The following is a 72089-nucleotide window of genomic DNA, read 5'->3' on the forward strand; positions in this document are numbered from 1 at the left end:
CTTTCCTGGAGCAGGGGCCAAATCCATCTCTGATCATCTGTTATCGCTAGAAATTCTATTGCCTCTATCTTCAGGCCACTTTCGAGATGAATTATTTAATTCATGCTGAGAACATTTCAGTACTTCGGGTTGTTCACCTTTCAAAGTTCCTCAGGTATCTGCGAGAATTTGTGAGCAAAAATATTCTTGGGTTATAGGTCTTAACTTCATTGAAAATTGACTGCATCACAGATGACTTTCACATTTCTGCTGAAGGCATGTTTCTTATTAGGCTAAAGCTTTTCAGTCTGTACAATTAATGGTTCATAGCACACCAGGGAACATTTATTAATTTTCATTTTCCTTGTTTTTCGAAGGTTATGGGGGTTATGGGTTGGAGTTACTGAAATTTTAAAAAGTATAAATAGGTAAATATTATGGTTCCTGGAAAAGTGAGACTTTTTTCTTTTAAGCGTTTGATGAATAGGACTAATAAAAATGTCATCAACCTTCCCTGCCAGGGTCACGCAGTTAGAAAGACATTCTGTATATGTGCGTGTGGTTTGGTTTCCATAGCTAACAGGATATTTTAAGAGAATGCTTAAGATAAGAAAATTACTTTTAAAAGTAGGTCCTTGATGCTTTGTTGGTCTTAAACAATCATTCTAAATGGAATATAGCATCGCCTTACGCGTTTACTTAAGATTTTTCTGGACTACGTTTGGTGGCTTATGTCAGCCTGTGAGATGCAGGCAATCTTTCCCCCTGGTCAGATGACTCGACGTGAACACCATTCTCCTTGAAGCCTGCAGTTCTAAAAGGCAGACCTCTTTCCCACACTTTCGTGGATAGATTACTGATTTTATGTCTCCATTTAGTTTCATTCGCGAGCCACTCTTTTACGTGGGTACTTCCTCTTACAGTTCATGATGTTGGTTATATATGGTAAAATATTTAATTTGGGCACATGTCAAACAGTAGTTTTGAAACACTTTTAGTGCGATTTGATTTACATGCCACACAGTTTGCCCATCTAAAGTGCACAACCCGGTGGTTTTTAGTCAATTCACAGACTTGTGCAATTTTAAAACATTTTCCTCACCCCAAAAAGAAATCCTGTGTTCACTCTCAGTCACTCCTTCTTTTCTCCACCTCACCTGAGCCTCAGACAACCGCTAATCTATTTTCTGTCTGCATAGATTATGTAGTATTTTTTTAACAACTCGCAATTATCTAACAATTTTGGTGATTTTGAGGCAGTGTTAAAGCCCATACAGTCAACACAATCCTCAGCTAATGGCATTTTTCTTTATCTTCTTATCATGTTTATCTTTAAAACGAAGCATCTGTCTGGTTTGCGGTAATTTCAGATCTGTCGGTAGTATTAAGTTTACCCATGCTGCCCTTCCTCCTGGTCGGTACCGTAAGAGTTCTATATCTCTACCTACACCAATGTAGAAATGTTAAGTTTAAACAAAAATGGCAAATACTTAAATGGTCAGCATGAAGCACGTTCAGAGAAGAATATCTCCAACTACTGTGTTTTTCTTCCTTTTCATCTTCAGTTCCTCCCCAACACACACACACATACACACACACATGTGCACACGCATACACACGTGAGTAGCCATGGTCACATATGATGGAAGATGCTCGTGACTTTATTCCGTGTCAACCCAAAGTAGTAATACATGTCCAGCATGGATATATTCTTATGCATGCTATAAAAATACCATGTGTTGTGTATTTTGACTGCATATACATATGGTCTATTTCCAGATCATAGTGGGAGTCACAGAGCATTCTCTAGAGGTTGGAAGTGCTAACGCAGAAAGCAGAAATGTATAAAACAGTATTCTAGGTCGATGCTTGTTCCTACTGATTTCATTCATGGCATTATCAGAAAACCTGGAGGTCATTCATCTATTCACTCATTCTTGCAACACCTATTTATTGATTAAAGACAATTTAAAGCGCACAGTTCAAGACCCCAGGTAATAAGCGACACCTAAAATTCAGCTTTCTTGGGAAGTGTTGTCTGACCTCAGCACATAAAAGGATGGGCTGTCTTCTCAGAAGGAAAGAGCTCAAAGAATCATGCATCTTTTCCTTTTTTCTTGAAAACCTGCCACCTATATTTTTCAGGAAAATTCAACATAATTGGTGTCTACCCCTCTTTTTAGGTGAATTAGGCCTTAACTGACAGATAACCCATTTTGTTCTAAAATTCAACAAACTCTTGGAAAATCTTATTCCATACAATCTTTTGAATATGTCATTTGCCATTTATATTTGATGGCCTTAAGCAAAAAAAAAAGTTACAAAAAGGTATTAATGCAAGTAGATAATAAAGCTGCATTCTATAAATCTATAGCAGCTTACAGTAATCATTAAAGCATGCAAAAGTCTTTCATCTATTCAAAAATATGCAGTGCACAGAATGTCTGCTAAGGTGCATGACAAGTCAGAGTTAAATATATATTAATAAATGAATTAGCTTCATAAATAATAGCCATAATGACATTTTAGGAGACAATAAGTCTGAGGATTGTCAGAAAACGGTTGATGTATGAGCTTCACGTCTCAGTGATTCTTCAAAATGAATAGGCTTTGCGAGATAGTTCAGACCCGCGACCAGCCTATTTCCTTGAATAATTTACTTGTTGTCAATTTGTACAGCCACATTACACATGCAAATTGTGCTGCCTGTGCAAACAGCACTTGGAGATGATAAAAACAAATTTACGAAGGCTATAGAAGAAGGATTTATTTCACTTTCTCACCCAGGTCAAGCAATACATGTATCTGACGATTGTGTGTACCCAATTTTGTTGTAATTATATCAGCAAATTATTCCTTATAATCTTATTATTTTTAGCAGTCTCCTTGTGCTTGGGATAATTAGCTTTCTTCACTCAGTGTAAAAACAATTCAACTTGCCAGCCAGGCAGGGCATAGCTCCATTATCTGTTTTGGGTTTAAATTTATTCCCTATATTCTTGGACACTTTGTGTAAATTAAAAATTTCATAGTCCCTAATACTGTACACGCTGTTCATTCAGTGATGAATTAAGGCCCCTAAACCTCTCCGTTTGCTATTAGATATCTCACCCACTTTATATGTTAATCTGTGCTAATGAATTCCACAACCCCTAGCCACAGCGAGATGACTAAAATTATTACCACTTACAGAGATATGCCTTTTTCATTTAAAGTTCAATTCAAATTGCTCCCATAAACAGTCTGCCACACAAAGATACCTCCTATAAAGGAGAGTTACTTACCTATAAGTAGAGTTCTCTGAAGGTAGTATTATCTTGGGATGCACATTCCTAGGTCACGTGCCCTCAGGTCTCTGGCGTGGGTGGGGGGGAGAATTCATAGCTGATAGGTAAGACTTTCTTTCCTCGGGGCACTTCATTAGCTCTGTGGCCTATATTCCGGAGGGTTCTTTGTGCCACACCCTTCCACACAACCAATCCCTTCTTAGCAGAACGTGCCCCAAGTGGAGTAGTAACTTGGACGGCGTAACTACCAAAAGAGAGTCGAGCGACTGGTTAGGTACCATCAACACTTGCTGATGGTCAAAAAGCACATTTTCTATCTTCACAGATGGTACCTATAAAATAATGTGTCTGGTAATTGGGGGGAAATCTAGTTTTTTTTTTTAAACATATAATAGGAAATTTAAAATCTGTATTTCCTTTTTCTATAAATAACATTTTTGTGGCAGAAATAACATGTTTTCGTTATAGAAAAATTAGAAAGTATAAACCAAAAGAATAATAATCACACACATTCCCACCCGTGGTCCCACCACCCAGTGACAACCAGAGCTAGTGTCCATGTCTATTTTCACAGGTGAGTTTGGTACTTACGTACCCTCAGGACTAGTCTCCTCGCGTTTCTTTTCAACCCATTCCAATCAGAGGTTCTAGGACAGGTGCCTGTCCCATTTGCCCCTGTCTCTGACTTAACCCATTTTAAGAATGTTATTTGCTGTCTCCCTGTGAAGTTGAGTGGTTCCTCGAGTTTCAGGTGCTGAGCCCTCCGCCTCTCCCACCCCATTTTCCTCAACAGAACATTCAAGCAAGTTCTTATCCGGCTTTAGCTCTAAGGTGCTCTTGGTGACTACCACTTTCCAAAATAGCCTTCCATGAACAGTTCAGCAAGGCACAGAAGTGTCAGGCACAGTCTGAAGGCTGGTTCTTGTGCCAGAGGGCGCCATATTTTGTATGTGTGAGTGTCCTACCGGTATGGCTGCTATCCCTCTTTCGCTGCTGCCTCTATACTTGAGCCTCACGACGGTTGAGGAAGCGGGCACAGCAGGTGCTGTTAGTCCCGTTTCACAGATGAGAATAACTAAGGTCCAAGAGGTTAAGCAACCTGCCTGTGAGAAAATCATCAGTGCCCAGGTCTATGTGACTCCAGAGCAAAGCACGCTTCCTTTCCATTCTTGCCCTAATTGTCCCCAGGGGCATTGGGACTTCCTGGTGTGTTTTCAAAATTTCTCCCTAAATACAGATCATTTCCAAAGGCAAATCTTTAGAAGGCTTTTTGGTTAGAAATTCAGAGCTTCATACATTATTTTATTTTGAGGTTCCTTAATTATTGATTACCTTGAGAAGTCTATTTACATAAAGCAAATACAGTGTTTTGCTTCAGGAGAGTTTATAAGAGTCTCCCTTTTATAGTATCCTCTGCTTAAAAGTCAAAACAACTCCCTGAGAACAAGATGTTTTAGTCCACGGTTAAGAAAATACTCACAGATTAACTTAATTCAATATCACACCTGGGTGTAGCATGGCTAGGACTCCATCTGAGCCCTTCCTCACTCTGTTTGCTCTTCTCTTTTTGCCATCGGGTCGCTCACCACATTACGCACCCAAGCAGGTAGGATGGCGTACCCCATGCGACATTCAGTATGGGAGGAGCATCCCCCTAGAGGAACAATTTAATGCGTCGTTCAAAGCTCTGAAACTGTCACATGACTGCTAGATTGGGCAGCCTGCCCAATACCTGAGCAGAGCCCGATAGACAGCTCCTAACATCTAATCTCACACTCAGTGTCGTGTGTTCTTCAGTTAATAAAAACCAAATGCACATTAATTCAGCATCTTCTTTGGAACACGGTGTGTTCACCTGATTGTCTCACCTCATTGATGAATCACAAATGTGAGTTTGGCTTTAGCAAGACCAAGCCTGGGAAAACGTGTAGTAGGCAAGGTTGGTGTTCTGTGGCTCCACCTTCCCCAGGAGTGTCCCCCTGGCCCCGCCCTTTCCTCCTGCAGCCCTCTAGTCCTTCTTCCCCAGTGAAAGCCACCTTCCTGACACCAGCTCGTCCTTCAGGCACAAAGCAGTGCAATTAACCAATAAAGCTTCCTGTGTTTTCACTCCCAAGATTATCTTCGTCTTGAGTGGGACAAATCCTGGCAAAAATATTTAGAGACCAGATAAACGTTCCTGGGGACCATCAAATAATGAGACTGAGATCAAAGTTCTTGGTGATTAGGGATATTTTACTTGTAGACTTGTTGAACCCCATGGGGAAGATCTGCTTCCTTTCCTGGCCCATGTGACAACTAACTCTCTTTTTGGGGAATAGTTTACTCACATACAAAATGAGGGTAACATCTCTCTCGTATGATTGCTGTGATGTTTAATTAGTTACTATGTGTAAAAGCGGTTGGAATGGTGCTGTCATTTAGGAAATACTCTGTTCATTTTTTTAGATATTCTTCTCCCCTTTCTCTTTGGCCTCCTCTTCTTCCTGGAGGAGGCAACGTGGCAGAGAAGTAAACATAGAGAAGAGGTTGGAAATGAGGTGATCCTGGGTTCGGATCTAGATTCTGTTATGTGATAGTGGGCACATAACCTTTCTGAACTTTAATTTCCTTTAGTATAAAATAGAGATTATACAAGTATCTCGTCTTGTTATATTAAGCGAGAGAATACATATGTGGTGCTTAACAAGGTATTTTGCAGACACAGGTTAATGAATTATTGCTGTTGATGCTAATAAAGGCAAAAGATGTACATACATTTGTAGTCAACAGCACAGTTTTCTAAGTATTAAATTGACTCTTACAGTCTCTTAACTAAATATGGTGGCAGCTCGTTTGCCCTTAAATAGTAACAGTTTACAGGCTTGTGAACGATAAATACCATTTCCTTTATATGAATATTTTCCCACTATCCAAAACAAATAAACAGCAGCAAAACCCACAATAGTATTATTTGGGGGAAACATCCCATTGCAATACTAAGGAGGTGCTAAGTGAGTAGGTTGTTATTATGAAGAAAGCTTTAATATACGGGAAAGGATGAAGTATATGTTAATGAGACTTCAACAAACAGAAAAGTAGAAAAAAGAAAATATAGAAGTTCTGTTTGAGGGGTGCCTGGGTGGCACAGAGGTGAAGCGTCTGCCTTCGGCTCAGGGCATGATCCCGGCGTTATGGGATCGAGCCCCACATCAGGCTCCTCTGCTATGAGCCTGCTTCTTCCTCTCCCACTCCACCTGACTGTGTTTCTTCTCTCGCTGGCTGTCTCTATCTCTGTCGAATAAATAAATAAATAATCTTTAAAAAAAAAAGAAGTTCTGTTTGAAGTAAAATTGTGGAGAAAGTTCCTTGAGTTTCTTTTTAACTGAAAAACTAGAAAACTGGGAGTCCAATGGTCACTTCTCTGCAGCTGACACCACTTGCTGAAACTCCCAAAAGAAAGACCTGCTACTTTTTCTGTGAGGGAATTCCTGCCTTTTGTAACTTCTTGTGCAAGTTTTTCTCTGCCTCTCAGGACGCATTCTTCAAACAATCAAAGGGATACCAAAACTGCTATAGTCAAAGGAAAATCAATTTTAATTTTATATGACGAATTTTCACAATGCCACACATAATTGCAGTACAAGGATAAGAATATAAAAGTAGTGACAGAATCGGAGTAAAACAATTAAAAGGAACAGAGAGAGGGCTCCTCTCTTGAGCATCTAGCGTAAGTGAAAAGAGGAAAAGATTCCGGGGTGAAATTGACCAGTTTATAACTGCGTGCTTTGATATAAAGATCTAAAAAACCCCAGGTCTTCCCACTCGACCAATTCCCACATACATAAGAATAATATTGGAACTAAAAATAAATAAATAGATGAGTAAATAAATAAATAAGTAAGTGAATAAATTTTTAAAAATCCTGTTGGGGGAAAAGTTCGAACACTTCTAAAAAATTATTTTTTGTCCCAGCATCTTCAGAGTTCCATTACCATTTATGATTATATTTAAATATAATATGTCAGGTAATTGCCTTCATATCAGCAACAAAGAACCAAAGCATAAACCATACTGACATAATAACTGTCATCTACAATCTGGTTCTGGCTGTTTCCATTAAAGCTGAGTTTCACTTCTTTCTTGCATAAAATCTGTTGCCAAATCCTTTATGCTTGTAACCTCTTTTTCATACTTTTCTTGAAACAGGAAACTTGGTTTTTGTTTCCGGGTTCAGTGCTGTTGCCGGTACTTGTCACCTAGGTCATTGTGCCGCCTGGTCACTGGCTTCCCCATGACAGCCTGTACACCTCCGTCAGCCCGTCTTTAAGGCTCTCCATGGTTTGATCTTCACTCAACTTTCCCGTTTTTTTCTGATGATGAAATGGGTTTAGGTTTAAGAAGTTTAAGACGTTGAACCTAGTTGCATGTATCTTTGTGACTGCAAAGTCCAAAGTCTTACTCTTAAACCATGTTACTCTTCCCTGAGCATGACCTAAATTTCCCTAAAGTGAATTTCCCTATCAGATACACCTATTAAGTTCTTTACACCCTCCAAAGACCAGCTGGTAGTCTTCCTTTCCCAAGAAACTCTGCTGCCATACCTATCTGATTTTATTGTCTCCTACTCACTGCAATATAACACTTTGTTCTAATCTCAAAAACAGCACTTACCATTGTCTGCTTTATATTAAGGTTATTTACATCTGTCTGTCTCCCCACTAGCTTTTGGATTCTTGGATGGCAGGGACCACGTCTTATCTGTCATATGTAATTATCCTTCCCTTTTATCCTAAAACAGTTAGTATTTCCCACAGTGCTTTGCATCTAATAGATATTAAATCAGTGTTGGATAAATTAAATTAAAACTCCATCTTAGAAGAAAGTGGGGTTCTGTGTTTTTGAAAGAAATTTCAGTGTTTTCTTTCAGTTCCAATGGCAATTTTTATTAAAAAAATAGTAATTATTAACTAAATGTTCCTGGATAGAAGAATTTTTCTCAACAAGAATATATTTTGTTACATTCTGAATGTATTCTGTATAGGTAAGGAAAAATTTATGCTATGTGTATTCATTATTCATCATTTAGCTATTTACCAAGGGCCCAGTGTGTAGCACTGTAGGGCATGCGACAGTTGAGGTGGTGCCAAATAAAGAGTATCAGTCTTTGATCTTAAAGACTATAACCTAAAATGAATGAATTCTAACAACAATAGTAAGAACCCATGAAAAACACAAGGATGTTTAAGAACATAGGCACCTATCTGAATTAGAAATGCTTCCACTTCCAGTCATGGCCAAGTAAGCTCTGTCTGACCAATCTTTCCACTGATAATAACTCAAGACTCTGGAACAAGCAAGAGAACTTCTTGAAGGCACTAGAGAGTGAACGAAAGCAGTCATACTGGAGAGATTGGTTACTTGGAAGAAAAGGATGTCAGGAGAAGTTTAAGTTTGTTTTACAGTTCTTATCCTGAGGGGAGGCCATAGTCAGCACTGTGTAGGGAGCTTAGATATTGAACAGAAATCTGGTCTACTGGGAAAAGGGTTTGTGTTGACCATAGCTATTAAAAAGTAAAAGGGAATCTTGAAAAGAAAAGAGAGAGAAGGTGAGCCTAAATTCTACGTATAACCTATGCCGAAATCTCTGGATGACCCTTGACCTATGCAAGTGAAGGGCAGACTCCAAGCAGCCCAGCTAACCTAAAATAAGTGAACTTGTGTTTGGGCTTCCACCTACCATGGGGAGCTGGAGCTTGTACTCCGGACTCAGCCATTGAACTGCCAGTTTAAAAAAAAAAAAATGGTGTTTTTTAATATAAGCTAGAGTTTCTGCAACATATCATGCACAGTTTCCAGGATAAAATCCAAAATTCCTTATTATATAAAGAAATGGGAAAATGTGAGCCATTTCAAAAGAAAAGAAAATCAGTGGAAACTAATGCTGGGATGACCCATGTTTGAATAAAGAAATAAGAATTTTAAAATAGTTATGCTAAAGGAATAAAAGGAAAATATAGTGAGTGAAAACATGGGAAGCATCAGTCAAGAGATAAATAAAAATTTTGGAACTGAAAAATAAAATATATAAAATTAAAAATTTGCTGTATGGCTTAACAATGGCATGGATATGACTTAAAAGAGACTCAGATGACCTGAAGATACACCGTTATAAATGATGTAATCTGAAAAACAGAGAAAAAATTGTAACAAATGATCAAAGCCTCAGGGTCCTGTAGACCAATAACAAAATGAAGAGTGGAATGAGAAAACGGAGGCAAAAAGACCAGTTGAAGAAATAATGGCTGAAACCTCTCCAAATTTGGTTAAAGATACCAATTTTCTAGTTCAAGAAGTTCAGCCAGCTCCAAGCAAAATATGCAAAATATAAACTGCACATCTAGAAATATTATAGTCAAACTGTTGAAAACCAAAGATAAAGAGACAATCTTGCAAGCAGCTGAGAAAAGTGACACATTTCACACTGGGGAACAATAAGTTGATGGACCTCTAACCTCTTATCAGAAACAACAGAAGCTAAAAGCAGTGGAACATTTTTCAAAATAATGAAAGAAAAAAATCTAGCAAAAAAGATCCTTTAAAACTGAAAATGAATGCTACTTCCACCTACCATGTAGAAAGCTGGAAAGAACATCATTTTTACCATAAAAATAAGAAAGTGCTCAGGAGACTGAGTTTTCAGGGCAAACAAGTAGCTGGAGACCCAAGGAATGACAGAACCCATTAGGGAGAGGTGAGCACTGCCTCACTTGAATAAAGAACAGAGAAGTAAGGAACAAAGAGAATGTGGAACAAATAGAACATAACTAGAAATATAATAGATTTAAATCTGACCATGTGAATAATTACATTAAATACAAATACTCCAATTACAATTAAAAGACAGAGATTGATTGGATGAAGAAGGCCCAAGTATATATTGTCTATAAGAAACACACTTTAAAGGTAAAGGCATCCATGTTTTAAGAATGAAATAATGGCAAAAGATGCCATGAAAATACTACTAAAAAAAAACTAGAGTGGCTAATATAAATGTCAAACAAAGTAGACTTCATAATGAAGAATTTTGCCAAGAATAAAGATAGCAGTTACACAATGACAAAGAGGTCAAATCACAAAGAAGTAATAAAAAACGCATATATGGGGGCGCCTGGGTGGCACAGCGGTTGGGCATCTGCCTTCGGCTCAGGGCGTGATCCCGGCGTTGTGGGATCGAGCCCCGCATCAGGCTCCTCCGCTATGAGCCTGCTTCTTCCTCTCCCACTCCCCCTGCTTGTGTTCCCTCTCTCGCTGGCTGTCTCTCTCTCTGTCAAATAAATAAATAAAATCTTAAAAAAAAAAAAACTCATATATGCACCTAAAACTAGCTTCAAATACCAGAAGCAAACTGATAAAAATGAAAGGAGAAATAGATATATCCACAATAACAGTTGGAGGTTTCAACATTCCTCTTTGATAATCAATTGAATAAGTAGACAGAAAATCAGTAAGGAAGTAGAAAACCTAAGCATCACTATCCACTAACTTGATCTAGTGGACTTTTATGGAACAAGCCACACAACAGCAAAAAGTGCATTCTTTTCAAGTGCGTGATCAAAATTTTAAAATTGCATTTCTATTCAATAGAAATGAACAGTTACAAATTGAAATTAGAAACAGTACCCTGTACAATATAGCACAAAAACCTTGAAACACTTGGACAAAATCGGAATTATGTACATGACTTACAGGCTGAAAAATCACAAAATATTCATGAGAGAAATTAAAGAAAACCTAAATAAATCAGGAGATAAATTGCTCATGAGTTTGAAGACTCAGTAATGTTAGGATGTCAGTTCTCTCCAGATTGATCTATGGATTCAATGCATTCCTGATCAAAACCTCGGCAGTATATATGTTTTTAATAAAAGTTGAAAAACTAATTCTAAAACTTGTATGAAAAAACGGACAACTAAAATAGCCAAAACAATTTTTTTTAAAAGATTTATTTATTTGACAGAGAAAGACAGCCAGCCAGAGAGGGAACACAGCAGGGGGAGTGGGAGAGGAAGAAGCAGGCTCCTAGCAGAGGAGCCTGATGTGGGGCTCGATCCCATAATGCCGGGATCATGCCCTGAGCCGAAGGCAGACGCTTAACCGCCGTGCCACCCAGGCGCCCCTAGCCAAAACAATTTTGAGGAAAAAAAGAATATGGTTGGAAGACTCACCTTACCCAATTTCAAAACTCACTGTAAAGCCACTGTTATTAAGAGAGTGTGTTATTAGAAAAAGTATATGCGTGTAGAACAATTGGACAGAATTGAGAGTCCAGAACATAGGTGTCCATAAATGTGATTAATTTGATTTTCAAAAAAGGTGCAAAGGCAATTCAGTGGATGAAGTAGTTTCAAAAAATTGCCCAGAAATCAACCTTGATTTATATTTTGGACCATATACATAATTAACTTAAAATGGATCATCGATCTAAAAATCTAAAATTGTACAAGTGTCTAGAATAAAACAGAGGAGAAATATCTTTGTGACCTTGGGTAAGGCAAATATTTCTTAGACATAACACAAAAAACACAAAACATGAAAGAAAATATCAATAAAGTGAACTATTTTAAAATTGAAAACTTTTGCTCTTTAAAAGACACTGTTAGGAAAACCGAACCCCAAGTCACCAGACATCACGAATCATTAGGGAAATTAAAATTAACACCACAATGAGATGCCACTATAAACCTATTTGAGTGGCTACGTTCTTTTTAGAGTCCCTGGTGGAACAACTGGAACTTCTATACATTGTTGATGGGAATGGACAATGGTACAAACACTTCGGAAAACAACTGGCAGTTTTTTTATATAGTTAGACTTAATCTTACCATACAATCCAGCAATCCCATTCCTAGGTATTGATTTACGACAAATGGAAAACTTTGCTCACACAAGAACCTATATGTGAGTGTTTTAGCATCTTCGTGATTATTCATAATTGCTAAAGATGGAAAAAAAATCCAAATATCCCTCATCTGGTGAATGAATAAACAAATCTGTTCTGGCTACACAATGAAATGCTACTCAGCAATACAAAGGAACAGAGTGCTGATGTATTCAAATGAACGATCCTCAAATTCCTAATAGTACATGAAATAGGCCAGACTCAAAAGACTACGCACTCTCTGATTTCACTTACATGACTTCATTCTGGAAAAGGCAAAACTATGAGGACAGACAACATCTCAGTGGTTTCCAGGACCGAGGGTGGGAGGGTGGTTTCCTGCCAAGGGGCATAAGGGAGCTTGGAGTGATGGCAGTATTCTGTATATTGATTGTGGCAGTGGTTACATGATGATATGCATCTTGTATACGCTCACAGATTGTGCACTATAAGGGGTGAATATTATTGTGGTAAATTCTACCTCAATGAACCTGACCTTAAAAAAAAAAAAAAAAGAATGGACAGGGCGCCTGGATGCCACAGTGAATTAAGCATCCAGCTGTTGGGTTCCGTTCGACTTTGATCTCAGAGTCCTGAGATGGAGCCCTGAGTAGGGCTCTGTGCTCAGCGGGGAGTCTGCTTGAGATTCTCTCTCTTCCTCTCCCTCTGCCCCTCCCTACTGAGTGCACTCTCTCTCTCAAATAATTAAATTTTAAAAAAAGAATGTAGGTGAAATAAAGATATTTTCAGATAAAAGAAAACTAAGAAAATTCAGCACCAGCAAAACTACACTATAGGACATACTAAAGGAAATTCTTTAGAATAAAGGTAAAGGGAAGCAGATTAAACTCAGGGCCAGAGGATGAGATGAAGAATATTGGAAATAGTAAACATGTGGGTAAATGTAAAAGACTAGTTTTTTGCTCTTTATTCTTTCATTTAAAAAATTTCTTAAGAATTTATTTATTTGACAGAGAGAAGACACAAGCAGGGGCAGTAGCAGATGGAGAGGGAGAGGGAGAAGCAGGCTCCCCTCTGAGCAGAAAGCCCAACACGGGGCTCAATCCCAGGACCCTGGGATCATGACCTGAGCCGAAGGCAGACACCTAACTGACTGAGCTGCCCAGGTACCCCTGCTCTTTATTCTTTGAAAATACATATATGATTTAAAGCAAAACAGAACACTGTATTGTGGGATTTACAATATATGTAGATTTAATACATGTGACATGTGTCAAGAACAGTAAATGGGCTTGTACAGTTTCAAGATTTCTCCATTTTGTATGTACTGTTAAACTATTAGCCTTAAGTAATCCGTGAAATGTTAAGGATGGATACTGTAATTCTTAGAGTGACCACTAAAGTATAAGACAAAGAGGTAAACACAAAAAGCCAATATGTAAATGAAAGTGATGTTCTAGAAAGGACGTAGGAAGTGAGCGGGGGAGAGGGATGGCATTCCCCTAGGGATACTCAAGCCTGGAGGCAGTGTGGCAAGGTCTGTGTGGCCGAGTACCAGGTTAGGTTGGATCACTGAGCAAATGTCTATTGTTCGAGACCACAGAATGGACTGTGCTTTTCTTAACTAGAATAAGATAGACAAACTCAGCCAAAGTTTCAAAATAGAAAGCACTTCAAAACAATTTCCAAGATGGAACCTTGCAAGGGTAAGATTGTACGAGGCAGATCATTCAGGATGTCCTCAGTTTAGCAAATACATAGTTTCAAGTACTTATTTCCAAAGAATTATGGGAAACTCAGAATCATTATTTCATTGGAGACAGTATCCTAAATGCTGACCAGATTCCCGGGCCTCAGAAGATAATGCCACATTGCAATAAAATCGAACAAAATAATTAAATGATATGCCAAATAAGAAACGACTCTCCCTTACTCTGATTGGTGGAAACTTTGGAAGACATTCTAAAGAGTTCTTTTAGACACATTCAGGTGAGATGCTAGTTCCTTATTTAGTTATTTCACTTTAAACTTACAGCTTTCTTTTTCTTTGCAAGCACATCATCTTGTGCTTGACAGTTGGGATTAGTGTGGTGGGTAGTGGTGCTTAATAGGTCGCAAAAAAGATGTTGGAGAACAAGGCACCACAGTTCCTAGGCTAAAACTGGAAAGAGGTTTCTAGGTGGGGTACCTGTATCTGTGAGGAGGAGATCAGTTGACATGGAATTTCCAGATTCTGAACTGTAAGGATCAAAGGAGAAGCAGAGATCACTTTTTACCTTCTCTGCACCAAGAGGAAAATGTGTTGGGTCGCTCTGGAAGCAGACCACTAGGAGGCCACCTACACAACCAGTACTCTCCTGGAACAGCTTTGTTATTCTTTTTTTTTTTTTTTTTTAATATTTTATTTATTTAGTTTTAGAGTTATTCCTAGGAGTAAATTGAGGGTGTGGTGCAGAAGGTGGAAAGGAAGCAAAGTAGCATACAACAGGCTGTTTCTGGAGGGTATTTGGAAGACTGATTTAATTAAAATTATTTGATGGGAGTTCATAGTTCATAGTAAAGGGAGGTGTCCCTGAAAGTTGGGTTGAATTTATAAAACTGAAGGCGGAATATGAATTGGTGGAAAGCAGGGAGCAAAAATAAGGTCAGAGATGTGCAAGCAAGAATGAAAGGATATGAATGAATGAGTGAATGGATGAATGGGGAAAATATTAGACTTGATGCTTAATATGCCCCCATCCTCCATGACCATTGCCTTTGTCCAGATGCTGACCACTTATTCCATCATGGTCTTCCAGCTGCGTGCCTTTCATGTTGGCTCAACTACCTCCAAATTCATCTTTCCTATTCACAAGACTGTCATATTAATTTCCCTGGAGAATCTACATCATCATACCCTTGGCCAGAATTCTTTCTCCTTCACTGTATTAAGGCAGAACTTGTCCGTTTGCCTGGCAGAAGGCTCCCATAGTCTGACCCCACCTGGTTTTATGTTTTACCTAAACCACAGCATTCTCGCCTCTCTGCATCGGTTCATGTGATTCTCCTATGTCACCTTCCCCATTTCCCTTCATTCGATGCATTGACATTTTCACTTCTGTCACCCACCCATCCTCTCCGCAAACATTTACTGAGCCCTTACTACTTGACAAGGGCTGTGCCTTCAAAGGAGCTCACGATCTATCCAGGCAGACTGACTGATGGTGAGTAATGGTATCTCAATGGAATAAAGCCCTAGTTGTGCTGGGTATCATGTATTATGAAGACATAGAGAAGAAGAGCATGAACTGCATGAGTCAGGGAAGGTTTAACTTAAGAGGTAATATTTGATCTCGGTTTTGAAGGATGAGAAAATGTTCCACAGGTATAAAAGAGAAAGGGTGGCACCTGGGTGGTGCAGTCGGTTAAGCGTCCAGCTCTTGGTTTGGGCTCAGGTCGTGATCTCAGGGTTGTGAGATCGAGCCCCACGTCAGGCTCCATACTCAGTGCAGAGTCTGCTTAAGACTCTCTCTCCATCTCCCTCTGCCCCCCCCACCATGGTCTCTCTCTGTCTCTCAAACAAATAAGTAAATACATCAATCAATCAATCAATCAATCTTTGAAAGAGAAAGCTATCCCAGTCAGAGGAACTAGCCTGTGCTGAATCCCACCTAGCTTACGTTTCCTTTCTGCAGGACTTCTATAGTTTCTGCTTACATCATGCACCTCGCAATTTTAGTACTTATGGTGTAACATGTATAATTTATAATTACATTAGATGTCTCAGACTACAAACTTCTTGACCAGCCAATGCATATACTTCATTCGTATTCTCCTTGAACCTTAACCAAGTGCTATCACTGGGCACATAGGAAGGACCACGGAGATGTTGATAGCTTAATCTGGTAATCTGTCAACATTTATGGACTCCTTATATTTTTTGGTGCATTTGTTCCAACAGAACTTTATTTAGGGTACTAAAATTTGGATTTCATATACTGATTTCATCAGTAATGAACTATTGTTCTTTTGATTGTTAAAAGACTGAATTTTTTTAGAGCAGTTGCGGGTTCACAGCAAAATTGAGGGAAGGGTACAGAGATTCTTCCACATATTCATTGTCTTCCACACATGCATCGCCTCCCCCATGCTCCATATCCCCCACGGAGTGGTACATTTGTTATAATTGATAAATTTACATTGATACATCATCATCACCCAAAGTCCATACTTTACACTGCAGTTCACTCTGTGTTATATACTCCAAGATTTTGGACAAATGTATAGTGACATGTATCTGTTATTATGGCATCATACAGCATATTTTCATTACCCTAAAAATCCTCTGTGTTCTGCCTGGTTAGTCCTCCTCCCTCCGACACACACACACACACACACACACACACACACACACACACACGCTCACTCCTTAGTTTTTATGTGTAAAGGAAGGAAGCTAATATTTATGGTAGTAAACAACGACGGACTACATGCTAGGTTCTGTGTTAAAAGTTTCACACATGTTCCTTCATTTAGAGAGATTAATCAGGGAGTGGGCTGTTTTGGAAGATGAAGGTATTAGAGAAAGGGAGACAACTATAGACTTCAATGTAGCAAACCAGAAATGATGAAGAGAATGCCTCTAATGGGATTTGATCACTTGCTATGCACAAAGGGGGATGGAAAGAGAAGACACATTTTGCTCCTGAAGCCTCTCTTTTCATAAGCTCCCACCAAGTACACATCCCCCTCGGTAGCAGTGATGTCCATACTTTGCTGACTGTACTAAGCTGGGATTCATTAGGAACTTCACCTTAAAAGGGGCAGTGTGTGACAATGAAAAGAGCATAAGCTTCAGAGTCCAGTGACTCTTCCCACCCCGGTTTTCCATGCTACTAGCTGTGTCACATTAGGCAAGTGTCTTAAACCCGTGAAGCCTTAATTTCCTTGTCTGTAAAATGGATACAATAGTAACTACCTCCCGAAATTACGTGCTATCAGTTGCAAAATACCTAGCATACAGAAATGCTCTAAAAGCCTTCCTCTCCTGCCCCCCCTCTTCCTACGTACAACCTATTGGAACTGAAGAAGTTTAAAGTACTAGACATGACCAATAAATAAAAAGTGCTTTTCTTCAGCAACATCCTTTATTACCGACATTTTGTTTCCCCAAATGTTAACTCTTGCTGATGTCATAGTGTTAGTTGTTCAACATATTCTTGGAAGGCTAGCAGTGTTTATAGATGCTTCAGTTTGCAAATTTAGAAAACAAATTCAGGTGGAGAAATTATCACACGTTTCCTAAAATTCAGAACTCCCTTGTTTCTATTCTTTTGCGTTAAGTCACTAGACTACTTTTTCTTCAATGCAGAACATGAAGCATTTTGTACAGATGGAAATTATTCTCTTTCTCAGTTTCAGCAAGAAGGACATTTGTTATATGTTCAACAAAGTCATATTCAGTTTTCCAAGCTGAGAAATATTTAAGGGATTTCATTATATTTGGGGAAATTTTCATCAATCAGAGATTTAACAGCTACCAAGAAAGACCTCCACAATTAATCTTTTATAACATAAGTGTGACTTGTAATCTCCACACTAAGAAAAAAAATTACTAAATATGGGGGGAAACTCTTCATAAACTATAATATTTCTTGGCAAAGAAAAACTACTTTATGATTTTTAAGATATGTTTGAGAATTTAAATGAAACGTACATGTTTGAAATTAGTGCCAGATGCAACACAATTCAGGCCCAGTTCACTAGCTGCATCACAGTTACTGTGAGTTAGTAAAAGGCATTCAATAATTCTATGTTTCATAGAAATCTCACAAATACAAGTATTTCATTCACAAAATGCATGGTTTGGCAGGTTTCCAGGGCAGGAATTTGCTGGAGGAGAGGTAAATTTATTGATTAAAATAAATCAAATGACTGACATTTCCCCCCAGAAAACTGGCAAAACAATGATATTTGGAGACTGGAAGTTTTACAACCAGAACCAGAAGAAAAGTTTGAGCTATTTGCATTTATTTACATTTATTATAGGATCCAATAATGTGACAGAGTAAGCAATCAGACATTTGAGAATTCTCAAATTTAAAATTTTAAAATACATATTTTTGGAGTAGGACTTTCTAAAAACTTTAATATGAAATCTGGTATTTGTGGGTCTTTGGATGAATTGTAATTATGTTCCTCCTCTGTCCTTTATATATTTATATGCAATGAGTACTCTGATGGAATATGTGCAGAAACAGTTTTTAAACAGGTCAACATCACTTCCGTCCTACCCTGTGTCTCAGTTCTTCCCCCTCTGTGCTCTCTTTCTCCACTCTGGTCACACTTCCACCAACAGCATTTGTTATGAACCGAATGTTTATGTACCCCCAAACTGCTGTGTTGAAACTCTAACCCCACTGTGCCTACATTTGGACATGGGGGCTCTAAGGAATTAATTAAGGTTAAATGAAGTCATAAGGGTGGGACCCTGATCCTCTAGGATTAGTGTCCTTATAAGAAGAGGCACCACATAGCTTCCTCCTTGTGCACACATGTGTTCTTTCTCTACAAACACAACAGGAAGAAATCCTGTGAACACACAGCAAGATGACTGCTCCCTACAAGCCAAGGAAGAGACTCCTGAATGAAACATACCTGCCAGCACCTTGATCTTAGACTTTCCAGTCTTTAGAACTGTGTGAAATTAATTTCTGTTGTTTAAGCCACCCGGCCCGTGGAATTTTGTTATGGTAACCCAAGCGGACTAAGACAGTAATTAAGAGGCCCAAACGCAACGGCCATAGCAACACTTTTATACACATCGTTTCTTTAACTGCCTGACTTGTTAAAGATTTGGATTGGGGGAAAACGCTATTGAGACCTGTACACAATTGGCCACGAGCGTTTCACACAGATACTGAAATCACTCAGACCTGCTTCTATTCCAGAATCAGAGGTCAGCAGGAGAAGGACTTGAGCGACCCAAGCTTGTCAATTCAGGTTTTATGATGATTCTGGGGTTACAGAAAACTACGCCATAAACCTGGTATATCCGTCTGGGAGACTGGGGGGGGGGGGGGTAATGGATAGTTGCCTAATAAGCTTAAATATCTGTTTACACTAAATCATGATATATTAGAGTGCAATGCAAAATTCTTATACATTTTTAGAATGCTTCAAAGAAAGGCATTATAAATAATGTTAACAACAGTAACAAGTAGCTGAGACTTAAAATTACTGTGGGCTAGGTAATGTGTGAGGATTCTATGTGTATTTTCTTTGATCATCCTCACGAAAATAGGAAAATAGTCTTATTATTACAGAGCGCTATTTCAGAAAGCGGAAGCATTTCTAAAATAGCCCGCACTCTCATCGCTATCACATTATTCTGCTTTATAGTCTTCATAGCACTTCCCCCCCTTTTTTTCTTATTTTCTATGCTTCTCCAAACCCCTCCTCGGGGTCTGAACCAGTGGTTGTCAGGGAAAAGGGGCTCAATAAGCTTTTAGTCAAGGCCACACATCTGGTCAGTGTAGCAGATGGTAAGCACCAGGAGAGCAGGAGTCCGGACTGTTTTCCGCTAAGCAGACGCTGGCAGGATGCCTGCTCAATAAATTTGTACAGAAGGAAAGAAGGAAGGAAGGAAGGAAAGAGGGAGGGAGGGGGGAAAGGGTGAATGAATGGAAATGTTCCCAGAAGAGCCTAGAGAGCATCTAGAGCGGACCTGCCTCCTTGGGGGGAATGAATTCAATTCAAGGTCTAAGCCAGCACTTTCCTCATCGCCAACACCAGCGAGCAGCAGGGAATGGGGAAAAGAACAAAGCCTTTAAAAACGTCCAGAAGAAAGGGAGAAACGGTGAGAGAAAAGAAACATAAAGAAACGAATTTGCCGCTGAAAGCGGAGCTGAGCGCGGCCGGTTGCCATGACGACCCCGAGGCCAGAACGGCCTCAGTCCATTGGCTGAGATGCCGGAGCCAATGGGAAGGCGCGGTGTTGGCGGGGTCTTAAGATGGCTGCCGGGCGGCCGGCTCCTGACGGGTGAGTACCGCTGATCGCGGGGCTGCTTCCCAGCCGCCCCGAGCTCCGACTTGACGGTCCGGGAGAGCCGTGTGCGGGGAGCGAGCGAGCAGGTGGGGGCGACCTCACAACCTCACGGCCAAGCCAGCAAAGCCCCCGCCGGGCTCACGGGAGCGTTGCTGGGGCTGGCCTCCGCTTTACTCGGAAGGGACGTAGCAGCGCCTTCCCGAGCCTGTTGGTGGGAGAGGGGTTCTCTGTCCTACCCCGGCCAAAGTGGGAGGGTGAAGAGGCTTTCGATCGGGGAAACAGCCTCCTGTTTACAACTGCGGTAGCCCGGGGAAGAGCTGCAGTTAATGGGAGTGTCAGCGGGCTAGACGTCCTGCATCCGAATTTGCGGCGCTTAGTTCTGTGCCCGGGACGGGATTCTTCCCGTTTGGGGATCGGAGTGTGGCACTGCCGCCGGCGAGCCTGCCGAGTTCCGGGTCGTGCAGCCCAGCAGGAAGAGGTGTACCTTTCTAGAGACACCCTCTTGCAGTCTTGAACCTTGTAAGTATTCTCACAGCAGCATCCGACTTAAAATGAACCTCGAAATGTTATTGGTTAACTGTAAATCTTTCCATGCAGGGTCTTGGGACGTGTTTTCCAGGCCTTGACCAAACAAATACGGGCTTGTATTGGAGCATTGGCATACATACAAAATCCTGCCAAATAAATAGTTTGGGTAACCAGACTGGGAACTTAAATTCGAAGTCAGGCCTCTGAATATAGTTGTACTTTATCTTTTTTGAGAAAAGACAACATACTTCATGAATAGGACGTTTACGTTCATATCGATACATGCTTGAGACTATTTTAGTTAATAGTAAATTATTTAACGTGATGATAGATGGTGGTTTATGATTACTATACAAGATTAAATTCAGATCAGACAAAAGTCAGGTTTCTGTGGTTATTCCAATTGAATACAAAATATGGGAAATAAGACAGCTTCATATGGGGAAAATGGAATTGAAATTCTGGAAGATTAGAGACAGGAGACATTTACCCATTAAACTGCTCAGATTGGGTTTTGGCAGTCGCCTGATCTTCCAGGATCAGGACAGAAATGTGACATTATTACCCAAACCTCTGAATGTGATTTTTACGGATACATTTTAGTACAGCATCTTACATAAGTTTTTGCTTTTCAAGAGTATGAAGAAATTTTTTCTTAAGCAAATTTTAACAAAATTACAGGCTAGAGTCATTCTTCAAGGCCACTCTCAAATCTTTGCCTCCAGGAATATATTACTACTTAAATTGCATCCTCTAAAAGTTTCTAAGTTGAAGCCTTAGGGTTCTGTTTTTGTAAAATAGGCAGATCACAGTGCCTTAAGCAAGTCAGTTTCCTCCCTTGTAAAAGGGGTTTACATAGTAATTTCTAGTTGTTGTGGGAATTAATGGTAAAAGAATTTCTGTCACATTGTATGTGACATTGTTTATATGTGACATTGTTTATATGCCATATATAGCATTGACTTGTTTTGTTTTTCTTTCTGATTCTGTTTCTTCTGTGTAACTGGGGTCTCCTGTGCTTTCTCTAGAGCATCTTTCAGGTGTTTTGTCTGACATTCTGTCTTCCCGAACACTAGAAATCTTGGCTATGGTGGTGGCGTTGAGTAGAGAAACCTTACCCACTGGGGAAATGGGGTTTAATCAGTATTGCATCTGACTGGTATATCACATCTCTTGAGAATGGCAGAGTAATTTTCACATTTAAAGGATAATTTGGAATGATTTGCTTTAGAATAAAGGCATGGGGTGAGAGACATTTCAGAGTATTAGAGAATCATCCTTAAGAGCAGCCAAAACAGGAGTAAACACCAGGCCTAACCTGGTACCAGTTGGTACCATAGTACGATTGGAAATGTATGAGTGACGTGTATATACTATGAATTCAAAGACGCTGTTTTCAAGCATGAGCCCAAAGCAAGTCACAAAGCAGCCACTCCATATTGGCTGATTTACAGTTGAGCTGTTGCTCACATGGGCATCTCCACTTTGCAGGCTCCTTGGTGAGTTATCTGTGTTTGTCAGTGGCCATGGAGTTGCCCGTGTGTGTGTGTGTGTGTGTGTGTGTATTTGTACAGTCACAGGAGAATGGCATGTCACTTTAAAGATGTTCAGGAATTGAGTTCAGAAACACCTGTTATTTGAATTTTTCCTTATTTTATGGATTTGGAGGTAGAGTCTAGTTTCTAAAATTTATTTTAATTCTTTTTTTCCGTGGGCACACACAAGAAATTTTCATACCAGTCAATGTCATGCTGAAGACAGTACGTAATGCCATAGCATCAAGAGCCAAAAATAGGTGATTTTGAGAAGGTCCAAAATGTGATCACAAAATGCTTGAGAGCTGATGGGGAAAGGCAACTCCAGGGCACTGAAGAGTGCTCCCCAGGGTGACACACGTTGGGTGCCCAAAGCATAGACACACCCTGTAGGGATGCTGAGGCAGTGCTCCAGTGGAAGAACTGTGCCCATGGGAGAGGCACATGCCTTTCGTCAGCAGCCACAAGTCTGGGCCGCGTGGTACTTGGCTGCTGATGGACAGACGCTTGCCATGTGTGTAGAATGTTGGCTCTATGAGGTTAGATATTTTTGCCTGTCCTCATGTCTTAAAGAGTGCCTGGCAGGTGGTGCTATGGACAGGGAAAAGAAACAGTGGTTTCAAATATAGAACCCCAATTTTGCTAAGAAAAGCTGAATCTGAAATTTGTTACTATCCTTAAGTTCTAAGATGGATAATGAGCCTAAAGGTATATTATATGTCAGTAGCAAAGTCACGTTGGAACTTATTATCATTCCCCCTCCATCTACTCCTCAGAACAGGAAAAATATTTTTATCGATGGCATAACATCTGTTTTTCAGTATTGGCATATTTCACATGATGTCTTTTGTGCTAACAGAGTATCTAAAGATTACTCATTCCAACTATTAAAATCCTCAGGCCAGGTTTAAGGATGGATCCAGGTTTTATGGGGCTTGGAGCTTATATAATTTGGGGTCTCCTCTTTAAGAAAAGGATTGCAGATTCTAAATAGAAAATTAGGTATAATGCTTTGGGAAGACCTGTGTAAAAGAGGAGCCTTGACACTTAGGCTCCATCATCTTCCTGCTTCTGATTTTATTGCTCCATTCAGAAAACCAGACACCAATATTTTTTATAGAAATTCATGTTAGACTGTGGAAATCAGGGAGGTAAGTGATTTGCATCAATTGCTAAGTGAATGCATCTCAGCCTTAGAAACTTGAAAACTACCTTGTGAATGCTGCCACACATAATAGAAGTTGTAAAAATATAATAGGTGGCCACAGAAATACTGATAGCAAAAAGAGCTCAGCATCGATCAAGCCCCTAGAACCTCCCAAACATGGTGCTGAGTATTTTCAGAGCTTATCTCATTTAATTCTCAGAATAACCCTGTGTACAATATAACTATCTTTCTATTACAGCAGAAAGAACTGAGGGTCAGAGGTGGTAAAAATGATTTCCTCATACTGCTAGTATATGATGGGGTCAGGATTACAGCTGGAGCAGTTAGATGTCAGAGCCCTTGTTCTTAAAAAGCCAAAAGAGTATTTTGATGAGGTTGTTTCAGAGGGCTAACAACTGAGGAGCCTGGACCCAAACTGCCAAAAATAAGATCTGATTCTTTGGACCTGGGGGGAGGTCCTTAAAGGTTATCTGGAATCCATTATTCAGATTAATGCAAAATCCCCTGATGCCTTTGTCTCAGAGACAATGGTGGTAGTTTTCTCATTAGGTTAATCACAATAGGGGCTAGAAAACACAGCATAAAAGATTTCCATCTTGCATTTTATTCCTTTAGGTTGATAGTAAATCATTAGCAGTACAACCAACTTCTCTTTTTTAGGCATCTTTTGAATGAAGTGGTTTTGACTCAGTATAATGCCATGTGATTAATAGTGAAAATGTACTCAATTATCATAATTTTAGCAGATGATTATAACTCCAGTTTTTAAAAATCATTTTTTATAAACTTAACAGTAGTTAATATTCTCTCTACCAGTGGGCCATATGGCTAATGATAAATATTATCCTGAACTTTAACCTTAGTTTTACTAAACACGATATTGTTGCTGAAAAAAGCTGTATGTTTTTGTTAAATTGTTAGGATTAACATTTAGTACTCCACTTGGTATTATTTTAGCAAACGGTGTAAAATTTAAAACTAGGACATTCTTTTTACTGCCACGCTTTCCTCAAACTACTTGCACAGCCTAAAAATTTTCCTTTGAAAAATTGTTTTCCTGCTCTTTTGACAGTAAGTCCCCTGAAAGTTCAATTCAATATCAGTGAAACATCTGACTTTCTTTTTTAATTGTGATAGCTTGAAATACAATATTATAAATCTTAAATTGTGTGGAGTATATATTGTTAGGCTTTTAACATTTTTGAGCAATGAATGCTTTTACTGAATTGATTTTTTTAGACAGAATTATCCATATATTAGAGAAACCAGGTCCTGTTTTCTTTAAGTCGTTCACTGTAGGTGCATCTTATAACAGACTTGCTTAAACTACTTCGTACTTTTTAAAACATCTTATACAAGCAAAGATTTTAATTCTTTTAATATGGAAGGTCTATCCCATTTTAGATTAAAAGAAAAACGTCTAGATGGATTGTTCCCAAACCATTGGGATAATTACTAGACTCTTGGGGTTTTAAATTTCTTTCCATGCCCACTTTGTATGGCTAAATTCATCTTTTTTCCCTTTAGAAGAAAAGATGTGGAGTGGGCTGCTACCTCCTGGCCTAAATGAAAGTGATATTGAGTTGAATTCTGAAGATGAAGCCCCATTAGAGAACTCTGGACTTAACTTACAGGAAGATAAAGAAGATGGGGCCATTACAAAAACAGAGATCTCCAATTTCCCAAATGATGGACCAAAGCCTGGAGAAGAGGCAAATGTAAATGCATACAAAGAGTGCCCCTCTGGGATTCCCCTCAATATGTGGCATGTAGGTTTTCTCTGATGTGTTCTTATTGAAGCCTGTTCATGTGTGTTTGTGAATGCTCCTGTGTCTGCCATGGTCAGGATGCCAGTTCTTGGGAGGTAATAGGTAGGGAATATTGACTCAGAATACTCTGGGTCTGTGGTCAACGCACTGAGCACTCAGCTGCTTGCTTTCATCTTCGTGGTTTTTATAAAAAGAAGAAGAAGAACATTTAGTGGGATTAGCTAGTTTGCTTAACATAATACACGAGTTTCTGTCTTAATTTGATCTCTTTGTCATCTGTATGAGTCATTGAATTTTACTCTCAGATAATCAGATTGACCTATGTCGAAACAAATGAAGGTAAGAACTCAGATTGTGAAAGAGTCTTAGAAAATAGAGTATCTCAAGAAGAACTGAACTACTTTTGTTAAATTTGTATTTTTATAAATGCTAGAATATATTTTTATTGCTTACCATGATTGTGATTTTTTGAATGTATGCTTTGCTTCAGAATATATTTACTACTTCTATTTCTCTCTCTCTCTCTTTTTTAATTTTATATAGAAATTTCAAGAGTTGCATAAAAAACATTCTGAACAGAAAACTTCAGGATTCAGAAGGAAAAAAAGAAAACGCTCCGGGAAAGGTGTTTTGTTTTAATTCAGGTTAATTGTCAATAGTGCTAATGTTAAATTGTGACTAATTGAGCTCAACAGCTTTTAATAAACTCTAATTTTGAAATAAAAAATCTGGTATTTACATTTTGTGAAATCTTTTCAGGTAAATTGAAGAATGAAGAGGAGTCTCACAGGTAGGTGGAGTTTAAAATATTTGTCTGTTCTAGACAGTATTGTAAAACTTGTACCAATAGTTGAACTACTTACCTCTGAAACATAAGAACTAGTTCTTGTGATTTGTAATTGTAGCAACCAATTAAAAACACTAAAAATAAATTATTGTTTGTGTTGCAGTGAACAGACCGCAAATGAAACCCAGTGGAAGGAGCTTACTCAGTATTTTGGAATCAATGATAGGTTTGACCCCCCTGTTAAAAAGAAAAAAGTTGACAAGGTAAGATCTTTTTCTATCACACCTTATATTAGCTAGTAGAAAATGTTTGTAATTAGCCTTGCCTAAGGTATTATCCTCATTAATTAATTCAGTGAAAAAATTAAAATGCCTGCCGTATGTGAAACACAGTGCTAGATAAACAAGTAAATATATAGTTACAAATCATTTTAAAAAATGGTGTTAAGAAGGAAATGAACAGGATGTTGTGAAGGAATTAAAATGGAGGCCCCACTTTAGTTTAGGTGGTCAGGGAGGGCCTTTCTTGGAAGATGCCACTTCAGTGAGACCTGAAGAATGGGAAGGAACCATCTATATACAAAATGCTCGTGTAGAGGTGCTAACCTGGGTAAAGGTCCTGGGGAAAATGAGTCATCATGGGGCATTTGAGTAACTGTAAGAATGTTAGCCTGGCTGGAATGGAGTCAACAGGGAGGAGAGTGGCCCAGAATAGGATCAGAGAGGCAGGCAGTCAGGGACCAAACTGTGAAGGACTTGAAGGGGCAGAATAAGGAATTGGGTTTTAGTTACAATGTAGTTCAGAGTCATTCAAGGGTTTTAAGTTAAGGGAGTGATATGATCAGAATTATGTCTAGAAAGATTGCTCTAATGTGGAGAATGGGCAAAAAAACAGGAGCAGCAAAAGTAGACAAGAAGAGAACAGTTAAGGGACTCTTTTAGGCACAAGAGGTGATGGTTTGAACAAGAATGGTGCTGTTAAAGATGGAGAAAAGTGAATGGATTTGGGGTCTACTGTAGGAGGAGAATGGAGAGTATTTGCCTCTGATGCTTTGTGAAGTGGTGGAGAGGATTTGGGGCGTGAGGAGAGGAAGAGAGCCATTCTGGGTTTTACCTTCAGCAGTGGTGTGAATAGTGATGCTAGGTACGAAATGGGATGGTGGGAGGAGAAGATTTAGAGTGGGGCCTGTACAAAGTTCATTTGGGGTTTGGGTGATATCAGTGGGCAGGAGTAGAGAGAGGGTTGGTAGAATGAGGCAGGAACTCAGAGGAGAAGGAGCTGGAGATACACATTTGGACGTCATCAGTCTATAGATGATGTGAATACTTAGCAGAGTCTTGAATGAATGAGTAACTTCCGTATTCACATCGGGGAGTGTGGACTCCAGGAGCATGAAAATTGAGCAGTGAATGGTAGGGCTAGAGGCTCAGGGGCCTGCCTGGTTGAAGCCCAAGTGTATTGTATCCTACCTGTGTAGACAGAGTCCTCCTTCATGGATCATTTCTGTAGACTACTGTGTGTACATAGAGACCATTCTGATTAATCAGTATTTCTTGTGGAACAAACCTCAGATATCAAACCCATCATCGGGTGGTATTGAGTCATTGAGGGCATGTGCAGTAAGGAACTGACAGAGTAGAATTTTGCATGTGAACCTTTTGATTCCAATTTTGCTAAGAATTGTCATTTAGTTCCTAGAGCACCGGGGAATTGGAACCAGCACCACTTTCTTTTCTTTCCTTTTCTTTTCTTTTTTTTAAAGATTTATTTATTTGAGAGAGAGAGAGCATGCGTGTGCACGTGCTCGTGCATGAGGGGAGGGGCAGAGGGATAGACAATCTCAAGTAGACTCCCCACTGAGTGAAGAGGCCGATGTGGGGCCCGATCCCAGGACCCTAAGATCATGACCTGAGCCGAAATCAAGAGTCGGACCCTTAACCGACTGAACCATCCAGGTGCCCCAACCAGGATCACTTTCTGCCATGCTGATTTCTGCTCCTGAGCAATGTTCAAGCAGGTGCACAAATGTGCTTACATTCTTACAAAGAAAGATCATTGGTCGAGTTGAAACTGAAACCCAGGCTTTATGACACCATTCTCCATTCTCTAGCTTCACTGCAGATGGGCTGGTCAGCACTTTAAAATGCAGTTGCTATGCTCTTGACCCCTGTGATTCTGGTGGGCTTAGAGGAGGGATCTTGTGAAAAAGGTGCTCTGGACTACGTAAGCCATAAACCTTGATTAAGGTTACACTAAGCATGAGGGAGGAGGGTCATGGCTGATGGGAGTGGGCTGGTCTCTGGCCAACCCGCTGTAGAGTCCCCACTGCTGACTACATATTGTTTTGAGGGAAGGGATGGTTAAATATCGATTCTTATGGGAATTTTTTTTTAAAGTTTTACTCGTGAATGAGGTGGTCTTTGATCTTCCATTATTTATAGTATTTGTTATGTTTTCTCAGAACTGTTAACTTCAGAATGTCTGAACTATTTCTTAGTGAAGTTGTTAGCCATTCCAAGAAGTAAAAAATTTGAATGATTTTTTTACAATCTCTCCAAATTAGAATTTTACTGTTACTCTACATATTTGAATTTGTACCTTCTTGATACTGGCCAGATATGTCTAACTCTTAATCTTTGTCTAAAATTTGAGATTTATATAGTGTAACCTTAATAAAGGTTAGGATGACTTGTGAGAAGTCTTTTAAACAATTCAGATTTATGAACTAATGTTCTGTTTCACATTATACATTGGATGTACTCTAGGAAAAGAAATTTAAGTCAAACATCATTTTAAAAACAAGATTTCTGTTTAAGGGGAGTCCTCTCTAAATCCTTTTGTGATCACTCATTAATCCATTTTATGAGTTTGGATTTTCTTAACAGTAGACATTCCTCTGTATGAGTGACATTCTGACTAAGAACGTTACAGCATTTTTCTAAACAAGGAAACTGGTGCTGGCCAGGCTTGCCTCTGCCCAGGATTTTGCCAGCACTTACTATACTATAAATAAATGCAAGCATAAAAGGAAAAGAAGGATTTAGTGAGGCCAAATTATGTCACGTTCTCTTGGTAGTTGAGCACGAGTGCGTACCTGCCGGTTTGCGCTCCTCTGGTTTGGGATCACTGTCTCACTGTTTTACGTGCACCCCTTTTGCCGTCATGCTGAAATCTACTGTGAATCCAACAGAGTAAATAGACATTAAAGAATGTCCACATTGGAGGCACCAAGATAAAAGCTAAGAATAAATGTAAGTCCAGCCGATAATAGCTACTGCTCAAGAAATCTAGAGAGGATCATGAAAATCTGTGATGCAGTTTGGACAAAACTAACATGGATTTCGAGTCCGTTATTTTATTTCTCTGGAGCAGAGGTTCATCTGTTACCATATCTGAGAGATCCCCTTTATTCTGTACGCACTCAGTCCTCAAGAATGGTAAAACAAAACTTCTTAATCTTGTGTCTGTTGTGCAGTCCTTCCCCACGTCCTGCCCCCCGCCCCACGTTTTCTTTCTTTCTTTCTTTGCTTGCTTCCTTTTCTTCCTTCCTTCTTTCTTTGGAACACTGCCAAGCTAAAACTGTTGCTCAACCAAGGATGTGTATTTACAACACTGCTGTCACCTGCTTTCCTGACAATGCAGAGAGGACTGGTTTTTTTTTTTTTAATGTGATTTTCTTACCATCCAAAGCTGTTTTAAAGTGTTCTTTGTGTTAATTACAGCTATAGCAGTGTTTCTGTATTTCTGGGACTTACTAATTCTGTAATCATAACATACTAATTTTGAATCTGTGGGAATTTCTTTAGAACAAATTTTACTCATTAATTTCATTATAAATATCATAAATATTCTTTAGTTGAATCAGTTTGATTAGTCAGCAGGCATTATTGAAGTAGTTTTATATATACTTAATGTATACTTTTTGGCATGAAAAATCCGAGTTAAATTTTAATAATTTTTAGAGTGATTACAGAGTGTCTTTAATAATTTTTTTAATTGTTTATGAGAAGAAACTTTAATTGTATAGTGTAGCTCTTCAAATTTTTTTTTTTTTTTTTAGCAGAATGCTTTTTCCAACCAAAATCTTACTTGGAACTCCAATACTCAGATGAGATAAAAGACTGACAGCCTGGGTAGGGTAGTGGTCTGGAGGAGGTAGAAGTGGGGTGGTGGAGGGGAGGGTTGTACTGGTACCATGACCGTTCCCTTGGTATCAGTTACACAATTACAAAGCATTATCTTTTGATCCCCAGGTGCTGATTCAACTAATTTAAGTAGGTATGATTTATACATAAAGATAATACCACTAATTCTTAGTTCTGTATTTCCCCCCCTTCTTTATGGAGGGATTGCCTAATTTTTTTCCCCTTAGATATTAGGTTTAATTAGACACAGCAAACTTTAGTGGATAGTTCATTTGTATTAAGCTTTAAAAATTGAACATATTATCCAAATATTCAGTAGCAAAATTTCTATAGAAATACATTGTACAGTTTGATTGAAGGAGCTTTAATCACATGTTAAAAGAGATTCTGTATATGCACATATGGATGATTGGTCCTTTGTGTTAAACCTCGTACCTATACATGTCTTTGATATTTGTCGTCTTGACATCTGCAGCAAAACTGTTAATTGGAGGTTATTATGGTCTCGTGGGAACCTGTTAGATACTGGCCTTGTATGTTTTTCCACCTGTGGCCAAAGTGCCATCTCTAAATTTGTTTGACTGTATTGAGGTGTATATATCTTAAGCTAAATTCTGATTCCTGACAAAAGGCACCTTAGAAGCGCACTGAGGCCCTGCAGAGTATCAGCAGTTCCACTTCTGTGCTATGAGAGACATCAGAGATAGTTCCAGTAAAGGTACTCTTGGGTTCAACTTAAGATTTTTTAAAAGACTTAATACTCAGGCCTTACTTCATGAGACTACTTACTGACTCAGAGTTGAATTCTTGGGTCTTACACTTGGGGCTGAGGCCTTGATGAGTTATGATGAGGTCTGTAGCCACATGGAGCTAGGCCTTCTTTTGGTTTTGATGGTATCCTGATATTTAGATAAGATAATATGAAGAGCTTGTTTATTGAAAGATGCTATATTCTAAAGTTTCACTCGATATTTTACATATATTTTCTTTGACCCTTACCATAAACTTGCAGAAGATGTGGTATTACTCTCTTTTTGCAGGTGAGGTAACTATAACCTGTAGAGGTCTAGGAGTCACCCAGAGTTTCTTGGCCAGTAAGTAGAGGAGCTGGAATTTGAACCCCTGGGTCTGACCTCACAAGCCATGTTTGTAAACTGTTACTAACTTATGGTCTTAAGGTGATGGAAGTGTTTTACTGTAAGATATATATAGATATATCTATATATATCTATATATAGATATATATAGATATATCTATATATATCTATATATAGATATATATATATTTTTTTTTTTTTTTACTGTTAGCATTTTGAGTGTATTTGCAATGTTAATATCTTCTTATAGAAGCAGAAAGTTTGGGTGTGCATATGGAACCAGAAATTTTTCAGAGCCAAAAGGAACTATTGTATTTTACTTAAGTAAATTGTCCAAAAAAAGAAAGAAAGAAAGAAAGAAAGAAAGAAAAAGGAAAAGGGAGAGAAAAAAGAAACAGTTCTATCTAGTGAAATTTTATTGAATTAAAAAAAAAAACCATGTAAAAGAGCTAAAAACAAAGTTGAACATGTAAGTGGAATTTTATTTCAAAAGAGAATTTTGGTTATCAAGCCTGTCATCTCATTTTCTTGAAGGAAACTGAGGCTTTGCTCTTCCTTCAAGGAAATCTCATTTGCTGATAGCTATGACCACCTCTCCTGACTTCTGTTCCAGTGCTCTTTCTACTATATTGTGCCAGTGCTCTGAATGGCTGGGGGAATGGGAGTTGGTTGATGGTGAAGAGATAGATTTATAGTTTTAGCTGACTTCTTTTTAAGTGAAAATTATAAGCTCAGAAGTTCATACAAGTTTCTAGGAGAGGGGAGTATTTTTGTTTTCTGCCTTTGTGACATTAACTATAAACGGTGGCTCCATGATAACCAAAGGGAAGTTAGCAAGTTGATGCAGCAAAATGACTTGATAAGCAGACCACTGGTTTATTCAGGGTATTGGTGGTAAAAATAGAGTGGATTCCTTTTTTACTCACTCATCTATGATTACTCTGAGTCCTGGAGTAAAGGAGGATAGCACCCAGGCCTAAGTAATCTTAGGAAACCTACAAAATTGGAGGGAAACATACAGAGCTATTATGTTGAATCACCCGAACAGGCCCAAGAATGGATGCCTGAAAATGAAAGGCTGGGACAGATTAAGTCTGGATTGATGTAACTGCCTCCCCCAGAATTTGTGGTGCAGGAAAAATTGAAGTTTGCTGTTAGTATTTTCTTTTCTTTTTTTTTTTTTTTTTTAAGATTTTATTTATTTATTCGACAGAGATAGAGACAGCCAGCAAGAGAGGGAACACAAGCAGGGAGAGTGGGAGAGGAAGAAGCAGGCTCATAGCGGAAGAGCCTGATGTGGGGCTCGATCCCATAACGCCGGGATCACGCCCTGAGCCGAAGGCAGACGCTTAACTGCTGTGCCACCCAGGCGCCCCAGTATTTTATTTTCATATATATTTGAGGAGATACCTAATATTCTGTGCAGGGAGGAGAGCCCATTTATTATAATTTCTTAAATAAAATACTTTATTTCTATGTAAAAACGAATAGTAAAGTTCTAGAGACAGGGACTGTGCTAAGCTCTGGGAGTCCAAGATGGAGAAGATACTCTCAATGCCCTCAAAGAAATGCATATTCCAGTAGTAGGAAAGATTTATACATCAAGAAGTACAAGAAAATGTGGCTCTTGTTTAATCATAGGGGTACTATTACCCCAATATTACTGTTGTGGAATTCCCTTGAGATCTTGTCAAAGCATTGGCTAGGTAATGAATGTTCCTCATTTGGGTGGGACCTTTTCAGTATTAATGCAACCATGGATTACTGCACTGTGACCCTTAACCTCAATAACAGAGGCTGACTGAGTGCCTCCTGTGTGAGAAGACCTGGCTAGGTGCGGGGACACAGCAAGCCAGTGACATACAGGTCTGCCCTTGGTGAGCCTGGAATCCAGGAGGGGAGACACACCCACAGGTGCTGAAGAGAATGTCATGGAGTGCAGTGACAGCACAGCACGGGGACAGCAGTGTGGAAGGCACTTAGGTACTGGGCATGGGGCAGAGTGAAGCAGGGTCAGTGGGTGTATAGTGGTGAGTGAATCTGCAGAGATAGAGAAGGTAACATTTGACATGGGACGTACAAGGATGGTTAAGATTTTTCCAGTAGAAACACATCAGATCACAGGGGACAGTAAAAGAATGGTAAATGTGACCAGAGAATAGGAAGTACAGCATTGCCCAAGATGGGGCTGAGAAAGCATTGTGGGAACCTGTTGTGAAGGGATTTTGGTTCGATTCAAAAGGAATAAAGAAGTGATATTTTGAACCTGGCTAATGACATAGTATCTCTACTTTAGAAAGATAGAAGACTAGTTTGGAGAAGGCTATCATCTTTCAAACAGTAGATGATGAGGCCTTGAAGAAGCCCAGAGAGGAGACATGAGACACCCTACAAAAAGAGTTAGGATAAGAGCAAAGGATTGGAGGCAGTGAAGACCACTGAGGATTCTGTCTGGGGTGACTAAGTGGGTGGTCAGCTCTGAAGGGGAAGCAGGGCAGTAAGCGATGAGCTTGTTTTTAGGCATAACAAGAAGTTGGAGACCCTACCTTTGCAAGGCTTCAATATGAAGACAAGTAGCTGGAGCTATAGATCTTGGTATAGCTGAGACGTCAGATGTTTTGAATTAGATAGAGATCTATAAAGCAGCTTATGAGAAGTAATTGAAGCCCTAGGACTGAGTACATTACTGAGACAAAGGAAGAGTAAGAAGAAAGGGGACCAATCACAGAACCTTGAGGACTATCATAATTAGAGTTACAATTCAACAAGAGGAGATGAAGGGCTTCTAAGGAGATTTAAGGTCCCCATTTGGAGAGAGAGAGTTTTAAGAATGAGGATGTAGCTGACATAATAGATGATCAAGTAGGAGGAGGACAAATAGTGTCATTTGTGACTGCAGAGGGAGCAGTTTCAGGGAAGGATGAGGACAAAAGGAATAGCGAATGCAGTGGGGGATGACACAGGGCTCCATATACACTGTCTTACAAGAGAGACATGCAGTACCAACCTAAGAAGAAATCAGTTTAAGAAAAACAAACTGTCATCCCATCTAGCCCCTGCTCCAGAATGGGGAGGACAGCTGAGTTTGTAAGATGAGAACAATGAAGAAAAGAAAGAGGGAGGAGAAATTAATTTATTTTTATTTTATTTTTTTAAAGATTTACTTATTTGAGATTTATTTGAGAGAGAGAATGGAGAGTGTGTGTGAGCAGGGGGGTGGGAAGAGGGAGCGAGAGAATCTCCAGCAGATTCCCCACTGAGCTCGGAGCTGGATGCAGGGCTCCATCTCATGACCCTCAGATCACAACCTGAACCACAAGCTGAAACCAAGAGACGGGCGCTTCACTGACTGAGCCACCCAGGCGCCCCGAGAGGAGGAAATTTAAAGAGCAGGCTTCTGGGTGACATATAAGCAGGTAGGAGTAAGATGAGGACAGGTGGTGGAGTTAGCTTTAGGAAGAGATGATTCTTCCTTGGAGGCAATAGGGGCAGAGGGGCAGGGTGAGTGAAGATACACCTTATGAGGTTGAATGAGAGGGAGGTTGTAGAAGGGACATACGGTATCTTTGGTTCTTCTCTTCCCTGCTTGCTTTGCCTCAGCCTCCCATGAAGTAGAGGGTAGAGTTATAATCTGAAAAGGAGGTAGTGCTGAGGGTATTTGAAAAACATAGAAAAGTGACAACTTCTTAGAAGAATGTGGGAACTTTGAAGGGCAGAATTTAGAGCCCACTCAGCTGAGTTTGAAAAACAGCTTTAAGTACAAGCCGGTGAATTGAGTGACTTGGTTTTCTCTGATACCGCTGGGACACCTGGATGTTAAAGTAGTAGAAACAAGTGGTTGGGAATCGCCAAAACAAGGTAAGATGTGGGAGGAAGTTGAAGGTATTGCTTTTAAGTCAGTGGTTCTCAAACTTTGGCCTGGTTAGTATCAATGGATTGCTGGGCACTGACCCCAGTTTCTGACTCAGAGGATTTGTATTTCTAACAAGTTCCCAGGTAGTGCTGATGCTGCTGGTCCAGACTTAAGCTTTGAGAACTCCTGGCTTAGAGTTTGGCAAGAAGGTTAACCATGGATGGCAGGCCAGGGAGGGAGGTTTGGAGAATCCAGGAAGGGACTGAAGGACTGAGAATGAAGACGGTGGTGCCAGGGCAGGGTTACAAATGAAGACAACACAAGTTCACTGGCTGTAAACTTGGGATAAGTCAAAGGACAGAATCTTGAGTTCAGAGAGAATTCCAGACTGTAAAGCTTTGGAACTGGAGCTTTCAGGTGATGTCTATTGCATGGCCCAGAGCAAGCCTTTTCAAAGTATTGGTCTTACAAGAGATACAGAGCTTATATCTGAATATAGCTACTTCCTGGTTTGAGAAAGTCTTGTAGCTGGGTATAGTCATGCAGTTGATTTGCATTCTGGCACAAGCTCAATTCATAGACTGCTACCATTCACAGACTTGAACAGGTGCACAGGCCACACTTGGGAGTGTCACTGGCCTGGAGTATGGACTCTGGGGTGGGGTATTAGTTAGAGGTCCAGGATGTTTTTTGGATGGTGAGGAGAAGAGTTCTTCAGAAATACAAAAAAGAATTTCTGATTTTTTTTTTAAGATTTTATTTATTTATTTGAGAGAGAGCGAGTGAGAGAGAAAGCACAAACTGGGGGAGGGGCAACGGGAGAGGGAGAAGCAGACTCTCCACTGAGTGGGGAGCCTGATGCAGGGCTCGATCCCAGGACCCCGGAATCATGTCCTGAGCTGAAGGCAGATGCTGAACTGAGCCACTCGGGTGCTCCCAAAAAAGAATTTCTGGAGACTGATCAGTGATCACAGGACCAGAATGGGAAAAGGACAGGAGAGCCACATGACCTGGGATCAGAGACTAAGGTCTATTGAATGATGGTCTCAAGCTACAGTTGGGTGGAAGGATGATAAGCATGTAGTCCTTTCAAGTCTGTGGGTGGGGTGAGGGATTGTGAGAAGGGATGATCTTCACTCAACAGGGACACTAGTAATAACCTTACCGGTCTGTGTTCCGTAATCTTTTTAGGCAGATTATGTGTGAGCATTTTTGTTTTCTTTTCAAATTTTTATTTAAATTCTAGTTAGTTAACATATCGTGTAATATTGGTTTCAGGAGTAGAATTTAGTGATTCGTCACTTATGTATAGCATCCAGTCCTCATCATAAAAGTGCCCTCAAGACCCATCACCCATTTAGCCCATCCTCTGCCAACCTCCCTCCGTCAATCCTCAGTTTGTTCTCTATCATTAAGAGTCTTTTATGGTTTGTTTCTCTCTTTCTTTCTTTTTTCCCTCCCTCAATATGTTCATCTGTTTGTTTTTTAAGATTTATTTACTTGAGAAGGAGAGAAAGGGTGTGAGTGAACAGGGGCTGATGGGAGAGAATCCCAAGCAGATTCCCTACCTAGCGAGGAGCCTGCCGTGGGGCATGATCTTAAGACCCCAAGATCATGACTTGAGCTGAAATCCAGAGTTGGGTGCTCAACTGACTGCACTACCCAGGTGCTCCTCATGTGTTTTGTTTTTTAAATTCCACATATGAATGAAATCATATGGTATTTGTCTTTCTCTGACTTATTTCGCTGAGCATAATACACTGTGGCTCCATCCACATCATTGCAAATGGCAGGATTTCATTCTTTTTGATGGCTGACTAGTATTTCAGTGTGTGTGTGTGTGTGTGTGTGTAAATAGGCATTTTTAAGTCTTGTTTCCACAGAGGCTGTGCAGGAACAAAATTTCTCTTAGTTGATGGGTATAATCAAGCAGTGCACTGACAGGCATTCTGGGTTCCCTTTTACTAGATGAGGGAGAAGTTGGGAACTGAAAACATGGAGGACACACTGGCTAAGCCATTGTTAGGGCAAAATTTTCTTGTGAGAAGCATATATTAGACCATTTAAACATTTTTTTAAAATTTTCTGTGGTAACTTTCCACAAGCTAACAATTATTTAAGTCTAAGCGTCTTTCCATAAATGTATGATGAATCCTACCTCGTCTGTTTGGTAATCGTATGAAAATTTTAATTATGGTTTCCTGAAGTATCTTCAGCTAGTAAATAAAAACATTTCTATAGGAAAATAAAATTTGTTCTCTTATGTAACATTCTTCCCCTATTTAATATCCAACTTAATACCCGTCGTCTAAGACTAGAGGGGCTGTTGGAGGAGGGCCTAAAGCTACAGGAAGGGGCAGTAGAGAAAAGAGGCAGAGGAAAATGGTGGTTGAGAGCACAGGCTCTGGGCAAACCCAGATTCATGGGATGGCCTTAACACTTACAGACTCTGACCTTGGCCACGTGAGTCTGAGGCCTTGGATTCCTCATGTTCAAAAACAGGATAACAGTATTTTTGAAGTTGTTAGGATAAATGAGCTTTCTTAGAGTAGTAAGTCAGGGCCTACTACATAATAAGCATGCCGTCATTTTAACTATTTTTATCATTAACATTATATTGTTATTAAGGGAAAGCGTAGTCCTCGAAGTCACAAAAGTCTGTATTGGCATCTCCTTTTTCTTAGTTCAAGAAGTTATCTGACCTTGAATAAGCCATTTGATATTTCTGCGAGGCCTTCTCCTCAGTAAATGAGAGTGGTACCAACTACCACAGGGGTCATCGTGAAAATTAAATGATCTAAGTATGTAACATGTTTGGTGTGATATCGTCTTTGCCAGCAAATGTTTGCCTTTTTTCCTGCTTTTAAGCTTTAGGTTTCTTTGCTTTCTAGTCGGGCCTGGAAAAGAGCATAGACCAGGCTGTGGAAGAGTGGAACATCGAGAAGGCTGAGGAACTCAGCAACCAGCTAGCTACTCGAGAGGTGAGTCAACTGTAGTAATTCCAAATTTTCTAAAATGAATGTACATTCTTTTTGTGACCATAAGTTAAGTTTGGTATTCAAATATTTGATCTTAGCTTTGTTTGCTTGTTTGTTTGTTTTTTAAGTAGGCTCCACGCCCAGTGTGGAGCCCAGTGGGGGCTTGAACCCCACGACCCTGAGATCAAGACCTGAGCTGAGATCGAGTCGGATGCTTAACCGACTGAGCCACCCAGGCGCTCCTCAAATATTTGATCTGAGATTTTCCTTTCTGTCCATTTCCTTCCCACTCATGCTGCCATTTATTTTGAAGTGCTGGGTTTTATTTTTGTCTTTAATGTTTTTAAATTATTCTGGTCTAAAACTTATGGTGGAAATAATCCATGATTGATATTCAACCCTAGATTTCACCTAGTTCAGAGAGTTTTTTGCCAGTTATGATTAAAAGACTAGCTTTCTTTTTCCATTTGCATCTTTAATTCAGTTTAACTCTCCCTGAAGGCAGCTATGTGTTCTAATGTCACATCTCAAGGTTTTCCTCGCCCTCGCTTCCCCAGATGCTTTCTTACTGCATATTCTAAACTTTTCCCTCAGCCCTAAATAATTTTCAGCTTTTAAAAACTTATAGTCTAGAATATAAAACTAATAGATATATTGAATATTCTTTTTCCAAGTACACAAGGCTTCCAGAAGATTTTGACTTGCACCTTTTGGGGGCGCTATTTCTCCAATTGCTGCCTGGTGTCAGTAGGCAAAGTCAAACATAGAGTAAAGAGGTCATATCGGCATATGTTGTGTTGTTGTTACTGTGTTTTGTGATTTTTTTTTTTTTTGTCCTTTTTAGGGAAAAAGTTCTACCATACCTTTCTTTTTTAGTGTATCCCTATGTTCTCCACCTTACTCTTAAACTAGACTCCCTGGGGTCTAATTACATGGAGAGCACCGTCAGTCGTCTGTGCAAACGACTGGCCACGTGCTCTATTCTTTCTTACTCACCTGCAGGTGAGCATTTGTTTTAAACAGACTAGTGACGAACTTAACTATTTCAGTAAATTCTTCTGTGCAAGCACCATTTTGCTCTTCCATCTGCTGATGACAAAAAAATCCACTGTTGATTGCTGTTTGTTGGTTTGTTTCCTATTTTTGGGTGCTGGCTGTAAGTATCTTGGGAGTTGTATGTTTTTATGTAGGGAAATAAACAAGTCCAGAGTGAGGCTTTGGGATTCAGAAGTTACCTTTTTTCCCACTAGCCTTTAAGATCAGTTGTCGCAGTAAATACTTCTGTGTGTAATGTGTCTGTGTACGTGTGCTTATTTATTAAATGGCTAATCTACAGGCAATTATGAAGCTTGGAGCTTGAGTTTGGGACTTAGGCAAGAAGCAGCATAAACAGCAGTTAGGGGGCCTTTCAAAAAGTGACATTTTTAAAAAAATTGTTTACTTTTTTCTTGTAAGATTCATTCTTCCCTTCCCAGCTTACAACATTTCTTGTACTTTAAGTTTGACATTTGCTCTCTTTCATCTTTAAAGTGGCCATATTTTGATTTTATTGATTATAACATTCATTGGCTGTAATAGCACTGTATCACTCTTTTCAAATAGAATGATTTAGGTGTTAACATTTTGTAAAATACTTATTCATTTTAGTGCACGTGTGTGCATGAAAGAGAGAGAGCATGCACATGGGTGTGCAAGCATGGGGTGGGGGGGGCAGAGGGAGAGGGAGAGAGAATCTTGAGCAGACTCTATGCAGAGCCCCACGGGGGGCTTGATCTCATGATCCTAAGATCATGACCTGAGCCAGAACTGAGTTGGACACTTAATTAATGACTGTGCCACCCATGCACCCCTATTACATTTTAATAAAATGAATTTGATAGTATGTTGAATGGTACCACAACCTCGATAGGATTTAAGTGTCAGTTGGCCGCTATTAGAGTGGCTTCTTTAGCTTGGTATGTACCTGGCACAAATCAGCTTTGTGTTAAAGACCATCTTTAAAATTCTGTTCAGCAGTAGAGCACTTAATGTTTGTTGGTATTTTGGTACCTGGAACTTACTTTTCCATACAACTGTTGTTAGAGGTAGTGATTAAATCTTGGGTAGTCTGCAAGTATACACAATATAGCAAATTATATCAGTATCTCTCATCTTCAAATTTTGGGGAGTTGACCCTGAAATGTCAGAGAAGGGTGGGGAGCGACGTGCTTTGTAGCTGGAAGAGTCCAGTGGGTACAGTAGATACGGCTGCAAGGATGAAGAGGAGTGGGCACAGTAGGACGTATGATGGAGGTAGTGGCTAACGCGGCATAAGTGGGCTTTCAGAATCTGAAAGGCACATAGGGCAGCAAGACCAACCACTAGTCTTAGTCACATCTCAACAGGTAGGTGTAGAAGCTTTTGGCAGCTTTCACTGAATATCCACCTCATTTGTGTCAGAAGCAAAACTTTCTAGAGAACCAGTCTTTAAATGCACCACTTAGGTCCATGTTGTGCCACATGTTTGAGCAGTTGTCTCTTGAATCCCTTTAAAAATTGTGGGTATCCGTGACTGTTTGCTGTCCAGCAAATGCTATACCGTCAGCATGTGGCTGATCTCTGAGATGACTGCATAGTTCCAGTAAAGCTAAGGATGGAAGCATGATAAAAGCAGCAGGGCCTTAGGGTTTGGCTTCCTGATTGTTTTCAGAGACACTGTAGACTTCTTTGTCTTTACCTCTCCCTCAAGGATCACAGGACTCAACAAACTGATGTCCCTATGTCATTGTTTGTCCATTCTTCCTTTTGGAAGACCTGAGACTTGTGTATTATGTGATCTCTACCAACTAACAAGGTGACTGTGACTCAGCCAGAGGCTCCGGGTCAGTAAGTTTTCTCAGATCTTGGCTTAGTAACGAGAAAGAATAAGGCAAGGGCTAGTCTGCAGCATTAAAATGTGGGCTCCGCATGACCCGTCCGTGGCTGGCTGTTTTTGTCTTTTCCTGTTGATAAGCACTTCTATCTGAGGCAAGGGGAATTCAGAGAGAAGCATTTACTTTACTGCAGGCTCTGTGTTTTTCTAGGTAAAGTTAGTAATGCGGAAATTTTAAGAGTTGCATACATTCTATTTTTTTAAAAAGTTTTATTTTGAGATAATTTTAGACTTTCAGAAAGTTGCAAGGTTTGCGAAAAGATTTTCTGTTTACCTTCACCTAGATACCCAGGATGTACTTTGATGATGAACATTTACTTTGCCATTCTAATTTATAGATTAGAATATAATTTAGATTTGCCAAATGTCTCACTGATTTCCTTTATAGCAGAAAGAATAGTTTCTTTTTCCTGGTCTAGGACATTGCATTTTGTTTTCATGTCTCTTTATTCTTCTTGAATCTGGAAAGTTCCTCAGTCTGTCTGTATTTCTCAAGATGTTAGCATTTTTGAGGAGTAGAGGCTAGTTATTTTGTAGGATGCCCTTCAATTTTGGTTTGTCTGCTATTTCCTCATGCACTTTCGGTAGGAATATCGCAGAAATGATGCTGTGTCCTTCTCAATGCAAGATATCAGGAGACACATGATTTCTGTTTGTCCCATTTATTGATGATGTTACTTTGAGTTTTTGGTTAAGGCGGCGTCCCAGGTTTCTCCACATTATTATATGGCTCCTGTTTTCCGATATGTAATTAATAAGTCTCTCGTGGAGAGATGGGAGATAATTTGAGACTATGTAAATATTCTATCTGTCATTATACTTTACCCACTAGTTTTAGCATCTACTGCTGATTCTTTTCCTGTTTGGGACAGTTATTATTGTGGTTGCCAAACTAGATTTTTAAAACATTATTTGCTTGTACTTTTCGTCTTTACCTGGCAAACCAGACCTAAAATTTGTCTTAAATGAGCTATCGGATTATATAATCTTTTATGTATATGTTAAGTCTTGCAGTAAAACCTGGACAGTTGAGAATTGGAAATAGTTGCTTTAAATGATGCTCTGGGAGGGGACAGGGTCACCGTGGCCTCGTGCTCACTAGCAGTTGCATGTAACTCCCTCCTTACCTCTGTCAGGGAGCGCTCGTGAGATTCCTTGCCCTGCCTTTGGAAGCTGCGTGTCCGGATGTGCAGAAGTCAGGATGTCCAGCCTCAGAGATGTGTGTTTTCTTTGAGGATATTAGGTTTCTTTTTTTGTGTTTTGTTTCGTTATACTGCTGTTGTAGAAATGTGAATGGCATAGCACTGACTAGGTATTTTCTATTTTAAGAATGTTATTTCCTGTTACCTTTATGATAAATGAGATTGCTTCAGAAATAAAGGATATTTTCATCACTTGCAGGGATACCAAACATTTTTTTCAAGTGGTTTTTTTTTTTTTAACTTCCATACAAATATAATGCCTGATTCTAGTAAATAAATTAAACTTACTTAGTGTGGGGTTAAGGAATTCTGATAAAAAGAAAAAGAAAATGTCTTCTATTCTTTTCCTTGTATAAATGGCAAAACATCCGGAAAGTGTTTGCTGTTCAGACACAGACGTTGGAAAGATACTGATGCCGTGTTCGTTAAAACACCTGTGAAGAATAACTAAAGTAATCAAGATGGAATTCTTGAATAAATAGTTTAGTTTGAGGTTTAATTTTTCGTATTTATCCCCTTGGTGCCAATCACCATGGATATGAGAGATGGGATTTTGAAAAGTAAGTAATTGTGAGTTTGGGGCAGAAACCCTTTATGAATTAACTGTATACGTGCATGGTAGGTGTCCTTTTGGAAATCAGGTATATTGGTTTTTAATCAGTTTCGTTTTCTTTTTTCAAGAAGCAGTGACTGGGACCTGCTGATAAAGCCTTTGCTCAGAGGCACAGATCCCAGAGTTCTTAAAGCCTTTTCCAACCATAATAAGTGAAACTAATTTTTGATGTTTAACATTTATAAGCCTGTGAAACCAATAGGGCAGCACCAGTATTGAAAAAAAAAAAAATGAAGCCAAAAGTAGAACCATGACTGCGAATGGGCCTTGAAATAGTTCCTCAAAAAACAAAAAACAAAAACAACGGTGTTGCGTTTGTCCACGCACTATCATTGTGGCATAGCAAGTGCCTGTTTTTCCAGAATCACATTCCCTTAAATTAACGATCACATCAAGGATATATATTTTCTGGTTTGAGGGGACAGCTCAAATTCACATGTTTGAAGCCTAGATTCTGCTAACATCTTTGGTTTTTGCCATGTAGTAACGTAGTTGCCTTGGGACTCTCCCTCCTGTTGATTAAATACTTCTTTGTCGTCAACAATGTTGGAGGAGAGATAGTGGGAAAATATACTTGGGTTTGTGTCATATTGATGAAACTGTCCTAGTTAAAAAAAAAAAAAGTTGTTTTTAAAAAAATATATCAGTTTTACATACACACAGAGTATCTGAACATATTTGTGGATTGTTAACCTTAGGCCTGAATTGGAAGTATATTCCATTCATTGATAGTGATCCTTAAAAATTCCGTCCTCTGGTACTGGTCTTTTCTGACACATTATCCAGATTATACCAATTTATAGAAGTCAGTAGAAACACATATTTTAAAATCAAGTGCTAAAGCCTCTATTTAATTAAGTACGCAACACTTAGGTTGAATGTCACGTTTTGGAAAGAGAATTTTTCTCTAGGCATCTTCACGTTAGCCCACCGGAGATAAAGGAAACGCCCTTGGTTTGGCAGCAGTTTCTACCATGGAATGAATCACATCTACATTAACTAGGTATATTGCTCAGGTTGATTTCATTTATAACTATACAGTGTCAGAATAGAAATGAATGGGAAAGAGAGGTTGCCTGTGAATTTTGTTTGAACTTTGTATAGTTTAATGTCCTTAAAGATTACTTTTTCTGTAAATGACTCCAACAGGATGGTCTTTGGCAGCACCAACTAAACTTAATTCTTTGAAAACACCAGTGCTTCGTGTTGTAACATGATGATTATTTTGTGTAACCTAGAAAGAGCATTCATTACATTGGCAGTATGAATTAAACTGAGAAATAATTTTTAATTTTGTGAAATTAAATAAATAAGATTCCGAAACATAGGTAAAGTTAATAATGTTGAAATATGGATAGTTTGTTAATATTTAAATAACAAAGGTGGGAATGGCCTTTAAAAAAAACCAACTAATGTTTGAATTAATTGAGTTGTGTTCTTTCCTGTTAAATGAAATGCCCTCTAATTTGGGGAGATTATTAACTTGTCGCTCTGTTTCTAGAGCATTTTCCTAAAAAATCTGGAGGTGTTCTCATTGAAGAGGGGCAGATATACTTTGGAGGAGGTGGTTGCTGCATTTTAGGTTCACATCTAAGAAGTGGTCCTTTCTCAGAAGGGCCGTGAGTGCTCCTGCACTTGCTCTCGCGTTCAGAATTTTCCAGTGCACTGCATTGTTCGGCTTTAGTTTCTCTGAGAGGACTCTGGCTGCAATTCACTCTTTTCATTTTGCGTTTTAGTTTTATGTTGATGTACATGCAGTGCTGTCCTAATGGAATATGAGCTGGAGTCACCTCACCCTCCCCAGATAATACAATTTTGGCAGATTTACCTGTCAGAGTACCTGGAACGTTATCATGTGTGGGGTTCAGAATTGAGATGTTTGTTTAAATTTTTGAAATAGAGATTCTGTCAAACTTGGTAAGTTTAAAGTTACTTTTCGTCAGTGCTATTTTCAAAGCTCTAATATGTTTGCATTATATACCAAAAAAAAAAAAAAGCTGAATTGAAAGGCATATTACAATGAAGCAAATCTTGTCATTCTGAGCTCTTTTATTCTATAATCTAGAGAGCAAAATTATTTTCCTTACATTTTCGTGAATACTTTTTTTGGGTAGAAATACCTTAACAACCATGTTTCCAAAGGTAAAACAGTTCATTCAGATGTGAAACTGAATGTATATTCCAATTAGCTATTCTAAGAATTTATCATTGGAACGTGTGACTCTAAGAAGGATGGCAGGTACTTTCTGTTTTCTTAATTATTGTAATCTCTTGCCACTGAAGATTGGGTATACAAAGTAAAATGCATTAAATATTATATATATATTAGATAAATAGATAGATTAGATATATAGAGACTCCAAAATATCCATCTCAACATTTCATTTTTATAGAAAGGATATTATTTTTGTTTCTAGTACCAGGAGGTGTAGGTGAAGAATACATTATTCCATAAAATTCATTTAATGCCTGCAAAATATTTTTATGTCTGTCTTTGAAATGTTACTGCTCTGCCTTCTGTCCCTTACTTTTTCTTTGTTGTTTTGTTTGTTTGTTTCTCTTTCCAGTTAGGAGAGTTAAGAACCATTTTCTTTGTGGTATATTTCACTGATTCGCAGCGGAAAGGAATCTAGGACACTGGGGAGAGAAGAGCCCTCACTGAGCAGCGTTCTGCTGGCAGCAGCGTGCTCAGCCACCTGGGGAAGTTGGGCCTTCTCTGCTGTGGGGGACTGTGTGTCTGTTAAGAATCATCTAGAACTGACTTACTTTCATTAACTTTGGTCATTTCTCAGTGGTTTTTTAATTTAAATATTCTTCTCTGTATCATTGTGTCGTTTGAGCTTAGGCCGGGGGGCTTTTAAATGGTGATTTGAATTCTTTGAAGCCTTGTTCTTAGTTCTTAGAAGGAATTTCAGTAATTTCACATAGATGAACAGTTAGCAGAGTGTATGGGAAATAAGCTGTGCCTGTCCAGGTAAGGGAAGGTCTAGCTGTTTGAATTCCTTTACACTGAGTTTAAAGATACATTCATTCCCATAAAAAAATTGTGTATAGCCTTGAAGTTGGAGCATGTTAATATGAGAAAAATAAAAATGGGGCTGAGTGATGGGTTTTTCTCGGGTTTTTAGGTGTACCTACTTAGATCTCCTTGCATTGAGGATGTCTTCTTTTAACCTTTGCGGTATGATTGGGTGCTCACCTAGAATGGTGTTCCTTATGCTCTCTTTTAATTATGTTTATCTGTGCTTTTAACAAACCTTAAGAAAAGATTTCAGATGTTACAAGTCTAATTAAAGAGACAGACAAAGCACAGTTTATACTGTAGATTTTTTCTGCAGTTCAATTAATCAGCATGTTTTCTCTTTTAATTAAAACCATTTTAGTAAATTAAAGCCCACAGCAAAACACATATATAATTTGTTTGTAATTAGCTCTTAATTGGTGGTAGTTGAAGCTTAGCACCCTTGGTTTCTTTCTTCATGATTGCCATTTTATTAGCAGCCAGTCATTAATTAATCTTTTTCTAATTAGCTTATAAAACTGTTGATGGCACATTATTGTAAATGTGATTTTAAGTTCAAAGCTTGTTAATAAGCTTTCTTACTTAGAAGAACAGAGATAAAGAAATTGCTGAAAACAGTACTACAGTTCTTTAAAAAAAAACTGTCTTTCTTATGGGGACTGTGTAAAGCATCTAACAGCTTATGGTTAATTTTTTAATGCTTTTTTTCCCCTTATGAATGGGATAAGTTGCTTGAATATAAATGTCTATATCCAGGAGTAATTTCAACAGTATAACATCTTTTCGCCCTCCTTTGGATTACTGTAATCTGCATATAATTTGAAGCCTTAATAGTCATCATTAAAACAGGTGTTATATAAACTATTTCACTGTGAAATCAAAGTTGAGTATAGTAATCAAAGTATATCTTCTTACACCTCATGGACCAAACACATATTATTTTTATAAATTGCAGGGTGAATCACATATGAGTGTATATATGTACACACACATACACATGGTATATATGATATGGGTTTATATAAGTATCTTTATGATGTGTTTGAAGAACAGGATTTGTTGGGTTATGCTTTGAAGTGTAAAAACTACTTGGCTTTTAACTCCTAGGCAGTTGAGGTATAAAAGTAAGTAATGGGTGTTTGCACAGTTGTACACACACAGATATATGTAGCACACGAACGTGTAAACCTGTGTGTGCACATTTTAAGATGACAATGAAATTAGTCTGTTTCTGTAACAAAACGACTTGATGTAGAAGTTGACTGGAGAGAGCATGGCTTGTTTGCAGTCAGCACAGCTTTGGCATCTCAGGTGTGACCATGGAGAGGTCCCAGTCCCAGTGCAGACACCCCAAATTTACTACAGCACATCACCACGTTACAGTGTAGTTTGAGTGAAACACCTTAGCACATCATATTCTTTATTGAAATATACTACTAATTTCATAAAACTCCTTAACTGCGTGGTGTTGTGAGCTATTTGCCAATATTAGTGCAGAGTTTCGAAAGTTCTAAAAAACACGAAGCATCATCAGTCATTGGAAGAGCTTTTTCTTATTTGCTTTTTGAACTTTCCATGTTATTTCAACTTTGGCTATTTCTTTGCTTGTTTTTACGAAGGCATTTTATGATGCCATGCAAGAGACACTAGAAAGGGATAGCTGACAAGGAAAAAATTAAAAATTGGATAAAAAGTAAATGAATAATGTCATATTACCAAAAAGATGAGAGGCTAATTTGTGCCGACTTTTTGCTAATTTTGTTCAAGCCTCAAAATGAGGAGCTGTCACCCGTTCTGTGTAGCACTGATGACAGTGCCAATGATCCATGAAATAAGCTGCCGCTGGCTTTGTTCTGATAAGAATGAACAAATCTGCACAATGTTCGGCTCCCAGAATCTCATTTTCATACTTGCATGCAGGCTAAAAGAAATAAGCTGTTTGCAGGCTTGATTAATCAGACATTGGAGGGGTTTTTGTCTCTTTGATCTCTTTCGTCTCCTAGGTAACTTGCTTGACATTAATGTTGAGCTTGAGTAAAGACAATCAGGAATTGTCGACCAAACTGATATAAAAATTAAAGACCTTAACACTTTAAGTACTCCAGTAATGGTTCCGCTTTACTTCAGAAAACATCTGTTTTCATTTAATTAAAGAACAAAAGAGAATGGCATAAATATTTTTCATAGAGACCTATTATTCCATAAAAAGTTAAAGTATGATAATTGGTATTTTTAAATAAGTGCCTTGAAAGTGTTCAAAAGGGAAGAAAACTTCATAAATCTGTTACAAGCTAGTAATTTTGAGATGAGTAAAATATTTTATGAAATGGATAAGAAGTTTACAGTTATGCTAGATTCAGCTGTTTGAATCAGATGCTTCAGATGATTATCGGCGAACTTTAGAATGGCACAGGTTTAGCAAGAAAAACCAACTTTATTTTGAAAGTTTGTCTTTTAAAAATCTCCACTATGTTACAAGATGCGCCGTTATATCTCTTTTACAACCCAATATGATTTACACATGCTAAACCTGTAAAATTGAAAGGAATTAAAAAAATGTCGCCGTGCATTTGCTTGAGGTTACGCAGACGCTTTTACAAATCTTCCAAGTGCCTGTAAAGATGAGTGCCCCAAGGGTCCAGCCAGGGCCCTGCTTTTCCAACCAGCTGAAGCCCTTATCTTAAATCCAAGCAAAGTACCATTAATCTTTTTGAAAGACCTTTTATGGCTTTTAATATATCCCAAATTAGAACATTTTACACCCTTGGTTCCTGAAATATGGTGATAAAAAGCCTTTAGAGCTTAATTTTCCTTACCGCTTGCTCTGACCAATTTGCAGTTCTTTGTGATAATGTTTAGACACCTTAATTAAAATGCAGCAAAATATTGGACGTTCTATATGGAAAATGCTGATACTTTGGCTACACATACAAGAAATTCCGTATATATTTTTATTCATTTTAAACGTTTTCTTTCCACGTTGTGTTGCTGTAGTTATCTGATGACCCGAAACGTTTGTTGTTGTTGTTGTTGTTGTTGTTTTAATATGAAAACCATTGACCAAGCTTTTGTGATGTTTACTTTGGGCATGAAGATGCATTTTTCTTTTTACAGAAGTGAAAGGGGGATTCTTGTTGGCCTATGTTATTTGTAATACTGGAACATAGCGCGATATTCTTTTATCTTCGGGAACTTGAGTTAGGCATCTTGCCTGGGAAAATGAGTTTCTTCTCAATTGTCTCTTCCGTAGAAGATCTTATTATCCCTTCATATTTCCAAATATTTCTGTTCTTTTTTCTTTCTCCACAGGAATAAGTGAAACACATTTTAAGCATGTGAAGGACACAAAATTGATATGACTTTTCATCATCATTACAAGCTAAAAAGATTCTTTCTGTAAAATACATAGACCAGGCTTATTGAATGTTTATCAGTTGAAGAACATTCCATTTAACCTAACCCAGGGCAAAATACAGTTGGAAAATATACCTTTTATACGAACAGGTCTGTTTGAAAGTATTACCTATATACCCAGCCATTTATTATATTTACTTAGTCCACAGAAATGATGGAGCCCTCTCGTGTAAATATGTGTTTTATACATTTTAACGAATTATTTTTAATAAATTTAAACTATGTCTTATGGAATGTATGCTCTAACTCCTTCCTGTGATGCTGATTGTGCTGGCTTGGCCTTCATGTTGCCAGAAAACTAGAAGCTTTAACTCTCTTAGGGGATGTGACCATGTTGAGATGAGTCCCATTTGAATCAAACACATTGAGGTACTCTTCGGCTTATCGATCCCCAATCCAGAAAACCCATGTCGGGAAATTTTAGTAAGTTTAAAATGTAAGCTACATCTTAATGTACAACAGTTTTAGAAAATAATGTTTCCACATGCTTAATGGTACATGGCAGAGATGGTTCAGACCATTTTTGTTTTATCCTCCAAGTATAGGCTCAATTTAAATGTGAGATAAACTCGCCAAGTGGGACTTTTGTTGGGAGGTAGACTTGGCAAAACTATATCATATATCAAATTTGCGTTTGATACATAATACATAGGAATATAGCTAAATAGAAAAACGCAGAGTTCTACATTTTACCTTTTGAAGGGTGAGGGGCAGGGAAGATACTAAATACCCTACAGGAATGTGGAGACACGGCACACACCTTAACACAGGTAGCAAGCCGCGTTTTATGACAGTAGACGGTTTCTGAGGTACATCTCATGCTCCTCCGGGAGCCCACAGCTCCCCACGTTCCCAGCCGCCTTGCTTTAGGTGCGACCGTGTGAACAGTTGTGACCAGAGGACTCCAGGCAGAAACGATGTGTGTCACTTCTGGACTAAAGCATATAAGAGCCAGTGTGAGACCCTCTCTCCCTCTGCCGCAGCAAACTTGAAAGTGACCCGTTGAGACGCTGGTGCCACAGGATGGAGGAGAGCCCAGCCATGCCACTGCTGACTAGAAGCGAGATGAGAAATCACAGTTCAGCCAGCGGGATTTGGGCATTTGTCGGAGAAGCACAGTTTTGGCCAGCCTAACCTGACAGGCGCTGACCTGACCTTGGTGTTTCTGACAGATGAATAGTTTTTTAGCGGAATTCATCTTAATCATAAGTTAGCCACAGCGTCTTTCCAGTTGCATTTTCTCCGTAGATGGTGATGCTCTAGCCCTTTGATTCTTAGCCTTTTCTTAGTTGACTTATCTGAACTTTTTCTGTGATGAAGACCTGGGAACAAAAAGACAACCAAGGGAAGGAAGCCAGTATTGAAACTGTCAGACAGTTAATGTCACTGACAACCCCTTCTGCCTAGCCCCAGTGCGAAGATGAGCGTGGTTTGGCCCCGTGCTGTGCCTCTAGCGCCTAGAACAGCGCCTGGCCCGAGAGTGCCTTTGTGCCCTCGTGGTGTTTGTTGAGTGAACCTTATCCTGTGAAGAAAGATGATGAAGGTAGTGGTGCTGATCATATTGGTGTGAATTCAGGGACTCTGAGGTTAGTCTGCCTTCTCAAGTGCTCTCCTAAGGCACACTTGATCCTTCTCTCGTCAGTGGCTTTCCTGTTGCTGTTGACCAGTTCTGCACTCCGGTTTGATTGTCAGGTTGCTTCCGTTCTTTATGTATATTCTTACCAGGACTAGAAAATGAAATCAGTGTGTGCTGTGCTTCAGAAACCCTCAGCAGTGCTTGATCCCTACTTGATTGTTTCGTCCTAAAGGAAACTGTTCTCCAGAATAAGCTGAAAGAAATCTCACTTCCCTAAATTGGCTTCTCGTACATGTGCTCTTAACTGGCCCACGATGCCGCACTGTTGGCCAGCAGCTCCCTGAAACTCGGGCTTTACCACATTGACCTGCCAGTGGCTTCTTTCTTCTCTTCCGTGTCTGTTGCCCACTCAGGTGCATTTGGGTGAGTCCAGAGATAGAAAGGGAAAGAAACATCAGAAGGAGACTTTTAGCCTTTGTTGTAAAGCTGGGTTCTTAGCAGATATTTTTGAGCTGTCCGTGTGGGCAGGCATTTTGAAAATCAGAGCCACTAAAACTAGAAGATCACCCTGCTTGTCCTGGAGATACTTGGTGAAGAACAGTTCGGCAGCCAGGGAGCTGTGTAGAGAAAAATCTGCGAACTGTAGGTTATAGCATAGAGGCTGAAGGGCTGGAGAAGCAGAGAAACAAAGACTGTTTTAGGTTGACTTAGAGAAGACTTCAGGGGAAGGGGGGGTGGGTAGGAAGGAGGCTTTGTTTTGATCGGACCTTACAGGACTGGGGCAGATGGGTGTCAGGCCAAGCAGGAACAGAGGGGCCCACAGAGGGACCACTTAGGTACTGTGGTCCTCATGCCCAGCCTTCTCTCCTCTTAGCACCCTCTATATTCTGTTTTCCCTCAGTGAATTGAAAGCTGTTGCCCATCATACAAAGTGCGTTTATGAAGCAGTAATTAGCTTTCCCATGTTTTATTAATCACATCTATGACTGCCAATCAGAGCTTCTGATCAGCATGAGATAACTGATGTGACCATACTGAGTTGCTATAATTCTAGCCCAGAGCAAAGAAACTTGATGTCTCTGTCAGTCTGCGCAGCCTTATCAGGGGTAAATTCCTGTTTGGCCTACTGAAATGCTGGAATAGCTTGAAGATCTTCATCATATCCTTGTGGACCCTCGAGGGCCCTTGGTTTGGGAAGGATTTCCATCCAGGAGACTGGTACAACCAGGGTGTAGGGTCTGTGGGAGGTAAGGGAAATACGGGCCGCGTCTGTGCATTCGTTCACTTTGCTGCTTCAAGGGGGCCTGAGCATAAGAATTTCTAATTTGTAGCTACGGCTTTCATACCCACGAGTTCTCCAGTATTTGTATGACTGTAATTCTTGTATTAGCTAGCATATTTCTTTTCACTTTTTTTGTTTTTCTCCTTTGTAATTCGTAGCTTGGTGTAAAAATTGCCAAGGCAGTTGCCTGCCACAACTTTGTAAAAGCCAAAAAGGAAGCTGAAAATTCACAGGTTGCCCGAAAAAAGAAGAAACTTGCATGGGGGTAAGTTTGTTGAAGACTTTTCGTTGTAATACTAGTAACTTCATAGGAATGACAGAAATCCTGGAATACATCGTACGAATCCAGTTTGTGTGTGATTGTTACTCATTTTGTTCTTTGTGTCTTTGCTGTGTGTTTATCATACTATAAATATGGAGGCATTTCTTCATCCTTTTTGATATTTAATTTGTCATCGATGGAGTATGTGAAAATGTTTTAAGTTTATTTTCCTGTGGTACTTTGTAAGCACGTTTAGGAAAGTATTTCAAAATAAATTGAGATTTCTGTGTTCTTTATTTTAGGTTTGAAGCAAAGAAGAGATGGGAAACAAAGAGCAACATGGGATATATGTAACTTGCCAGAATTCCTCAAGACATTTGCGTCTTGACTTGAGTCTTCAAACGCTCAGTTTACTGAAAAGATTTTCCTGCTTACATTAACTATGTCAGGAAACTGATAGAAATTGGAAAAATAAGCAGAAAATCTGGGAATTGATTATTAAATCTTTTCAGTCTTTTCCTAAAGTGTTCGTTCTATTGAAGTGAATGAGATGGGACATTCTGTTATTTGTACAAGAAATCTAAACATACACACCAGGAAAAAAGTTAGCACTTTGTTTATTTATTTATTTTTTTTTATTGAACTCTCCAGTATAAAATCAATTTTACTTTCATCCGTCCATTCGCTGTAGCATAGCCAGTGAGCTCCTTGTTCTTTCTTATCTGTACCCAGTGTAACAGCACTTATTCTGGAATCGTGTTTTTAAGATTGGCATTTGTTTATAAAGGATTAGTCATAAGTGCATGAGAGTCTCGATTGATACTGTCTTTACAAATGACTGTAATTATCTTAATGTTATAAAAGTAATTATTGGTTCTTTATTGGAGGCAGTAGAATTGATCTTTCACAGTTAAATAGTGAAAGCAATTGATGAATTTTTGTATACTTTCAGATAAAGTATTGTAATTTTAAAAAGGTCAGAATGTAGTATTTGGATGATGATTTAAATTCAGCTCTGCCTGGCAATGTCTTCCTAAATCTCTCTCTCAGCCTTATCATTCCTTAAATCATGAGATGGTTCTCAGAAGAGAAGATGTGTAATTGTACTAGACAGTTACAACTCTGGACGATATAACTTGAAACCTTCCAAGAACATAGTTTGTATTTTACTCCTCTTCCCCATTACTCTTTTTTTTTTTTTTAAAGATTTTATTTATGTGTGTGAGAGAGAGGGAAAGCGTGACCTGGGGGAAGAGCAGAGGGAGAGGGAGAGAGATCCCAAGCAGACTCTGTGCTGAGCATGGAGCCTGACATGGGTCTTATTCCCAGGACCCTGAGATCATGACCTGAGCGGAAATCAAGAGTTGGACGCTTGGGTCGCCTGGGTAGCACAGCGATTAAGCGTCTGCCTTCGGCTCAGGGCATGATCCTGGTGTTGTGGGATCGAGCCCCACATCAGGCTCCTCTGCTAGGAGCCTGCTTCTTCCTCTCCCACTCCCCCTGCTTGTGTTCCCTCTCTCGCTGGCTGTCTCTCTCTGTCAAATAAATAAATAAAATCTTAAAAAAAAAAAAAAAAAGTTGGATGCTTAACTGACTGAGCCACCCAGGTGCGCCTCCCCATTACTTCTTAAAAGGTCAAATAAATTAATGAGGACAAGGTGGATTGGTGCTGTAGGAAGTAGTTTTCATTAGATGTGTGTTTCAGAGACGTAACTAGAAGGGGCTTTGAGAAACCATGTAAGAAGCTGGCAAATCAGACTGGGTATCTGGTGGTTTGACATCTCCCTGCCCAGTGCTTAGCAGAGGTGAAGAACTGCTTATCACTGCTTTCATCAGTTCACCTCCCTTCAGCAAACCTCAGAGGTTTGCCAGCTGGCTGGTATAAACTTTCTCTGGGTTGATAATAAAAATACGGGAACATTAGAAAATGAGTCATGATTATTGCTTTATTATTATTTTGTTACTTTTATACTTAAAATAGTAACAAAATTTTATTAATTTATGGTAACATATTTAATGTTTTCCCTATGTTTTGGGATAAGTAAATAACTAGTTGCTATTTAAGAGAACAAAAACCATATCTTGCTTCCACTTAGGTGAGAAGAGCCAGTATAGAAAAAGCAAGGTTTTAGGAGATTGGGTATCTACTTACAGAATTCATCATAAAAAGGTAAAAAGGTGTACAGACCAAATATTGGAAAATCTTATGTTTTATTATTTAATATCCCCTGTTGTGTTTACCTACAACATTTCATTTCAGACTCCTAATAGGGGAATACAAACTTAGAGTATAGAAACCTTTTCCGTAGAAATCCATCGTGGGGAAGATATCCACTGCGCAATCCGGTGGTTTTGTCTGAAACATTAAATGTGTTATCGTGGCGCAGGCGCGTAGTGTAGATATTCTCGCGCACGGGGCTCGCAGACAGGGCATTTCCCTGCAAGCGCCGTCTCATTTTTCTTTTCCTGTATCTACTTCCTTCGAGCACTTAGTGACCCCTGCAGGCATGTTTCGCATCTTCTCATGCTGAGGCCTTGCCAGAGTGGCCTCTTGAGGGGCTGATTTGGGAGCCCGTGACCTGAAGTCCAGCTATAGAAGCCTTTCTTCAGCCTGTCCGGTGCTGGCGGTCGTGCTGCCCTCCCCGGGGCCGTAATACAGACGGGAGCATTTTAAGCCCGTGGAAGGCATTACCGTGGGATCGAATGTAGCAGCGGACTCATTTGTTGAGGGGGGGGGGCGCATCTCATAAGTCTTCAATTTTGGGGGGCCTGGGTTGTGAAAAGCTCCAAAATATGGTACAGCAGGAAGGGGGGGGGCAAGGGAGGGAATTGGGGGAGAGGAAGGGACTGGTTGTCTGCTGTGAACCCGGCTGGCATGTCGTCAGGACCGGTTTTATTTTACCAGCTTTAATTTGAAGTAGACATTTTGCTCAGTAAAGCAATAAAATGGGAACATTATTCTTAGAGCACCCATGTTGCCCAAAAAGTGTAGTCATTTGTCTTCTCCATCTGCTCACAGCAAAATGAGGATTCTTTTTGGATCAGTAATAACTTCAGTTCCTGAAGCTTCGCATGTGCATTTACTACTGCTCGGATGCCTGAATTAGACGGGGGATGTAAACGTCAGTTATTGTTCACTGAGATTAATACGTTTCAGGCTGTCGGTGTGGCATTAATGTAACTGTGATTTACGGTTTCAGTACTTCAGGCTAAAATAACTTACTAAGGAACAGTAATTTTGAGCTTTATAGTGCTGGTTCTGAGAAGGAAGGTTGGTAGTACGTTCTTGTTGGGAGCCCTCAGGATGTTTCTGATTTTCAGCAGAACGTTCTATTTCTTTCACCAAAAGGAGAGTTTGAATATATAATCTCAGGTTTGCAATAATTAGTTCTGATGACAGAGTTAAATACCTTGGCCAGAACTGTAAATCAGTAGTTAAACAGGTTTCTGCAGCTGATCGTAAATCTCAAGCTCCGTATTTTAAGCATATTTATTCTTTTAGAGACACGGCTAAGGGAGGGGCAGGCCAAGAATGGGAATAAAATGTTATCTGAACTTTGAGTAACAGCCTAGAACCTCACATTTAAAATCTGATTTCCCTGCTACCTTTGGTCTAAAATGTTCTCTTTTCAGTATTTTAATAACCTTGCTTATTGTTTACTCTAAGCCAAGTTTGAGTTTAATTCTTAAACTATGAAGGTTAATTTCTAAAATGTTCAAATTTCTATTCGCTAAGTAAAGATACCACTTTTTTAGAAATGTTATGTCCTGCTACACTATAAAAAATATATGAGGTTGATATTTAAATAAGATGCCAATTGCGTGTGTTTTTCTATGAGATAAGGTTTTGGGGAAACAAGGTAATGTTATGTCAGACCTCATTTTGGAAAATTAACTTAGCATGAAACCCAGTAGTCAGATTCAGAACCAACTGAAACAATTCAAGTTTTTCCATGTTGGCAGAAGTTGCTTTTATTTTTAGTATCTGGCAAAGCAACAAATGCTTTGCATGTCAATTTAATATTTTTTCAAGCCAACTGTTTATTCATTGGCTTAAAATTTACACTCTACTAAAGTCTTAGTCCTGACTTTCATGAAACAAATAGTAATATTTGGACAAAATATGTACACGGAAATCTTTTTCCAAAACCAAATGTGGATTGGTATTTGTGGCATCAGTGCCTTTTCACATGGTAATGGAGCTAAAAGTACTTTGAAAGTCTAAGGCATTTAGAAACCCAGGGCAATGAATTTCAAGGAATTAATTTTTATTATGAAGTAATCAGAGCATCTTTCTAGGTTTTCAGATTTAAATTAGTGAGAGACTTTCTGCTAGGAAGTAGAATATATGTTAGAGTAAGTTTCAGTGAACTATCAAAAGATTATTTTATCAGCATATTGAGACAATAAGACCCATTTTCCATTTTGAGGTTGGGATGCTTTCGATAGATTTTGATAAAATGCGCAGAACTGCCTTCTTTAGTCTTTATATTTTATCCTCCTTCCACAGTGCTCACCTTGAAAGAAACACACACACACACACACACACTCTTACACAGTCAGTGTTGGAGCTGTCATCAGCCCTGAGACTTAGTGGGGAAGTGATTTGTGACTCCAGTCAAGAACATGGCGGTATGTAGCTGATCAAGGTGGCCATGAAGAGACTGAGAAAGGAGCCTCCAAACCATTGAGCTCTAGTGTTAAAATGAAGTGTGTTGCTTCTTCAACAGTATCTCCTCCTACTTCTGCTAGAGTTTCTTCAAATACAGTGGTGTCGTCGGGGTAGCTTCCTGCAGCACTGGCTTTTGTGATCTTGACCCTGGAATACAAGTACAGGCTTTTTTTTCGGGGGCAGGAGGTGGGGTGGCGCCCTCTCCGTTAAATGCCATCCAGTATGCTGTATTTCTAGATGGACTTGAAAAATCAAGAATTAGCTGAGGGATACTTATCTTTTTATTAGTATTAGTAACAAGTTTTAGATTTAAGTAGAAAAGGCATAAAAATATTCCTAGTGAGATGGCATTTTTTTTTAAAGATTTTATTTATTTGACAGAAAGAACAAGCAGGGGGAGCAGCAGAGGGAGAGGGAGAAGCAGGCCCCCCCTGATGAGCAAGGAGCCCGACGCAGGGCTCTATTCCATGACCCGAGCTCAAGGCAGAACCGACTCTGCCACCCAGGCACTCCATGAGATGGCATTTTTTTAAAACATCGAGTTTGGGCACCTGCTTTTTATATCCAGAACAAGTTTCTTAAGGAGGTACTTAGAATAAAGGAATGGAAGGAGACAAGAGGGTAGTGCCCAAGAGAAGCCTTAGCTCCTGGGTGCTCCTGTGCCAGGTTTCTGTTTGTGCCTACTCCCTGGCATTGTTCTAAAAGCCCTGGCCCTTACCTCCTCCAGGGCCCGTGAACCGTCTCTTTCTGAATTGCTGCAGGGGGCCTGCTATGTGACAGGTATGGAATGAGGTAATCTTTTCCCACCTCTAATTTCTGAAGGGTGTGTCTGTCCAGTTATTACTTGTTCATTGAACTTAAAGGTTTAGAAACCAACAGCTACAGTACAAGCTGTAATTATTGATGTCTGTTTCATATTCATCTCTAAGTTCTGGCATTTGATCAAGAAGTTAATATATCACTTCATCTTCTGGCTGAATGTGCCTCAGCTATAAACATTTTATTGTTTGATGGATAGTGTATAATTATGACTGCCCAGAATAAAAAGTTTTCATTTGTAATCTGGTGATACTAGAAGAAGTAATTAAGAATGTCACAAGGAGTAGTGAAACAATGAAGCCTTGGATTGCTGTGAATTCCTGCCTACATAACATCTAAGAAACATTTACTGAGCACCTACTGCATGTCAGGTTGCACACTGACTCCAGTGGTTGCACAGGTGAGTTTGCACCGTCTGATGGGAGATGTAGGTAACCCATGATTTGGACAACTTGATTTTTCGGTGGGATGTTAGAAAATCAGTGACTTTTTCTTTGCCAGATACAAAGGAATCATCTACATGTAATAAATTAGGTAACTTACCAAATTTGAGTCACACGGGTGGGTAGGCCTTCTCTCCAGGATGGAGTTTCCTAGCTGGGCAGCTAGCTACAGTCTCTCACCAGTTAGTGACTGATCCACACGTGCGCACCTCACAGTGAGTGGGCTTGACACCCTGACTTTCTCTTTATTTCCCAGACTTGCCACAGAGGTGAGGGTCATTGACGGGGTCAGACTCAGAAATGAATGCACTGTTTTTGCACAATAATTTTAAGCTTTATGTTTCTCTTAGACTATATCAACATGTCCTCTGGGTTAGAATGGCTGGGTCATAGTGTCTGTCCATGTGAGGGTGACATTAAGTGCTGCAACAAATAGGCCCCCAAAATATGATGACTGAACACAATAGAAGTTTACTTGGTCATGGGACAAGGAAGTTCTGTCAGTGTGGCCTCTGCTCCATATAGTCACTCAGAGACCCAGGCCGACGGCAACTCTCTCTCCTTCTTTCCCCAGTACCTCTGGTGTCACCATCTGAGTGACCTGGAAGGGAAAAGAGCATGGGAGGGCACTCATGGGAAGTTCGGGGCCTGGCCTGGAAGTAGAACCCATTACTTGTCACTTTGCACTGGCTAGAACTTCATTATTTCACCACACCTAACCGCAACGGAGGCTGCGAAGTGTAGACTGGCTGTTTCCCAAGAAGAGGAGGAAATACATTTTAGCGACTACCTAGCAGTGTTTGCCACCTTGCCTCAGTCACATAGGACCTTGACGACTTGGGGGTGCAGCTGAGTTCTGCCGCGACGTGATGTTGAATAGAGCCGACTGCTATCGGTGATTTGATGCAGACATTTTTACTTGGATGTGTTGACAGAGCTGATCAAGATAGCCACTCAGTTACCAGGAAATGTGCATGGAAGAGGTCCTAAGGATCTAGCATGATGTGTAAGTGCTGAAATAGAATTACGTGGTCAGCGAGGGCTCGAATGAGAACGTAGTTGCCACCCGTGGAAAGTTAAGCGAAGCCTCATGGTAGAGGCGATGTTTAGTAGAAGTCAGAAAGGGTAATTGGGACTTCAGCCAGGAGACAATAGTTGAAGCATGAGGACCCCAAGCAGGAGGAGCAGCGTGGCACAGTAGCATGGCAAGGGGTTCGGCAGCGGGGTAGGATGGGAGTTTGAAGGTCAACTGGCTGAGCGACAGTGCTGGAGAGGGTGGCTGGGACCTGCCTGCACAGTTTGTGAGACCCGCTAGGAAGGTTGGACTGAGTGTAGGGAGTGAGGGGACGTTGATACGTATTAAACAAGAAAGGTACAAACTCACGTATGAGGAATGGTGGGTTGGAAGGCAAAACGAGAGAGGCCGGTTAGGTTGTTTCAGTAGCCTGGGGACGAAATGAAGAGAACCTAAACCAGGGCTGTGGGCATTTTGAGAGCAGGAATCCCAGAGGTGTTCAGGCAGCAGACCTGACAAGACGCGGTGACTGCGTGGGGTGGGAGGGGCTCGGGGAGGGTTGGGTGTCTCTGGATGGTGGTGTGGAGTGAGGAAGGTAGTTGGAGAGCAGGTAATGTAGGTCATGTTTAGCAATTTAGTCCCACTTAGTCATGCCAAGCCTGGCATTTTGTAGTAAGTCCTCTTTAGCGATGTGGATCGTGGGATCCCATTGTGTCGAGGTACCTGCGGCTGCCGCTGAGCCACCAGGCAAGATAACAGTGCGGGGACAGCTCTTAGAGACAGCATCAGAGGGCTCTGGGGATCGTGGCCAAATCTAGGAACAAGGCGGGATTACAATAGACGATGACTTTGCTCCAGTCTCCTAGAAGGGATGTCTCATATGTCTTGTGAAAGTAATTTTTAAAGGTGTGTGTTTCTGGAAAAACCTGTAAGGGAGGGAGTGAAGCTGATGTGGAAGGGAAAGAGCCCGTAGAGCCTTGGATCTATGAAACCCCTCCTCTCACCCCTTGCAGCAAAAGATCCAGTCTCTCCCACCCTCATCTCGGTCAGTTGGGCTGTGGGCTGCCCCGGGGCGGAGGGGCATGACTTCCCTGGGCAATGTGGCCTCCCTCCATGGTGAGCAATCCTCCAGAAAGGGGGACCTGTTAGTAGCCTAAATAGCAGCTGGGGATGGGCACACTGATGCAGTAAAGGGGAGATAATGGGGTGTCAACACACGTGCGGGTACGTGCACAGACAGTCCTGGTCACGGCTTGGGCCCAGGTCTGTCCGAGCAGTGTGGGGTGGTGGACCAGAAGCCTGCAGGTTGTAAGTAATCCACACCTCGCCTGGTGACATGAGTAAATGTGAATTGATATGACCGATTGTGTATATTGAAGCCTGCTGGATTTGAAATCCTAAGTGTTGGGAGTATTGATTACAAGAATAAAGTAAACCCTTTAATAACCATCTTTGAGATAGTTTGAAAACTAATGAGCTGTTTAAAGATTTAAAAAACTCATGATCAGCCTACAGCCGTGCATACAGCAGGTGCTGTTTAGACAGTGGAAAAGGAGCAACAATTAAACCTACTACTACAGGATATGTGCTTAAATAAGTGAATAAATAGCTAGCTATAGATAGCTACATAAATACAGATGTAAGCAGTGGAGTAAATTTTGAAATAAGTTCCATGGAACCTTGTCCCATTAAGGAAAACAGATTTCTGGGGTCAAATGTGGGAAATACTGCTTGCTGTTGTCCCAGTGCACGTCATCAGCACATCAAGGGCTCTTGAGAAGTCCGTAAACCTCTGCTGATATTTATCATAATGCTTATCAATCTTTGTTTTAAAATATGTGTTTTTTGTCACCTAACCACTTATTAACAATCCACATATTTATTTGCACCACCTTGAGAAATATAAATCTAACTAGCATACCTGTGGAATGGTAACATTTTAGACGAATGGCTCTCTTGCTCGGGGAACTTTGGGAAGAGCCTGTGTGCATTCTCCATTCTGTGTTTGTGCTGAACTCCCCCCATCCCCGTCTGGCAGAAGCCATCCTTTATTTGAGGCTCGCCTTAAATTCGCATATTCCCGAGTTTTCTTTGACATCTCCCTCCAAAGCATGGAAATCACATCCTTGGAATGCCTATATTACGTAGGTTTCCGAGTCCAACCCAGACCTACTGAATGACTATGTGGTTTGGAACTTTTGTTTTAAAGCTCTCAGGTAATTCTCATGCAGCTAGCTGGGGACAGGATTTTAGGCCAACATTTTATGTGGATGAATGGGTGGATAGATGCGTAGGTGGGTGGATGGGTAAATATATACAAACCTGGTCCTTCCAGTTAAACCATTTGAAATCCTGTCTTGATGTTCTTATTAAATACTCATGACTGATTGAGAACAGAAACCTTGGAACTATTGTTCCAAGAAACTCTTCTACTGAATATTTTTTAAAACTCTGAGAATTCAGTGTTGTCTATGCTCCTGCCTTAAAGAAATGCCTTAATTCTTCATATATCACAGAAAAGTCTAGCAGGTTGAGAAGCTAACATGTTCTCATTACGCTTTCCATATGATGCTCTTGGAAGCCAAACACACATTACGCCTGTTTTGTAGATTAGGAAACTGAGCTGCTGGGACCTTTAAGAGAGAACTTGAAAGCCGTACCTTTAGCATCAACGATCAGGATTAGACCCAGGCCAGGCCTTTTGCTCTTTCTCCCCATTCCACTGATTCTCAAAGTGTGAGCCAGGCACCCCTGCAAGCAGAACAATCACTTGTTAAACATGTGAATTACAGAGGGTGCGGCCTGGGATTCTGCATTTTAATAAGCTCTCTGTGATTAATACATACTAACATTGAAGAATCATTGTTTTGGAGAAGCACCTCCTTGCTCCAGGGGGAAAACTGGAATGGGAAAAGAAAACAAGCCATTGAAACTAGCACATGTCTTATCACAAACCGTAGGGAGGGAGGTGTACCATGTAGTATAAAATCTGCGTCTAATTCCATTAATATAAATGGTCATATCCCCCAACTGACCAACTCTACTCAGTAAACCACTTTCATTAAAAAAAAAAAAAAATACTGGAAAAAAAGGTTCTGTGTCAAAGAACTCAATTGGAATCCTTGCTTGGTACTTGCATCCTTGCCAACAGTGCTCTAAAATAAAAAAGAAAAAGAAAATCCAAAGTCCCTGTACGTAAAAGTTCCATTCCCCATGGTGGAGGGCTTAATTAAAGTCCTCAGATGTTTCTCTGCACCTTGGAAGGCAATTTTATGAAATCCACAAATTACCAGAAGTGGCTCCAACAATTCTTGAGGTCAGAAGCTGTGTAAATTGGGTGGCTCCATCAGGAACAAGCTGCCTTCCACCAGGATTCAGTGTCCTGGTTCCTTCACCTCTAGCCTCGTGGCGGTAAGGACCGCTCAGGGCTGGTGGCACCAGAGCGCTCTCCAAAGTTAAGGGCACGTAACAACCTGGAAGAAATGGATTTTCCCCCACTTTCTTTCTTGATTCTTTCAATAAATACATATTGAGGGCTTGGGATGTGCCAGGCACTATTGTAAGCTCTGAGGATATGGCACTGGGTGGGGGGGGGGGGGGGAGAGACAAACCCTGAACTTCATGGATCTCCTATTCTAGTGGGGAAGACAGATAATAATTATATGTCATCACAGTGGTGCCCAGAGCAGGGTGCTGGACCAGGAGCACCTGGGAAATGTAGAAATCGCAAGTTCTCAAGATCCAGGCCAGACCCAAGCCAGAAATTGTAACAAACCCTCCAGGTGACTCATGCACACTCACGTTTGAGAACTGTTGGGCTCTGTAATGGTGAGAAGCTATGGAGAAGAGAGGGTCTGGGAAGGGGGAGGTGTTGCTGAGACCTGCAGATGTTCAAATAGTCAAGTGGTTACACACTGGACTCTGGAGAAACCCAGATTCAAATTCCAGCCCTGCCACTATGAATCATGTAACCTCAAGTTGGTTACTTAATCTCTCTGCATCTTGGGTTCTCCTGCAAAATGGGGGATCATTATAGTACCCATCTGATAGGGCTGTGGGGTGATGAGATACTGATACACAGCAAATAATATCCTTGTGGGGAGACAGTTCTCCGGGGTCTCTTGCATTTCTGCACATCTTGCAAGAAGCAGTAACTACCCTTTGTTCCAAACTATCTTTGCAAGGATGTTTGTATATAAACAACCTTGGAAGATTGAGATAGTGCCTCCCTCTGGGGCAAAGAGCAGCCATGTTTACTGTCCAGTCTAATAAAGCAAACGTCTCCCTCTGGAGCTCAGGCAGACGTGCTTAACTCCCATTATAAATATAGATTCAGTTCCCGAAGCTCAGAGTTCCCCTCTTTTGATGAGAGCCATGCAGCGAGCAGGTGGCATCTGGCCCTCTTTGTATCACACTGTAGGAATTGGCAGAAACAATGCCAGGACAATGGCTTACTGCTCGTGAGACAGCAACTGTCCCTTTGTCTCTGAATCTAATGTCTTCCACCAGCAGCCACGAAACAGTGGCAGGCTCACTTGCTAACTTGAAGTAGGGTGCAGTCTCAGCTCATTCTCAGTTCTTGTTGATACCGTGTAAGTGTTTACGCAAGTGTGTGTTGGTATCACCGTGATTACTCCCCGTGGTGTGCTGATATTCTGGAAGAAACAGAAATGTTACTGGTGGCTCCAGCCTTCCAAGAGTTTCCCAGTGGCCCAAAGAGGTTAAATATTGACGTTAAAGTTGACACCGAAGACAGTAAAGCTTGGGTTTGAATCTAGGCCCCGGACTCCCGACTAGCTATGGGAACTAAGTCTCAATATCTTATTTGGAAAGTGATGTTAATAATGCTTACCTTGTGAAGTGTGACCATTAAGATCGTGCATGCAGAGAATTTAGCAGAAGGCCTGGCATGCAGTAAACAGCTACTGTTAGCTGGCAGTACCGTATTAATCTTGTGGATCGACTATGGTTACCGTTAGCTGGCAGTACCGTATTGATCTTGTGGATCGACTGTGGTTACCGTTAGCTGGCAGTACCGTATTGATCTTGTGGATCGACTGTGGCTACCGTTAGCTGGCAGTACCGTATTGATCTTGTGGATCGACTGTGGCTACCGTTAGCTGGCAGTACCGTATTGATCTTGTGGATCGACTGTGGCTACCGTTAGCTGGCAGTACCGTATTAATCGTGTGGATCGACTATGGTCAGAGCATTTTCTATTCTCTCCCTGGGTCTTTAGGGAAATAAGACCCAATCCTGTACCAGGATGCAGGTAGAAGGTGTTTCATGTGGAACTACCCAAACCTCAACTGAGTATATCCCTGGATTCTGTCCAAAGAATTCCCCAAAGCTGAGTTCCTATTATAGGTGAGGTGGATAAAGAACTGAACGTAGAGTCAAAGGCTCTCAGTTCATACATAATTTGAGGTTTAGTATGATAATATAATAATTTGAAGTTTATATGGCTGTTTGTGAAAATTACATTAATGTTTGTAAAACTCTTAGCACATAATATGTGTTCAACTACTGTTACTCAGTCCCCTAGGCCTCAACACCATGATTTAAGGAACTGTGCCCTTTTCATGACAATAGCCCGAGGACCCTCCACACTGACAGGTACAGAGTAGACGCTCAATAAATATTTGTTGAGAATTCATGAGCAAAACTACCTACTAACTAGTTAACAAATTCTTACTTTCTTTTGTCCCTTCTTTGGAAACATTTTTTTTTTAAGATTTAATTTATTTATTCGACAGAGATAGAGACAGCCAGCGAGAGAGGGAACACAAGCAGGGGGAGTGGGAGAGGAAGAAGCAGGCTCATAGCAGAAGAGCCTGATGTGGGGCTCGATCCCATAACGCCGGGATCACGCCCTGAGCCGAAGGCAGACGCTTAACAACTGCGCCGCCACCCAGGCGCCCCTGGAAACATTTCTGCTTTAAAGCATTGTCACTGTATTTGTCTGAAACCAAAAAAAATCTTGTCAAAGCCTCATTTCCTCATCTTCTCTACCACTGTTTTTCAACGTTCTGGAGGCAGACAGACCCTGTCTCTGAAAGGATACACATGTAAACACACACACTGCATTTTGACATGATTCCAGTCATTCCCAGCCCTCTTGAGCTCTTTCCACCTAGAGGACCCTGCTTAAACACTCCTGTTCTAGGGTACCCAGCCCACTCAGGTGGGTAAAAATCACGTCCTGTCTATCTGTCCAAATCAGCAAGCTGTCATGGACAACCTACAACAAGTAGCTTTTCCTCTCTCCTCAAGGCCACACAAGACCTACTTCCAATCTACTTACGATTTAGGGGTAGCAAAGAGTTAAAGCAATTCAGGTATTTTGGGTTCCTTACAATAGTCTTGTGGGCTTTGAGATAAGCTAATGGAAATGTTATTTGTAAAAATAAGTAATTCAGTCTTACTGATCATGCTTATAATCCTGAAAATTCTAAACATACTTTCTATAACCATATTTCTCCTCCCCCTCCATTCTCTAGTTGTGAGAAAACCCAGTGGTCAAAGAATTTCCAAGCTTCTCATGGCCCGAGGGAACTGAGCAGTCAAGACCCTTCTGGAAGGAGAGTGGAGGATAAGGCAAGAGAAGACTTTCTAAAACTAAATCATGTCAAGTGCCTTTCTTGACCTCAGAAAAATACTTAACCAGGGTTGGTAATTGATTGACAGGGGAACTCAAAGGGGGAAATGGGGAATGTATGAAAACACTTAAGTAGAACTGCCCAAAGGAAGAACCTGAAAAGTTCAGCCATAGATTTTCTGAGAAGATGAAAGTGTAGGCATTAGTGTATTCAAGAATTAGGCAGTGAGTTTTCCCCATTTGGAAGCTAAAAAAGGAATGATCTGCTGCCCAAGACAAAGAAGAAAATGATTTGGGCCCAGAGGGAACTGTCACTCACATATACACTGTCCAGGGGGCTGTAGAAGGATTATAGCCGCCATTTTGGCTTCTCTAGAGTGAAGCAGCAAAACAATGTCTAGTGGTTGCTAGGCAACCATTAGCCCATTGCTGCCCTTTTCCATTAAACATTATCTGCCTTCTTAGATTGTTTTAATTTATTTTTTAAACAGGAAAGGTAATGCAACAGAGAATTACCAGTGCGACCTAACAATAAAAACGCATTTGAGGTGAAGGCTTTGCAAAGGTTAGATCACCCTTGGGTTGGATGTTAAAGGTAGTGACAGTTGACTGAAACCTCTCCCCTCAGCAAAATTTCATCGTTTGACCTCATGTTTCCTGATGCCAAAAGTAATGACACTGGAGACGTAATGATAATCTCTGAACATTGTAAAACTTAAGGCCAGCAGTGTTTGTATTGATCCAGTTTGAATAATCTTCTTTGTGCTCTGCTGTGACCTACCCCAAGCTAGTTCCTGTCTAAAGCAAGTCTGTCTGTCGGCAAAGAATCGTTGTCAGAAGTGGTGAAATGAAGTTCTGGCTCTGGTCAGCTTTGCAGACAGCTAAAATCCTGTTATTCACAGTCCTTGAGCATAGACACATGGGAATGACACCTGTTTATGTAAGGGACACTTCCTGGGACATAAAAATGAAAAGTACTTGGAAGGAGAAGATACGAGTCTTTACTCAAAACTACACTGCATTCAAGTTTTAGAGCTACGTTTACGACTTTCCCAAGAGGGTGAGGAGGTACCCAGCAAAAGCGTATAAAATCAGGATTAGGAGAGTTACTGCTAGCCTGTCGTGCACCATGCACAAACGTGTGGCCTGGGCTCAGACGCTTACAGCCACACACACAAAGTTAGCTGTCTCACTGCCACAGGCACCCAAGATAAAGGAAATGGGAGCGGGTATATGGCCTGGGAGGATGGACTGTGCAAACAGCTAGGTTCCAAGCCTGGTTCTCCTGCTCACCGGTTGTGATGACCCTGGGCAACTTTCCCGTGTTCTCTAAGTGAAGGTAGCATAACCACTTCATCAGAGCTGTTATGAGAACCAAACAATGTGGTGGATGGTAAATGGCAGCTACCATTATGATTATCACTTTACTGTTGCTATTACCATCACCTCCACTACTAGTACTGTTCCTCTATCGCAGAGAAACACTGTTTCAGGTTGCCCCGTTCAGACATCTTCTCTTCCTCCAGGCTGCCTGTGGTGTTCCATAGGCAACTTCATCTGGATAGCAAGAATGTATAAATATATAAATATATCTACATAATATTGCTCAGGACCGTTTAACAGGAAGGGACTCCATACCCATCAGATACCTGGCCTGTGGAGGAGTAATGAACACCTTTGGATGAAGATGGCCCATCAGTATGATCCCTGCCAAGCTCTGGGGCCCTGGCTTGACAGTGCATATGCTCCCCCATGCTGAGATAGAGCCACCATACTTTGACATGGGCTAAGCTCTTCATAGGCATTATTTAATTGTATAACTCTGTGAAATACATACTGTTATCCTTATTTTACACATATTTAAACTTAAGTGCAGAGAAATTCTAGAACTTGCCAAGACCAAGCCATGGTAAATGGTAAAGCCAAAGCCCAAAGCCCTGTTAGTCCTGTATTGACATACTGGCCATTGTCTTGATGAGATGGGACATCTGGGGACAAGAGAAAAGAAGGTCTGTGAAAGTCACACCTCCTCATGGAATTTTTAAGCCTCCCCATGTTCTTCTGATAGGTTTCAGAGGTATAGGACTGAAGAGGATCCAACCAGTTCAAATAATGGCAGCTGACCCCAGAGTCACAAATATAACCTGAATTCCCATACAACCAACAGGCACGTCCTTGTTTAGGTTATTAGCTCAAAAAGAACAGATGACAGGAGACGTTTACATGAGATGTGCATTTAAGCTCTGTTGTTGGCTGGAGATAGAAAGTAGGTAGACAAATGAGTAATGATTAGGAGAAGTAGGAAAACTGGAATCAGAGGAATTGGTGTCTAGATTCAGCAAAATGAAAATAAATTCATTCATGTATTTATTCACTCAATATGTATTCACTATTATGTGCCAGTATATGCCAGGCACTGTATAATCCTAGCAAGTTATTTATGGATATTGACACACGGACTCTAAAGTTTATGTGGAGAGGCAAAAGACTCAGGACAGCCAACATGATATTGAAGGAGAAGAACAAAGTTGGAGGACTGACACTACCCGACTTCAAGATGTAACTAGAGAGCTACAGTAATGAGGGCAGTGTGGTACTGGTGAAAGAACAGACAGATCAGTGGAACAGAGTAGAGAGCCCAGAAATAGACCCATGTAAATCTAGTCAACTGATTTGTGACAAAGGAGCAAAAAGCAATACAGTGGATCAAGGATAATCTCTTCAACAAGTGCTGCTGGGAAACTGGATATCCACACGAAATTAAAAAATGAATCTGGGCACACACCTTACCCCCTTCACAAAAATGAACTCAAAGTGGGCCATAGATTTAAATGCAAAATTCAAAACTATAAAATTCTCAGAAGATAACACAGGAGAAAACTTAGGTGACCTTGGGTATGGTGGTGCCATTTTAAATACAACACCAGGCATGAACCATGAAAGAAATAATTGATAAGATGGACTTTACTAAAATTAAAAACCTCTGTTCTGAGAAAGACAGTATCAAGAGAATTAGAAAACAAGCCATAAATTGGTAGAAAATATTTATAAAAGACACATCTGATGAAGGACAGTTATCCAGAATGTACAAAGAGCTCTTAAAATTCAGTAAGAAAGCAAATGACCTGATTAAAAAATAGGCCAAAGTTCTTAACGGACACTTCATCAAAGGAGATATACAAATGGCCAATACGCACAGGAAAAGATGCTCCACGTTATATATCCTCAGGGAAATGCAAATTAAAACAACAATGAGGCACCACTACATACCTATTAGAATGGCCAAAACTGTTCTCTAGGATATAATAATTGTGGATACATGCCGTCAAACATTTGTCTAAACCCATAGAACACCAGGAGTAACCCGAATGTCACTTGTGGACTCTGGGCGATGATGATGTGTCAGTGTAAGTCCATTAATTATAACCAACATCCCACTCTGGTGGGGGGTGTTGGTCATGGGGGAGGCTGTGCATGTGTGGGGGCAGGAGAATCTTTGTGGGAAGAGATTTGGGGAAATCTCTGTACCTTCCTCTCAGTTTTGTTGTAAACCTAAAACTGCTCTAAAAAATAAAGTCTTTATTTTTAAAAAAAGAAGAAAACGAAAGGATGCAGGCTTCCTTGTTGCAGACAGATACCTCCCTCTTGTAGCGTACAGTCCAGGACAAGGGAAAGACTTTATCAAAGAGTCGTCTAACTAGATAAAGAGTATAACTGGATAAGTGGCATAAAGGAGTTTGAAATTCTAGGAGGGAATCTGATAAGGAGATGTGACCTGATCGAGGAGGACCAAGGAGGCTTCCCTGAGGACACGAGAATACAGCTCAGCTCTAAAGGCAGAAGGAGCCAGAATAGGAGGGCATGGAAGGGGACTCTGCCCAGAGGGAACAGCCTCTGCTGTGCTCACTTAGAGGCGTGAGAGAGGGTTGTGGGTGGAGGAGAGAAAGGAGGGATGAGTTCCGAGATGAGGCTAGTGGGACAGGGGTAGAATAAGTCAGGCCCAACTGCACAGCAGGATAGAGACCCAAGCACTTCCCTAATCACTAACATCTGTCAAGGCTACTCAGTGTCCAGGCTCTGAGATCCAGGGCTGCTAGACCCCCCTGCCCCTGCTCCCTGCAGCTGCGTGCTCCACCATGTTCTCAGCTTCTGGGGGCATTGCTGGTGACCTCTCATTCTGCACACCTGCCACCTACTCTTAGCTGCATCATTTAGTGACAGCCTGTGTTTTCCTCCGTGGTTGAAGGGCTCCTATATCTGCTATGATCCCCTGCTGCCCCAAGGGGGACTATTGTTCTGGAATTGGCTACACTGGGTCAGAAAATGATCCTCAGGAATGCAGCAACTTGACCACTGGCCATCCAAAGAACTTGCCCTTTAAATCTCAGAATGAGTAGGCTCCCCATGGCCTCCTCTGAACCCTGGGAGGATGATAGTTCACTGGCCTTTGGTGTCAAGCAGACATGTGACACCATAGGAGAACAGGAAAGCTGTTCTCTGGTTTACACAAATCAGGCTCTTATAAGTTTAGTCAACATGAGTCAACTTCCCCACCGAGGAATACTTCTGAGACTTCAGCAAGGCCAGACAACTGCCACCTCAAAGCCCGGACACTGAGTAGGTTTGACAGATGTTAGTGATTAGGGAAGTGCTTGGGTCTCTATCCTGCTGTGCAGTTGGGCCTGACTTTTTCTACCCTTGTCCCTCTCTGGACTCATCTAGCACAGTGAAATCCCATGCTGGAACATCACCCCATCACCATCATGTTTGTTTTTCTTTTATTTATTTATTTATTTATTTATTTATTTATTTATTTATTTATTCATTCATTCATTCATTCATTTAAATTTGATTTAGTTAACATATACTGTGTCATCAATCATTTAAAAGGATTTACTTGAAGAAATTCCAGGGCGGTTATTTTATAAGCATGGTTCAGTTGACAGTTCATTAGCAGAATTAGCAAATACTTATTAGCAAATATAAAAACTATCAATTTGGTCACTATTGTAAACCACCCAGCTTATAGATATAGAGCCATTTCATTAGCATGGGCTTTTCCTCCAGTTTCAATTTTTTTTTCCAGTTTCAATTTTTAATCAAAAAGTCATTGCTATGGAAAACATCTAAACACCAATCCCCTTCATGGTTTGGTTTATTCGAACTTTGAAATTGGCCCGTTGTCCTAAGTATCTCATTAAATAATATTTTGTTAGGAAAGGATAAAGCATTTTTGACTGGGCAGTTTTAAGAGAATTGCAGCCCAGATTTTAAATTGCAGTAAGTCCATCTTGAAGCCTGAGAATTTGGCATCAAAGATCAATATTTAAGGGGTTCCTGGAAATGGTCAAGGATTGGAGCTGCCAGCGGCCAGCCTGCTTTACAGAGCATCTCTGCTTACATGCTGTTTGCCTGCAGAGTCAAAGCTCTCAGCAACTGCTTGGCCCATGATCACACCCAGAAGGGGCCACACTCTTCTGTCTGAACAAACTAGTGCTGCTGCCCACGCAGGGTCCACAGTGCCTGATGCTGCAGGCCAAGGCCACCCCGAACATTTTTCATCTCCCAAGTCCTGGTCTGGCCCTCACTGTGCAGATCTAGTTGTCTGGCCTTGCCAAAGTCTCAAAAGTATTCCGAGGTGGGGAAAGCTGACTCGTGTTGACTAAACTTGTAAGAGCCTGATTTATGTAAACTGGTTGTTAATTTATTAATTTACATCGAGAAACAACACTACCCAGGGAACTGGACTCTTACCAGCAGAGTGTCTTCTGGTAAGAAAATGACACAGGAAGCCAAAACCACAACCTGCCATCTTTAGTGTTGATGACTTCCTTCTCTACACTGTTACAGCTGGCTCCTACTGTCCACCCACCAGCCTTCGGATGGGCACTGTCTTTCTTTTGCTCTGTCAGTACCTTCCATCAGGTTACTGTCCTCTAGGCCTTTCAGAAATAATTTTGGGTATCTAGGTTCCACCCTTTTAAGTATAGAGTCAATTCTCTGAAACTAACCTATTTTCAGGTCGTTGGTGGTGGTGATGAGGTGGGTACTCGGTGATGTCCTGTTGTACCTCTTCCAATTTACAAATTGCAGTAAAATCTCTGGTCTTACAATGAAACTCCTTTGGGACTCTCTAGCAAAAGAGTCTGTGCCTTAAAAGGGAAAGAAAATTAGTTATCATCAGACTTTTTTAGGCAACGCTTTAGGTCATAAGAAAATGGGATAACAGA

General features: G+C 40.2%; 1 protein-coding gene across 3 annotated transcripts; it reads left to right on the plus strand.

The window, feature by feature from the left end:
- The first annotated feature begins 20107 nt into the window (after window positions 1-20107).
- Window positions 20108-56119, plus strand: FAM204A (family with sequence similarity 204 member A). 3 transcript variants are annotated; one of them, XM_026494234.4, is made up of 8 exons: window positions 20108-20689; window positions 24929-25170; window positions 25714-25795; window positions 25930-25960; window positions 26121-26220; window positions 37944-38033; window positions 52209-52315; window positions 52615-56119. In XM_026494234.4, exons 2-8 carry the CDS (start codon window positions 24937-24939, stop codon window positions 52664-52666), a joined length of 696 nt encoding a protein of 231 aa, XP_026350019.1. In that variant the 5' UTR covers window positions 20108-20689; window positions 24929-24936; the 3' UTR covers window positions 52667-56119. The 3 variants fall into 3 exon arrangements, with proteins under 3 accessions (XP_026350019.1, XP_026350020.1, XP_026350018.3); XM_026494235.4 differs by having other exon boundaries at window positions 20108-20256; XM_026494233.4 differs by having other exon boundaries at window positions 20112-20164.
- Window positions 56120-72089: the final 15970 nt, after the last annotated feature.

Source organism: Ursus arctos, unplaced genomic scaffold (genome assembly GCF_023065955.2).
Source record: "Ursus arctos isolate Adak ecotype North America unplaced genomic scaffold, UrsArc2.0 scaffold_7, whole genome shotgun sequence".
In the NCBI taxonomy this organism is placed as follows: Eukaryota; Metazoa; Chordata; class Mammalia; order Carnivora; family Ursidae; genus Ursus; species Ursus arctos.

What these genes read in the sequence shown, in the direction of transcription:
- FAM204A (XM_026494234.4), top strand. Translation starts at nt 24,937, where the DNA reads ATGTGGAGTGGGCTGCTACCTCCTGGCCTAAATGAAAGTGATATTGAG. An exon ending in AATGAAGAGGAGTCTCACAG is followed by an intron (nt 25,961 to 26,120) that starts GTAGGTGGAGTT and finishes TTTGTGTTGCAG; the next exon opens with TGAACAGACCGCAAATGAAA. An exon ending in ACCAGCTAGCTACTCGAGAG is followed by an intron (nt 38,034 to 52,208) that starts GTGAGTCAACTG and finishes TGTAATTCGTAG; the next exon opens with CTTGGTGTAAAAATTGCCAA.